We start from the raw sequence: 72089 nt of genomic DNA on the forward strand, positions 1-72089 counted from the left end.
ATTTGAGTACAGCGTTGCACGACCGCACAATTGTCAGTTAAAGTAACGCAGCGCCATATCACAAAAAAATGGCCTGGTCTTGGGGGGGATGGGGGTAAATCTCTGGAGCTGAAGTGGTTAAAACTTTATTTTAGTTTAGCAGAGTTCTCTGAGACCTGAAAGTTATTTGAAGGGTTCCTCTGGGGTTGAAAAAGGTTGGATTAGGGGCCCCTGTGTCCCCCGGGTCCCGGGGATCAGAGGTTGGATTAGGGGCCCCTGTGTGTGTTCCCAGGTCCCGGGGTCCAAGGTTGGAATAGGGGTCCCTGTGTGTGTTCCTGGGGATTAGAGGTTGGATTAGGGGCCCCTGTGTGTGTCCCCAGGGATTAGAGGTTGGATTAGGGGCCCCTGTGTGTGTCCCCGGGTCTCGGGGTCCAAGGTTGGATTAGGGGCCCCTGTGTGTGTGCCCCGGGGATCAGAGGTTGGATTAGGGGCCCCTGTGTGTGTCCCCTGGGGATCAGAGGTTAGATTAGGGGTTCCTGTGTGTGTCCCCAGGTCCCAGGGATCAGAGGTTAGATTAGGGGTCCCTGTGTGTGTGTCCCAGGGATCAAAGGTATGATTAAGGGCCCCTGTTTGTGTCCCCCTGGGATCAGAGGTTAGATTAGGGGCCCCTGTGTGTGTCCCCGGGTCCCAGGGATCAGAGGTTAGATTAGGGGTCCCTGTGTGTGTCCCCAGGATCAGAGGTTAGATTAGGGGTCCCTGTGTGTGTCCCCCAGGGATCAAAGGTATGATTAGGGGCCCCTGTTTGTGTCCCCCTGGGATCAGAGGTTAGATTAGGGGCCCCTGTGTGTGTCCCTGGGTCCCAGGATCAAAGATTGGATTAGGGGCCCCTGTGTGTCCCCTGGGTCCCGGGGATCAGAGGTTGGATTAGGGGCCCCTCTGTGTCCCCTGGGTCCTGGGGATCATAGGTTGGATTAGGGGTCCCTGTGTGTGTCCCCTGGGTCCTGGGGATCAGAGGTTAGATTAGGGGTCCCTGTGTGTGTCCCCTGGGTCCTGGGGATCAGAGGTTGGATTAGGGGCCCCTGTGTGTGTCCCCTGGGTCCCGGGGATCAGAGGTTAGATTAGGGGTCCCTGTGTGTGTCCCCTGGGTCCTGGGGATCAGAGGTTATATTAGGGGTCCCTGTGTGTGTCCCCTGGGTCCTGGGGATCAGAGGTTGGATTAGGGGCCCCTCTGTGTGTCCCCTGGGTCCCGGGGATCAGAGGTTGGATTAGGGGTCCCTGTGTGTGTCCCCTGGGTCCTGGGGATCAAAGGTTAGATTAAGGGTCCCTGTGTGTGTCCCCTGGTCCTGGGGATCAGAGGTTGGATTAGGGGTCCCTGTGTGTGTCCCCTGGGTCTGGGGATCAAAGGTTAGATTACGGGCCCCTGCGTGTGTCCCCAGGGATCAGAGGTTAGATTAGGGGCCCCTGCGTGTGTCCTCGGGTCCCGGGGCCCTAGTCCTTGTCACTTTTCTATGACTTGCTCGGTGAAAGGGTCTCTTTGCGGATAACAGTTGCGTCGGTGACGCGTTTCCCCGCCGGGAACGCTTCTCACTGACGGCTCCTCTTTAGTAGCCGGGAAACAAAAGTGCAATTTTTGCAGCATAAACGAAATCCTTTCAGGTCACTTGGTTCACAAAGTAGAGAAGTCGGAATTAAAACACATGCTAGCACTTAGCAGAGAGAAGGAGGAAAAAAACTTCCCTAATCATTGACAAATGTGGAGCGCATGTGATTACTCATCTCTAAAATGTGTTATTTATTTTTTGTTTCCTTGTAGTTGTCCCCCCTCCCCCCTTCCTCTGCTCATCCAGTTCAGGAACAGTTTGATTTTGCAAGTTTGAAAAATCTTCAAATCCCTTCCCCACCCCCCCTCCCCTTTCCTCGGCCTCCTGGCTGGCAGCACTGGAGGGGTTAACAGTGATTGAAGGCTCTTTGAAGATGGGATGAAAGGAATAGCTGCTGGAGACTCTGCGCGCTGATTGGTCCGGCGCCCTTCAAAGGACTCTTTTTCTTAACCAGAGGGGGGAGTCTGGCTTTAAGAAAGGAATTCAGAAATCCCAGGTCCTGGCAGAGACGCCGACACCAACCAACCATTCAACCGGCTCGGAAAAATCCCCAGCCGCCTTATTTCAGCGGAAAAAGCAAGGCTCTGTCTTTAGAAGTCCCGGAGAAGGACGAGGGGACGGCGGGGAGATTTTTTGAAGCGCTTTTAGACGCTTTGTAAGGAGAGGTGCTTGTATGGAGCTTCCAGGACGCAGCTTTCAGTGATCTCCACTGATGTTTCATTAAAGCCATAACACCCCTTTGTTCTTTTGGCTTTGTCCCCAGGGGGAGTGAAAAAGGGCTTTTTGGTTTTGATTAAAAAAAAAAAAAAAAAAAAAGTTCAGAGAGGAGAGAGGAGGGAGAGGAGAGGAGTCCTTCCAGTTCTGGCGTACCCGAGGAAGGGAGGAAGGTGGGAGCTTCGCTCTGCACACAGCCGCCTGCTGGATTACAAACTTGGAGCTTCCATGGGAGGACCGCGGCCATGAGTCACATACCCCGGCCCTCTGCACCGCTCTGATCCGACCGACACACCGGCATCCGCCTGGGAGGTAAGTGATCGCAACTTGCCATCAGTCCGGGGAGCAGGAGTAACCCCTACCTACCTTACCGGGACACATCTACACCCGGCACCAGGAGTCACCCCCACTTACCTACCTACCTTCCTTTCCGGGGACACTTCTACATCCTGCACCAGTAGTCGCCCACACCTACCTTCCCAGAGACACTTCTACACCAGGAGTCACCCACATCCACCTACGTTCCCAGGGACACTTCTACACCCTACACCAGGAGTCACCCACATCCACCTACCTTCCCAGAGACACTTCTACACCACGAGTCACCCACATCCACCTACGTTCCCAGGGACACTTCTACACCCTACACCAGGAGTCACCCACATCCACCTACCTTCCCAGAGACACTTCTACACCAGGAGTCACCCACATCCACCTACGTTCCCAGGGACACTTCTACACCCTACACCAGGAGTCACCCACATCCACCTACCTTCCCAGAGACACTTCTACACCAGGAGTCACCCACATCCACCTACGTTCCCAGGGACACTTCTACACCCTACACCAGGAGTCACCCACATCCACCTACCTTCCTGGAACACTGACAGCATATGGCTACATTGTATCCCACCACTTCCCATACCTCTGATCGCTTCCCATACATTGTATCTGATTTGCTTCCCATACATTGACCAGCTTTTCCCTGACATTCCCTGTTCCCAATGCTGCCCCTGGATGTCTCCATGTTCTCCTGGCCCTCTGTACACCCAGCGATGATGATTATTTTGTGTCCCGGAAGTGGACCTGATCTGCTCAGATGGACTTTACAATGAAGTTCCCAATACTGCCCCCCAGGTCTGTACAGGTTCTCCTGACCTAATGTACACCTATGCCAAGTGGTCTGTAGATCTTTTCTTGGAAGTGGACCATTCTGATCAATGTGCCCATTCTGTACCCGCCCCCCCCCAGGATCTGATACCTGTGGCAGAGGCAAAGCCGTAGTTTTCCTCTAATTATTAGCCACATACTTTTACTTCCCAATAATGAAGAATAGTTCTGTCATAAAGGCTCATTTACAGGGGAACCTGGAAAACAACCAGATGCCCTGGGCTGGCAGATGGGCTTCTTGGTGCCTACAGGCTTGTGTTATGGAAAGTCGGCCCCGCTGTCCCCCCCCCCCCAATGCTGCCGTCATTATATACAGATTATTTCTATCTAAAGGCAAAACTTTTTCTTAAGTTTTTATTTATTGTTTTGAGTGAGGAGGTTGAAAGAGTTTATTACGGTCAGTGTCCCTACAAGAGTCACCCCCTGTGTGTCCTGATCACCATTGGCAGTGGGACTGGACTTGATAAAAATACAAAATTCTGAATGGTTACTAATGAGAATGGAGAGGAAATCTTCCAGTGGGGGGCGCTGTGTACAGGAGGCTTTCCCCCACCTTGGAGAGATCTCCCCTTACCTCCTGTTGGTTCTCGGAAACAGGAAGTGAGGTTTAAATCCCCCCCCCCCCCCAAGCAAAAAACTTGCCAAGGGTCATTCATCTTTCTCCAATCTTCAAAATTAAGAAAAACTGTTTTTTTTTTTTTTTTTTTTTTTTTTACTTTTGGACATTACTGCCCTCCTGAGTGATTTGATTTTCGGTGCCAGTTTCTGCATATCTGTCCTGATGGTAAATCTGCTCCGCTCTCATTCACTGTAGAATAAAATAAATTCCCAATGTTGCATTCAGCACTTCCCTACATGCTATCTGCTAAATAAACCACAGGGGTTTGCAGTTCTGTTCTGAAGTTTTCCCTTTGGTTGGCACAGTGGCCGTGTGGTTTGTTGCACACATTTCATCTTTTCATGGAAGTTTGAAGGCACTTTATTGCGTGACATTTCCAGTGTTCTCCATGTGGGCTGTAATGGATACAAGCGTGCCCCCCCCCCTCCTTCTTGATGTGTAGTCAAGTCCTTAATAAAGTAATGAGCTGTGTTGTGGCCTAGAGGTTCTGATTAATTCAGAACAATTTATTCTGCGGTAGATCCTGCGAGTACGCCTCGTAACGTGGTGGCTTTAATAATGTTGTGCTTAGCCTAACGCCGCATTGTGCACATTCTTGATTATCAAAGTATGCAGTGTGTTCCAGTGGAAGAGGATACTACACCCCCGCCAAGCTAAATATTTTCTGAAAGGTCGTTCTCACCTACCCCACTATGGGAAATGAGAGGCATCAATTTGCAGGGAGGCTTTCATGTCCTGTGCAATCCAAAGCTTGCTCTGTGTCCCGGGGGGGGGGGGGGGGGGCTCTGGATGCAACCCCCAAGTGTCACTCTTTTGAGATGACGTTAACCGGACACCAATGGTCTGTTTAATTGGGGGTCAGATGTAGGTAAATTATCTCATTGTCTTGGTCTTTACTCAGTAGATTTGTATCAGAGCTAAGAAAAGTGGAGAAGTTGTCCATAGCAACCTGATTCTTTTCGTGGTGTTTATTTTTTATTTTTTTTCTGGTGCGTGAGAGATCAGAAATCTTTTATTGATCTGTTGCATTCTGGTGCATCGCCGCAACAAGTGTGGCGGTGCACTGGGCTTCCGTACACCAGAAAAAAATACTGCAGGTGGATCAATGTGCGTTTTCGGCCCCATAGATTTCAATGGCAGTGCATTAAACATGCAAATGTGTGCACTAATTATAGCAGCCACTTCATTTTGAATAGTGCATGTTGTAAGTCTTACAGTTTTTTATTTTTATTTTTTTTATTGTGGTGTCGTGCGCTAAATATAAATTTTGGGGTGCGATTATTTTTATTTTTTTTTTATTTTTATTTTTTTTAAACAAATCGCATCAAAATGTACCTGCAATGAAGAAGTGTTAAAAACTGAGTTCGTTGAAGCCTATAGTGCTTTTTTTATGGGAATCCCTCTAAGTTTTACTTGTTTGGGACCCCCTTCATAACTCCCACAGAATGTTCTCATACCCTGGGGCCACAGAATTGTCAAAGCATGCAAGCTGGCCTGGCGTTGCTAGGAGCAACGGCAGTATTTTGCGTTTCTCTTCTATAGAGAAGCTGCGGTGTGACCTATCACAGCCCTCATGCTGTTTGCAGGCGAGGGGCAAAGTGGGCCTCAACTGTATAGTATTTCATGAGAATTGGTGAAATAGTTCTTGCTGCCCTTATCCACAAATGTCTGTGAACTTGTACCTATAAAAGTGTTCAAACATCTGGATATATTGGACACATTCACTGGTATGCTGGGGAAGAGAGCCTTTGGCCCACCTGTTGTGAATAATTTCTCTTGAAAAATTCTACAGGGCGACAGGGTATGGCGTAAGTCATGTTGAAAAGGAGGAAAATGGATCCCAGATGGCCATTTACTTGTAATAGAAACTTGCAGTTCCGGAGGAGTTATGGGCTGCAGTCTAAAGTGGATTCTTCCCTTAATGCACACTTAATGATTCACGATAAACTTTATGAAGCCAAGAGCAAAAACACATTTTCACGACTGCATTTTGTGAATGTTTTCACCCTGCGTGGTTCAACCGCAGTGTACAGGCCGCAGCCTTTTCTCAGGAAATATTATTTATAAATGAAATGTCATTTGTTTTTTGGCTGTAGCCACAATGGCGGATGATACGAGTCACAGGGATGTATCCTTTTGCCTGAGGCTCCACAAACGGGGAACAAGTTTGTGTATAATGGCCAAGTACACAAAATGAATGCTGTGGGGTCTATTTACAAAGTTACTTTTATTTCACTTTCTACCAACCTCCATTTAAATCTTCCCTGTAGGAGACAGATGAAACACAATTTTTTGCTCTGCGTTGCAAAGTTATGCTAGTAGTAGATGTCTTGGGGCCCTAAGGCACTTGTGAGTGATGTACACAAAAAAATGAGGCAAAACATTTTACAACTTGTTTCAGCAGCAAAACTAAGGAAATTATCCTTTTTAAGAGGAGTTACAAGACTCTCTAGTCTGCTTTGGCATACAGTCTCCAGTTCTTTTATATACAGCCCCTTTTTGGTGGAAATGCGCAGTCCAATGGTAGCGTAATATTTAGACCTAAAGGGGTTGTATGCTACAAATGATGTCATTGGTTAGTAGTAAACTGGCGTTTCCCTGTACAACAATCCATTGCCTTTTCATTCAGCATACATCAGAGACCACTACTGCAAACCACACAGACGCTTTATTGTGTTAAGCCTTTTATTTAATTAGGTGTGTCTCTTGAGCTTTCATACAACTGTGATAACGTTGGGACACTGTTCCCTCTAAATTAGGAAAATGTTTCATCATGCATCTCATGAGTCATTCTTTACTAACTTGTAATTTCTTTTTATCAGACAGTTGTCACAACTTCTGGCAGCCATGAGTTCTGCTGGGGTGCTGACCTGCATGCCAGACTCAGGACGAATCTTCAGGGAGACTTCTATACGCCCACCAGTGCCAGGCCAGGAGACCAAGAATTATAAGGTAAGCTTTTATTACTCCTAAGGGATAATGCCCTTACCACCCATTGGTTCTTGCCCAATGTAGACATTCACCAACTATGTTGGCCTGTTCTGAACAACCCATTCAGCTTCTATCTAGCACAGCCTTTCGCAACATTTTCAACACAGGTGCCCTTTAAATTACTTTCTGGGCTCAGGGAACCCCTGCTAAAAATGACTGACTGAATATATCTACAGCTCATGGTACGTTAGTGTGATGGTTAGTAGGAGGAATGCTCCTTTACACTTGTGGTCATTGGCAATATTACACCCTTACAGATGGCTTAAAAAGATCAGTGGGAACTTTTCTAAGAGGTAGAACTTGCTCAAGCAACCCAGTAACCTCTGGAGAAGCCCTAGGATTCCATGGAAGTCTGGTTGAGAACCCCTGAGCTAGCATAATGTCAATGCTTGTTACAAAACTGTTAACATCAATTATAATCTAAACCCACGTGGCCAGCTTTCTAAGGCGAGAAGAGTAATTCCATTTCTTTTCTATAAATCTGATATATTTATATAGAGCATATAGGCCTTATGTAAAGATTCACTAGTTGCCCATACAACCTAACCAGCATGAAGCATTGATGATCTAAATACAGCCAAAACTTTCTTCGGATGCTTTTATAATTGAGGTCTGTGTTGGTACTTGATAAACCTTGCCACAGAGTACCATGCTAACCAATTATCTTCTTCTTTTTCAATTCAGACCGAAAAATTCAGTATGGAATCACAATATTTTGAGCAACAAATGAAGCACAAGGAAGAGCCCCTTAGGGAGGCTGAAGGTTGTGTTGCCAATGACACTCGTTTCTCTCGGTGGGGAAGATCTCTCAATCTTTTGTTGGATGATCAAGATGGTGCTACACTCTTTCGGATGTATCTGGAAGGGCAGGGCTTGGTGGATCTTCTAAGCTTTTGGTTTGCATGCAATGGCTTTAGAGCCATGGACCCAGCAGAACCCAAGACTTCAAAGACGGCCAAAGCCATATACCGTTGGTATGTACAAAATAGCCAAGCTGTTTCAGGACGTTTAAAGCCAGCTACAAGGGCCCAAGTGAAGGAATGTGTTAAGAACCAACAGCTGAATAGGACTTTGTTTGACCAAGCTCAGCAGGAGATTCAGAGGGCCATGGAGCAAGAGGCCTTTCCTTCCTTTTTGCAGTCTGACATATGCAAGGAATACGCTCACGCTGTGGATAGTCCCACTCCGGATAGCCCTGGGCCTGGACTCCCTACTCTGACTGAGGATGAGGAATTTGGCGGGTTCCACCACTATAATGTTGGTTCGGGAGGAATGGGGAAACTAAACCGTGCCTTCTCACGTTTGCCACCCAGAAACCAAAGGTGAGTCCTGGGAAACTAACCAGTTTCTTTAATGGTGTAGTTTACTTTTATTTTTTTTATTTTTTTAATAGTTAGTTTTTTGCATTTGATAGGTTTTTTTTTTTTTATTTTTTTTTTTTGAGTTAATGATGGGTTAATTTTTTTTCTTTACTTCAAGCTATTTTGTTTGTTCTCTGGCACTTTTTCTTCATTTTCTTTGTTCCTCCCCTCCTTGTGTTAAAGGTTAACTTAGCTGTTATTCCTTTCCCTGAGCTCACATATCTTTGATGTGAACAAAATCTCTCCCTGCTCCAGAGATCAAAGAACCATATCCATGAAGCGGCCAGGCTTTTTTTTTTTCTCCCTCTATGCTTCCCCCTCCCTCCCTCCCAAGATGCCTTACTGTTTCAAAGCCTTCTTATCTTATAATGACTTTTTTTTTTTTCTTTTTTTAAATAACAGTTATTCTTTTTTATGGCTTATGTTGGATTAGATAGTAAATCTGTTAGACGCATCAGTTTAGAAGATATAATTTTTTTTTTTTTTTTTTTTTTGGGTTTGTCCAAACTTCTTGCTATTAAAAATAAAATGGCAGCAAACAGCCAAGTTCTTTTTTTTTTTTTTTTTTTCTGCCTGATGCTCAACCAAGAAAGAGGATTTGATACACTAATGATGGTAATATGTCAATACAATAACGGCTCACAGTAATGTGAAACAATGCTAGAGAAATTCCAGAAGAAAGAGTTCATTTGGCAGAAGACTTTACAGATAACGTCTTTGGGCAGAAATCTACTTTTTTGTCCGCGTACCAGTTGCCCTACATGCAAGTCAAGTTGGCATTTTCTCTTGGACTACTGGTCTTTCCAGGAAGTGGGGCACAACTTTAAGTAGAATATTGTGAAGGCCATTGAGCCCTCTTTTGACATTGGCTGTGAATGTTCCCTTGTTCGTGGGCCTTACTGGACTTGCTAGATTCTGTTTTTGTAAAAAAATAAATAAATTTAAATGTAACAAAATGATGGCACTTGTTAAGGACCACTTTAAAGTGACTTGTGTCACAGTGGTAAAACCTGTTAAAAAATGTCACCTGGTGCCAATTCCTTTGATCTTTGCTCCCTTACAGAGCAACAGCCTCTTCGCAACTGACACTTCCGTGTGTCGGAAGCCCCCACACCGCATTCTGTGGGTTCTTCTGCTGGCTCTTGCATAACTATGGAACATAGTAGTGATGAAGGGATCTGCAGAAGAAACCACCAGTGCACAGCTTGGGCATCTACACTCTCGAAAGTTTCAAATGTGCAGGTTATGTAAGAAGTAGCCATGGCGGGTGGCGGTACTGAAAGTTTAAATGGTCTTCCTTTTGCTTGTTTTCATTCTTTGAAAATCTTGCAATATAATTGCTTTAATGGTGCAGCAAAACTTTTATCGCATCTTCTTCAAAATGTCTTCTTCAGTTGCCTAACATTTTTCAAGCAAAATTTTCTAGTATTTAATCTGTATCATTTTACAGATCCCATCTGCGGAAGACTGAACCAGCTTACCAGTACTTTGCCCCTGCAGCAAGTATCAATGACAGTGAGATTTCAAGCGATGCCCTAACAGAAGACAGCATGTCTATAACAGATGGTAGTGTGTAAGTATTTGAGCTTTACATAACATGCCAAGGTCAAATGCATATTTCTTTGCCTTGACCTGACTTTAGCAATTGAAGGAATAGTTGGCTCTATCATTTCCAATATTAAATGCTGTGATCTGATACATGTGAGCTCTAAAAAAACAAATAACGTTAGGGGAAATGGTAGCATCCCAAAAGGAAATGCAGGAGTTAGAAGAGAAATAATAATTCCACATGCTTGGACACGTTTAGATTTCTTTGGCAGGTGGTCATGCAGGCCTCTGTTCTTTCATCATGTAGACTGCCAGAGGGTACAGGTCAAGAAACACATGGCCTCTTGCTTTTTATTTTCCTATTGTTGAAGACAATGCATGGAATTTTGTTGCTCACTGCAATGAAACTGCCAAGTGCATTGCTCCCATAAGGTGTGTGTGTGTGTGTGTGTGTGTGTGTGTGTGTGGCACCTTTACAGCTGTAGGAACCCATCATATTTTGTTCCTTGCATCATTTTGGTGTGTACACTGGACACACCGGTGATGTCAGAATATAAGACACTTTAGTAATGTACTCAATTAAAATTGTTAAACCTGAACTCCCAGGAAGACATAGACCCAAATTAATTTAAGCTCATTAATAATTATATGCAGGTTGATATATAAGCAATGCAATTACCTAAATTGTATTTGATACAGCCTCCTGCAATTCGTGTACAGCAGAAGCTAGACTGAAAAGGGAGTAGAAGAATTAAAAGCTATATATTGTACTGCTCATGTGAGACATGTTGATAGGAAAAGAGAGCGGAGGGGTGGGGATAAGCTCATCAATCTACTCCTTCTTCATTTCAGTAATAGACTAGGGGAGGGACAAGACTTGTATGGCCATACACCACGGGTTGCAGGAATGAAATTTGCTTGTTTTTTTTTTTTGTTTTTTTCCCCATAAATACAGTGATGCAGGAGTTCCTCCTGCCTGGGGGTGGAGGAAGGCAGTGCTTATTGCCAGCCATATGCACAGTGATCGCTCAACTTGGTACATTCAGCCTGCCCATGCACTGTTCGAATCTCAGCAGATTCAAACTCTGTATGGCCTGTCTAAGTGTTGCTTATCTGTAGCATAGAAGAATCGGGCTGTATATCTTGCCGGACAGGGCTTATGCTGTCAGAGCTATGTAAATCTCAGAACTGGATGGGAATGTCTCAAAAAATAGGTTATGTATCGTGAGCTGTAACCCAAAAAAAGTTTTCAGTCATTTGCAGCTAGAGGGAGTTTTCTAGGTAGCATATAATGAGACATAAGAGCCTGTTGGTGAGATGATGCTCTTGCACAGTCCAGTTAGCATGTTGCAAAACGGCAGTAGTGAAAATATCTCCTTTCAAACTAGTGCGATAGGACTCACAAGTGGCCAAATAAAATTGCAAATGCTTTAGCAAGTTTTACATATACATATTTTTGTAAGCGTTTTGTAGTTGATGATTAAACTCTAGCTAAATTGTTAGTCGGAATGTGTTGGGTATTTTTTTTATATATAACTTCTAAAAACCCTTTATCTTAACAGAGATGGAATTCCACCCTACCGCTCCAAAAAGCAAAGGGAAATCCATCGAAGTGTCAGTGCCAATGGACAAGTGCCTCTGCCTTTTATTCCTGTAAGTATTTTGTCAAGGGTCTTCATAGGCAATGAAAAAAAAATGAAAACTAATAATGAATGTCCCTTCTATGCTGGCTTAGTCCTTTATTCAAAGCCCTTGATAATGTTGGTGTTCAATGGCCCATGGTTTTGGTATGGTTTTAATTGGCACATATACTGTTTTCGAGTAATGACACGTTTTCTTGCGTATGCCACATGCTTTTGTTCAGGCACACCAGAACAAAATCTGTTGGCCCCAAAAAAATGGATGTATACAGAATTTACCAATATGAGTTTTAAAATTGTCCACCTAAATGCCTAGCTTTGTCTGACTTTGGTATGTTAGGTTCACAGTCCTAGAACATTCATGGTGTAAATGAGTGTCAGAACCATTTCTCTTTATGGTCAGCAATTGTCAAGGAACTAGCATTCTTCTTAAGGGAGAATTCATAATTACAATCTATTTAATGGGAGGTTGTCAAGTCTTTTATTTATTAGTTAAAAATAACAAACCTGATGTTATACATGCTTGCTCTGTGAAATGGTTTTGCATAGAGCAGCCTGGATCCTCTTCTTCTTGGGTCCTTCTTTTGGAGCTTCTGGCCCCTCCCTCCTGTTGAGTGTCTCCACACCAAGCAGCCTGCTTTTGGGGGCACCCGAGCCGAAGTTCCATGTGTTCATTCAGACATGGAGCTGCAGCCTGGCCTCTTCATTGGCTGTCCGTCTGACTTTGACAGCAGCGGGAGCCATTGGCAAGAGGGGAGACACTGCTGCAACATCGCTGGATCTAGATGGGGCTCAGGCAAGTATTAGGGGGGCTGCTGCACACAGAAGGCTTTTTACCTTAATGCATTAAGATAAAAAACCTTCTGCATTTTACAACCACTTTAAGCTTGCACTACAGTGTTTTTTAAACTCCTACATGTTCTGTCCACATTAACGCAGAGTTGAACCAAAATAAAAATAATTTAGTCATGAGTCATTAATGTTATGTAGGCATACCAAAGTCAACTGTCTGACCTCAAGATACCGTTTCCTAGATTTAGAATGTGTGCATTCTGTGAGATCAGGCAGCTGCCAATGTCCGGTAACCCCCCCCCCCCCCCCCCCCAAGCCGAAATTCATCTGGTTTAGCAGGGACTGGTCAAAATTTGACTCTTGCATGGGCAGGCTGGTTGTATAGTAGTCGATTTACTGATTGACTTGTGTGCAACCAGCCTGTCAGACTTTCTCCACTTGATCAGTGCCACAGGCTGTAGTGCAGCAGAGAACCAGATTGAATGTGTGGATGGGTGAATTGAGTAATTTTTGCATAAGCCCACCCAGAATGATTCTGGATGCAAATGCCTGCTTGTGTGCTTTGTACAATTGCCCAAAATTACAGATTGCTTTTGCAGAGCAAATCCAAATGACTGGCATCTAAATACTGTCAAGTCTGGGGGGGGGGTAAAAAAATGCCCAGTTTTAATAAGGCCAAGCGCAGGGTACAGTAATCCATGACAGTGATCAGAATTTGCTTTCCTGCCACCTGGCCTTGGTTTACAAATGATTTCTCTTGGGGTTGATGCGCTTCACTTTTGCACTATGTTCCCGAATAAGCCTATTGTGGGCATATTTAGTAATGAAATGCAAAGAAGTCTTCAGATTTTTAGAATGCAATGTCCTATGGCAACCTGTCAGATCTGAATATGTCACCACTGAAAAACAAATTCTGATTGGTTGCTGTGATTTAGCTACTTTGCACCACCTTGGCATTCTTTTATATAAGCATATTACTTGTCTTATGTGTGTTTTATTATTACAGCAGCCAGATTATTTTTTTTTTTCTGAACATTTTTTCTTTTTTTCTTACAGAGAACCTTGCGCCCACCAGCTGAAATGATGCCAACAAACCCTGCAGAATTTGCTGCAAAACTAATGCTAGCTTTGGAAAAAGTTAAAAAACAAAGAGACGCAGAAGAAAAGCTGGAGGAAAAGCTGCAGAGGTTGAAAGAGGTAAAAATCTTAGAAACCTTTGAGGAGGGAGGCAGTAGTTATCGGCACCAGCAGAAAAATGTCTCTGATCGTAGTGTGCACCTGGCATTATGACAGGTGACAAGTTCAGGCATGCAAATTGTAGAATACCACTGGAGTCGCCTTTGGCAAGGTTCTGCCCTAAAGATACAGGAGTAGCTTTAATTACTTTATACTCTTCTTCAAAAGGCAGGCTAGAGACTGACAGTGTGGCTTGGTTGAACTATGAAAGAAAATTTGGGGATGGAATGTTAAAAGAAAACAAGATTTTTGACAAAAATGTTTTTATCCTAACAGGAAGAAGAGAAAGCGGAATATGATATCCCTCCATCTAACGACAACGTGCCAGCTGCTTCCTTTGAGGATGACCCACAGTCTATACTGGATGACCACGTATCAAGGGTCTTGAAGACGCCAGCAAATCTGTCGCCTAGATCTCAATCCCCCTTCATTCAAAGAAAAGCCAAAGGTCAAGCATCATTTGGCAAAGGTCAAAGCTTAACTTCCTGTCACTTGAGGCCAAAAGCTCCCCCAGGAATGGAGGCACCTGTCACACAGAATGTAGAGCAACGCAGCTCTGTGAGGTATGTATGCCCATGCCAGTGAGGGGGTCCCTGATGTCTTGTGTGTTTTGAATTAGAATATCTTTTTGATGCTTTTATGAGCATCTAATGCAGCCCCATGCTTGACATTGTCTCATGCATTGTCGGTGCCTATAGATGCCACTAAATCATGCAGAATATCACTAATGTGAGAGATAGATTTTTTTTTTTTTTTTTTGTATGCTTACATTATGTGCTTCTTTAGTTCCCAGGGTACAAGAAGTTCCCGAAAGCCAGAAGGCTGTGCAACAGCACAGAAGCCGGAGGAAGGTCAATCCTCGGTTGGGCTGACCACACCACTTTCTGCCGAGCAGGAAATGGAACGCAGCCATAGTGTCTTGCAGTGGGTTCTTGACAGTGCCAAAATGATGAAGAAACATAATCGGGATGCTACCACCAAGTAAGTTATGCAGTTGGAAAATGTTTGCTACATGTGCAGAAGCTGAAAAATACATGGCATATGCTTATTCTATGACTTCCATGTCATAGTGGTTGAAACTGATTGACGGACTGCTGAAAGTCCTATTTGCTAACAGAAATTCGTTTTTCTACAGCGTAAACCACTGTCCAGAGATAAAGAGGACGACACACCGTACAACATCCCAACCAGCGCATCTGTTCCTGCAGGATACCTCTATGCCACCTCTTAATGCTCCTAATACCCTCGATCAGCTAGAAGAAGCCCGCAGACGCCTAGTTGAGGAAAAAAGAGTTCCAAAACTTCATAAAAACAGGTAAAGATCATTGGAATTGTGAAATGGCATTGTTCATGTTAGCCCCTGGTACCTGCATGTCTTTGATACACCACAGCATGATCTTCCTGCTGTGATTGCAGATTGGTGTACAGTACAGATTTTTCCTTGAAAGTGTGTGTGGAGAGAATCCATTGAACCTTTGGGTGGACCTCATTCTGTTGCATTTGCTTCCGGCTCCACACATCCAACTGAGGCTCCGTGGTGAAGTTTCCCACAATAATTTGAGTGTCTGCTCCTTCCCCAAAGCCACAATGAAGGCATGTCACTCTCTGGAAGTTGGATTTCCCTATAATACTTGGCTTTTTAACAGATGTGACAGCAGGGTGGAATCGGACATTCTGTGTGGTGTGTTTTTTTTTTTTTTTTTTTTTTTTTATTTTTTTTATTTTTTTATAAATCTTCTGCTGCTTGCATTTCAAAATGATATAGAAAGTCTGTGTGAGGTTCACCTGCCAAGAACCTTGCAAAACTGAAAGGTTTTTAAATTTGACCAGCCTTTTAAACTGCTGTAAATATTATTGTGCTTGGTGTCACTGAACACCATTGTTCAGTGTTTGAGCTTCTTTAAGGCCATATTGTCTTTAGGTACTTGATAGCCAGTTACAGGATATCTAATTTTTTAAAAAATATATCTGAAAAATCCGCTAAAGATTCTGGTTCATATAGGCTGGATACTTTGCATTTAGGAAGGGATATCTTTATTGCACACTAAGCATCCTGTCATGTATGTAAATCAAATAACAATGTAAATCTTGCCTAGCTGCTGGGGCACACAAGTTTAATACTGTATGTTTGTACTCCAGGTGTGCGCAGTCTGCAACGCCGAAAGAAAAAAGCAAAGCTGGTGAGAGCGTCTCCTCCTCTGCCTTCTCCACACTGAAACTCTCTGAAGAGTAAGTACTTTGTGATCTTGTGTCACTTCTGCACTAGAATGAAGTGTGTGTGTGTGTGTGTGTGTGTGTGTGCTTTTTTTTTTTTTTTGTATGCGTATACAAGAAAACAAATATGTGCGTTTTCAAAGCCAAGGAGCTCAGCAGAAAGAGAACGCAAGCAAACTGATGGATATAGAGAGCTGTCTCTATCTATGTCTCTTGTCATGTGGGCACCTGCAGAGCCAATAAAAGGGCATTGTATGGAGTCAGAGCTCACTACAGACAGTCGAGAGTTGTCATTCTGGCTGCAAGTGCCAGGTGATGGCGGGGAGGCTCCTAGAATGTCTTCACGACAAGTACCCTCCTCTTGGCAGTTCAGCATAGGAAGAAGTGATCATCACTACTTTTCCTGACAGTTAATGAGCCTCATTTAATGAACCCAAATTATAGTGCAGGCAGCATTACAGTGCCCTAGAGGCAATTGAAACACGTGAGCTGCAGGTGTCCCTTAATAAATAATATATCGCTTAATTTTATGGTTTGTAGTTTTGGTGTGTGTGTGTGTGTGTGTGTGTGTGTGTGTGTGTGTGTGTGTGTGTGTGTGTGTGTGTGTGTGTGTGTGTGTGTGTGTGTGTGTGTGTGTGTGTGTGTGTGTGTGTGTGTGTGTGTGTGTGTGTGTGTGTGTTTTTTTTTTTTTCTTCTCCCCTTCTATATTTTACTCACTTAATAATTTTATGTTTTATAGGCTGAAGTCCGCTAAAAAGTTGAGCAGTGATCAAGGGCAAGGAGGTTTAGCGATTGTTTACTACTTCTGTGGCGAAAGAATCCCTTACATGATTCGAACGAAGGAACCAAGCTTGACGTTGCAAGAATTTAAAGAGCTGCTGAGCAAGAAGGGAAGCTACAAGTAAGTATTGAGTGTTTGTTTTTTGAGGGTTAAATGTTAATACAGTAGAGCTAAGGGGAAAGCAAGGCATTAAAGCATGTCTTCACTGCATGTGAGCACTAAAAACACTATTTGTAGTTTTTTTAATATTCAAAGGAAACTCTTGCATTCATGTCTCCATACTTTTTGTTGAGAAATGAATGGAAAAACATCCCCATAGTATTTCTGGTTGTGGCCATCTTGAGTGAGTGGAAAATGATTAATGTAGAACTTCCTGGAATCCATCTGCCCTTAGCTCAGGAGTGCGCACTTAGCTGAGAAAACCCCTCCCCTCCTGAAGACTCCTGGGATGTAGGACATTTGCCGAGGTAACTGAAGAAATGTGGGGGGGGGGGAAAGAATAGAAAAGTGAATGGGGAAAGTAGATCATATCTAGTTACTAATGCTAGCAGCATGGGGATTAAAAATTGGGAGAGTGGCTCCACTTTAATCTATTGCAACCAACTGGAAATTTTTCTTTTGATTGGAATTCTAAAAAGCTGACTGATTTTTGATGTGGACTACTGTACACGGGTTTCAGAGTAACCCCCCTACTTATTGTTTTCAGATATTACTTTAAAAAGGAGAGCCAGGAGTTTGAATGCAACGCTGTATTCCAAGAGATCTCTGAGGAGGAGGCCGTACTTCCACTCTACGAAGAAAAGATTATCTGCAAGGTGGAGAGAGCATGTTGAATGTACACTTGACACAAGTGAATAGCATCTTAGTGCTGCTTGTAAAGTCTTCCTGGATGATGGGACAGTGCAGAAAGATGGAAGTGGAGAAGGACAAAAATGGAGACAGCAAAGATTTTAAGAGATTGAACCAACTTGCATGTGGAAGTATAAATGGAATGCCTGCCTAGAGAAGGGGACAAAGAAAGTTGTCCATCGGGTTGTCGCGCAGGGATGCAGTATGTGAAGCAGAAGTTTCCGATCTCGTACTGTGGATAACCATACAGAATTCTGCTTTAACAAAAACGGAACTTTATGGAAGTGGAAGCAGGTTTTCCGGGTGCAAAAAAAGTGAAAATCCTCACTTTCTGAATGTTTAAGGCCACAGAGTATATTCAGGTACATTTTATGTACATACTTCAGTGTATTTATATAGCACATAGCTCTTTTAATTTTTTTTTATTTTTTTAATTTATGGACCGGAGGGGACTTTGCCATATAACATAGAGCATTGCCTGCTATGTTGTGAATTACCACTACAAAATCCAACATTGCAAGTCTATGGATAGTCCAACACCCTTACTACAGAACATGAAGAGCTGATTGTCATTGGTCAGTTGTCTTTCATGGAATGAAGTCAGAACCTGGACCATTCGAAAAAAATTCAACATGCCATCAGTTTGAAGAGTAAAAGCTTTCCTGTATATTCAGCTAATGCTGAACATTGATGATTTGTGGATGATGGCTACTTTTAGGATACACGTTTTCTATTTCTGGTCATCAAGCTATGCAAAACAGTTGATCCAAATGCTGCTAATTCAGTTTGCTGGTGGCATTCTTGTCTAGTTTGTAAAGCAAGAATTCACAGCCAATACTGATCAGAGGGATGTTGCCATCTGACATTTTTACTTTAAGTCTATTTTGAAATGCCTTTTTTATAGCTGAATTTACATTGTGGTACTAGTTTTTAATATAGAGGTAAACTGACCCTCTGTGTTTGCAATCGGAGGGTCTCATCACTTTCTCCTTAGATTTGTTCTGTTTTAGGAGCAGATTGGACTGTTTATGTGATAGTTTTTTTTTTTTTTTTTTTTTTTTTATTTTTTTTTTTGGATCCAGCATGAAGGTCCCATCAGAATGCATTTTGCAGGGCTCACTATGATCCTGTTGAGCTAAGTATATGGACAAATATAACTGAAGCCATAGTGACTAATTCTTATACTCTGTTTTAAGGGTTTATTTTCTCCCTTAATTAACTTAAAGGGTTTGATTGCCTTCTGTACATACTGTAAAAGCACAAAAACTAAAACATGCCTTTTTTATTTAAGCAATAATAGAAAACTGGGCATTTAGTAGGCGTTTTAAGCCTCTTGCATATTTAGACGCCCTGTTTAAAGTATGTACTTAACTTTATCATCCAGATCTAAAGGATAAACTTGTACCAGGCTGTCCATCTAAAGTCCTGGCTGTATCCAGACAAGAACGCTGGGTATGATTTACTAAAACTGGAGCATGAAAAATCTGGTGCCGCTCGGCTTAGAAACCAAATACTAAACAATTTTGTTTTTATTTTTATCAAAGCTTAATTGAACAAGCTGAAGTTTAGAAACTGGCTACCATGCAGATCTGCACCAGATTTTGCACTCTAAAATTTTAGTAAACCCTGTTGCAGAAATAGGGATTTTACTTACTGAGACTCAGTGGGATTCATTAGGGTAAAGAGGTTCCTATTGCCTGTCCTAAATTGGTATAATACTTGGGAGGGATCGGGCCATCATGGACTGAGTTGGACGGACAGTACTGGCATAGTAGGTAAAACTTTAATGCTAGGTTCACACTTCTGTGCGTGGCTTTGGATGTGGAAATCGCAGTGAGTGTGTTTTATTTTTTATTTTTTTTATTTTTATTTTTTTCTGCCACCCCCCCCCCCCCCCCCCCCCCCACAGTGCAAACACACTACTTTGTAAAACCGCACGGATCTGCCATTCATTCTGAATGGCACCCCCATGCATGTGAAGTCACATGATCAAAAAGACCATGCGTTTTCCTTGCAGCCGTGGTGTTTGCAGAAAAAAAGCAAGGGCAGCCCATCACTTGATTGGGCTGTCATGCCCGCTCAAATGTAGCTCACAAAAATGCATAGGTGTGATCCTAACATCAGGCCTCATTCACACAGGTGTGCAATTATATGCGGTTTTAGGCTTTTTTTTTTTTTTTTTTTTTTCCTCTCCTTGAGAACCTATAAATGCACCTGATGACTGTAAAGTGTTACTAAACCCACAACAGTAAAATCAGTCTGTATATGCAGTAAAACATGCTTGTTATACTCTGTGGAACCTCAGGGGTTAATCCTCTGTATTGTGTTTAAAAAAAAAAGACTGTTTGATCCTGTCTTCTCTGATCCTCCCCTTCTTCCGCTGCCCCTGAACCATCTCCTAAGACAGAGCGTTTGGAATCATTCTCCAGGTGCTCAGTTTGGTGTGTATTGTTAGGGGGGGTTTTGTTGGGGAGAGTGCATTTGATCAGCACACAGGGCCTGTCAGCACTGTCCAGACAGAGGGTCAGGGGTCCTGCAGCCTCATAGGACAGTCGGAGTAGAATGAGAACTCCTACAAGCTTTAACCAGATTCTGATAGTCACAAGACTGCTATATACTGCTGATGAGAAAATGAATTTAGCCGTTTATTTACTAAAATAACTGCATTTCCATGTACTGTGGGAGACCAGATATTGTGAATGCAGGGTCCTGGGTTTAGTAACACTTTAAATGGTATCATTCATACTGGGTTTTTAGTTTTATTTTTTTTTCGCTTTACCTTGGCTGTATTATAGAAATTCTTGTGTCCAGACGCAGTTACTGTGAACGCATCTGTCTAAATGCAAGTCCATTTACCATGAGAGAACTTAGTCTGGAAAGTATAAAACTTTATTCTTCCCAGATCAATTCCTCCTGCATTTAAATAAGACACAGGAGGCAAGTGTGAATGAGGATTAAAAGTGAGGGTTTGCCATTTTCACTGAGTTCAGTGTTATGTAAATTCCCATATTAATGGTGCCTGGTGGACCGTTCACCTAATGTGGAAGGTCTGCAGTTTTGGGGGTGCAGTAACCTTTTAATGTTTTTTTTTTTTTTTTTTTTTTTACAGTTGTGTCATTTAATGGTGCAGCACTTGCCATGTGGTTTGTGCCAGATCCCTGTTGAAGGGAAATGTGTTTTTTTAATATATTATAACTAGTTCTAGATCTGTCTATGGACACTTGAGATGAGATTCTAAACAAAGTTCAAACACTTTTTTTTTTTTTTTTTTTTTTTTTTTATTAGAACAGACTAGAATTCCTTATTACAAACTGGACCAGCAAAGATTATCTGTCCACCCCCCCTTTTTTTATATATATTTTTTTCTCCCATTGAACTGCTCCCCCCCCCCCCCCCAGATCTTACTGTCACATGACAAGCTGTAAAGTTTGCTGGAAGAAATGCATATGATGTAGAACTTCTCACTGCATACTTTGCAAGAACACTAGCTGGTTTGCCTATTAATTCCTTGTGCGTTATGCCTAGACTAGCCATCCAGTATGCCACAAAATCAAAGTAGACCATTAAAATTTGCTTTCTATGTTTGCATTTCCATACTAAGCTATTTCTCCAACGGCTGGAAAGTGCAGTTCAGCGCAATGGGGTATTTAGAAATTTTATTTTTGAAATATGTCATTTTTCATTCTTTCACTATCCAAATTGATAACCAATGGATTCTCCTGTTACCCCAAAATGAACTTCAGCTCAAAATGCTAATTTCTCTAGTTGAACTGCAGCTGTTCACAAAATCCAAATTTTAAGATTTTATTTTTTTTATAAATGCCAGCATTATGTATTTTTTTTTTTTTTTCTGGAATGCAATTGTAAATGTTTTAAATATATAAAGATAACTATTTAATTCATATTAATAAAGTATTGTTCTCATCTTGGTAACATGGTTGCCAGGATACTCTATACTTGGCAACACCTGTTTTAGAGGTGTTGGGAAATAAGTCTGCTGTTACAGGGAAAGAAACTGAAAAAAAACAAAAAAATGAATACCTGTAACAGCAGATAATTATGTGGTAGCCAATCATTTGCCAGCGGTTTTATACAGCAATTCATATTTTTTATATCTAATTATATACACTTGTATAAATATAAATACATTGTTTTATATATTTCAGAGTGATTAATTAAGGTGTATAAAATTGAAAACATTTTCCTATTCTACAAAATGTAAAAATGAGCTGAAATAAATAAAATTTATATTTTTTTGAAACCTTCATGTGTGGTGAATTTTCACAGGAAAGCTCTATTTTAAAACAAACCTGTTGTGATGTAAATTAGCGCTGTAATGAATGGGAACTTTTATTTTAGTGTTCTAGCTTTTTCATAAGCATAAAACATCTGTAGATCCAGTAAGTTTTGATGCGCGCTCTATGGTGTTCTCAGCCCTGCCCAAATCTAAACTACAGAACGCCTCACCCCTGTGTTATAAGTAGGTGGGATGTGTTGTATAATCCTAACATTCCCTCTGTCCAGGGAGAACAACAATGCTGCTCCTATGAATACGGGACAGTGAATGAGTTGTCACCCCAGGACAGAATGTGACATCAGAATCAGTAGATGAAAATGGGATGTAAAAAGAAAACAAATGCAGCCATTGCCTCTAAAGACCCGTAAAGAAGACACTTTGTTTTTGGATTTAGATGCGCTTTAGGCCAAAGAAAATCTCCCATGTAGCTCTAGGTCAGTGATGGCGAACCTTGGCACCCCAGATGTTTTGGAACTACATTTCCCATGATGCTCATGCACTCTTCAGTGTAGTGGAGCATCATGGGAAATGTAGTTTCAAAACATCTGGGGTGCCAAGGTTCGCCATCACTGCTCTAGGTGAACACATGTAAGTCACCTGCTATAATAGTGTCACTAAACCCACATAAAAAAAATATGCTGTATTACATACTGTTCATAATTTCATTATGAGCTTTGTTTTCTGTATTCTGGAAAAAAAAACCTGGTTGATTCTTCTGCTCTCTATCTCCACCTTTTTGTCCAAGTCCCCAATGCAGCTAGGGATTTTGCAGAGTAGTGTTGGCAGGTCTGCACATGCTCAGTTTTCAGTGTGTTTCTATACTAAATATTTCCTCACTATCCAATCTGAAGCAGCCCATGTGACTATATAGTCACACATGTGGGTGTGTACATAGTGGCAAATGACAGCCCACTCCCTCCTCCATACCAACTAAACACAGTGGGGTTAAGATATTAAAAGTAGATTAATGGTGGCTTCACCTTCTCTTATTCGAAGACACAAGCTTTGGAGGGCTGTCACTGGTAGCAACCCACCCACACCATGTGGGTACCAAAAAATACACTTTTTGGATTTCAAATGTTTGACAATTTAAAATGGTTTATTTGTTTACAACAGCTTCAGCTCTTCTGGGAATGCTGTCAACAAGGTTTAGGAGTGTCTATGGGAATGTTTTGACACTTCTTCCAGAAGTGCATTTGTGAGGTCAGGCACTGATGTGGATGAAGGCCTGGCGCAGTCTCCACTCCAATTTTATCCCAAAGGTGTTCTATCGGGTTATGGTCAGGACTCTGTGTAGGCCAGTCAATTTCCTTCATCCCAAACTTGTCTTTATGGACCTTGCCTTGTGCACTGGTCCAAATCATTTGGTGTGGGGTTGTTTTTTAGAAGTTGGGCTTGGGACCCCTTGGTTGGGAACTCTCAGCTATGATTTAGCACCAATAAGGGTGTGAAACGCATCAGATATTTGTACCTCTACCTCTGTTGGTGTATGGATCCCATTTTACGTCATAGGGGTTGCATTGAAGTGAGGCTGTCCAATTTTCTTTCTTCATTGAAGGGAACTCTTGAGGCGTCAGCATACCAAGACATTTTCATGCTTCCAACTTTGTGGGAACAGTTTGGGGATGGCCCCCTCATATTCCAACATGACTACGCACCAGTGCACAAAGCAAGGTCCATAAAGACATGGATGAGCGAGTTTGGGGTGGAGGAACTTGACTGGCTTTCAGAGTCCTGACCTCAACCTGATGGAACACTGGGATGCATTAGAGCGGAGACTGTGAGCAAGACCTTCTCGTCCACATAAGTACCTGCCCTCACAAATGTGCTTCTGGAAGAATGGTCAAACATTCCCATAGACACACTCCTAAACATTGTGGACAGCCTTCCCTAAAGAGTTGAAACTGCAAAGGGTTGGCCAACTCAATATTGAACCCTATGGACCAAGACCCCATACACACTATTAGATTTTCTGCAGACTTTTGTTAGAATTTATATGCAATCAAGCAGGCCCTTGCACTTTATAGGTTTTAGTAAATCTGAAGACAAAAATCTGCAGAAAATATAATGGTGCGAATGGGGCCTAAGACTGGGATGCCATTAAAGTTCATGTGCGCCCCAATACTTTTGGTAGTGTATATCGTGTAAAATTGCATTCTATTTAACCTGAAAAAGGGATTTAAAGCAGAAGTCCACCGCTCATCGGAACCCTCCCCCCTCCGGTGCCACAATTGGCACCTTTCAGGGGGGAGGGGGGTGCAGATACCTGTACAGTACAGGTATCTGCACCCACTTCCGGGATAGCTCTCTGCGGAAAGGGGCGTAGATCACGCCCCTTTCCGCAAGTGCACCGCTGCCTGCTGGGAAACACACAGATCCCAGAGGCAGCGGGGACTGTCCTTATTGCGCAGCGCGACTCGCGCATGCGCAGTAGGGAACTGGGAAATGAAGCCGAAAGGCTCCATTTCCTGATTCCCATACCCAAGATGGCGGCGGCAGCACCCGAGAGACGATCTAGAGATAGGCTTCGGGTGCCGACATCGCGAGCGCGCTGGACAGGTAAGTGTCACTATTTTAAAAGTCAGCAGCTGCAGTATTTGTAGCTGCTGGCTTTAAAAAAAAAAAAAAAAAAAAACGCAGACTCCCGCTTTAAAGTCAAAACACCAGTATAGCCCCAGTTTGCTTTCTGCTCTTATAGGGTTCGGTAAACTCCAAGTAGCAGGGAGGGGGCGCCCCCTGCTAAAGTGATTGTGCTGACCACAGGATGATGCTGGTGGGTCTTGGTCTTCTACATGTGCGCTGAAACTGACTTGTAAGCATATGTAACATTACTGTGTACTTTGTTGTCCACGCTGCTAACGTGGGTTAAGAATACTCAAACTGCATTGTGTGTGTGATGGCCAATGTCCAAAACCCACAGATCTGATGTGTGAGATATATATCTCACTACCACTTCTGTAACAAACCCGAAATGTTAACTTTTTTTTGCTCTCCACTTGGCAAATTTTTACTTCCACCGGATTCTGTATTTTGCCTGGAGTTCTCCTACAGGTAAGTTTAAAGGAAAAATATTGACATCTTTGCTAAACAATGAAAGGCTTGGTTTAATGGCATTAAATGGAGCCTATAATGGTAAGCTTTACTGCACTGCATAGGAGCACAAAGTCTCATTGTTATGAACTTAAGCCACTCCTTTGTATGAGACATTATTACCCATAAGTTTCTAAATGAGCTTTCCTCTAGCACTTTAATATTACCCTCCCCATTATATACCAGTTGATTCTGACAGCTGTCTGCTGCTGAGGAATTCAAGCATTGACCTGACTGGCAGGATAAACTTCTAAGGTGCAAATGATTGTCATTACATTTGTTTACTGGATAAGCAGCTTATGTCATAAATATTCTATATTAGGTTCTCATCGATGATGGGAGTGTAAAAAAGAAAAAAAAATCCATTGCACCAACCCTAAAAATCCTTTGAAATGGTGGATTGGAGATGTGTCTTGCTTGCAGTTATTACCTATAGGTACTTGGCTGTTAAAGGATAAATCCAAGACTGGTTCTGTCTGGGGTTTGTGGTTCCACGTTCTCCAGGTTATACTTGTGCTTTTAGTTTGATATCGTCCAGAAAGTTTTTAATGGTTATCGTCTACACTTCGACTAAAAATTTCTATAATTTTCTCTATAGTTACTTCTAGCCCTGGTTTACACCAGTTCCGCTTTGAAACCATGAAATTTCACGTGCGGCTTGCTGACATCTGTGCGAGTTTATTTACAGAGATGTCAATGCAAGTTGCACAGAAATAGTGAAGGGACCTTTTTCAGATTTGCTGCGACATGAGTCGTGGCAATTTAAACTGTTCCATTGCTGGCAATGGGGTGAGAATTTTCATGGGGTTTTGAACTGTCAAATTGCACTGGTTTCAACCAAGGCTTAGGGCAGAAAGTCCAGGCAAACCACTAAATACACAAGTGTAATGCATGTATAGAAGGGTTTTTTTTTTCTTTTAACTTCAAAAGGATTTGTTACAGTCTGGCTAAAAGACACATGTCCTTCTAGTTGAACACAATCCCATACCCACAGTAGTAAGAATAACAAATATTGCAGTGATGATCATTCAAACAAATGTACATATACACAATTAAAATTAAATGGTGATAAATGCACAAATGAATTGATGTATGGAGAGATGAATATAGATGAACAGCAAAGTCCTCTAGGGTTGTGTATTCCAATGTCCATCACCATTCACTGAGGATAAGGTTTGAATGGAAAGAGGAAGATGGGACTCAATCTGAAGAAACTCTATAAGTGGGAACTCTTACCAGAACAGGTGGACCCCCTTAAGAGCAGAGTCAAACACACAGGCAGATTGAACCCTCTGCGGGGACAGGAATATCTTTGGATGCCTCCGAACCCTCAGTGACCCTAGAGGACTTTGCTGTTCATCTATATTCATCTCTCCGTACATCAATTAATTTGTGCACTTATCACCATTTGATTTTAATTGTGCATATGGACATTTGTTTGATCATCGTTGCAATATTTGTTCTTATTTCGTGTCACTTTAAGTGTGATAGTTTACTTCTAGCGCAACTTATTTTTATACTACTTGCACCATAGGGGTATTTGATGGTTTTTGTTGCAGTTTTTTTGTGTTTTTTCTAGCACGGTATTTTTTTTTTTTTATTTATAGACAGAGAAAGGCAAAAAAAAAAACCCCCAACAAAGCATGATCCAAATTGCTACAGCAAGGGAAATAATTCCTCCTGAGAAGCAATCGGATATTCCCTGGATCAACTTTACCTAATAAATATTAGTATCTAGTTATATTATGTACATTTAGGAAATAATCCAGGCCTCTTTTAAAGCAATCTGCCTCTGTCTATCCCACATTTTCACAGCTCTTACTGCGAAGAAACCTTTCTGTATTTGGTGATGAAATCTCTTTTCCTCCAGATGTAAAGAGTGCCCCCTTGTCCTCTGTCATGACTAGGGTTGAGTGAACCCGAACTGTAAAGTTCGGGTTCGTACCGGACTTTTGGGTCCCGAACAATTTACTGTATGTTCGAGTTCGGTAATGGCGCTTTAACAGCTGCAGGGCAGCCAATTAACATTAATTTAACTCGTGTGCCCTTAGAAGACATCACAGCCATGCCTACTAATGGCATGGCTGTTTTTCGCCAGTTCAGCATGTGACCCAGCCTCTATATAAGCTAGAGGCACATAGCACAGCACATCACTTTAGCTGGTTTGAGGGAGAGAATTAGATAGGAGTCCTGCTTCAGAAATCTAATTACTCAGTGATCTACCTTGATTTTGTGTTGTGGGTGTAGTGCACAATCTTTTTACACTGCCCTGAGCCCAGTGGCAGAGAAAATATAACTTTTATCCGTCTGTTAGTTTGGCGTCGGCGGGCATTTTATGCAAGCTCAGTGCACCAGCACTGTATATGTTACTGTGAGATACACTCTTTAGATACTTTCTTTATTCTGCTATTCTAAAAAAAAAACATTTAGGGCAAAACCTTTTTTACGGTGTTTCCTGCATATCTGTACGTGTGAGACACACACTTTTAGATACTGTTCTTCTATTGTGCTATTCAAAAAAAATAATTTAGGGAATTTTTTTTTTTTGAATAGCATTTTCTGCATATCTATATGTGTGCGATACACCATTTAGATACTGTTCTATTCTGCTATTCTAAAAACACCCATTTAATGCAAAAAACAGATATTTTGCAGTGTTTCCTGCATATCTGTACGTGTGAGATACACACTTTAGATACTGTTCTTCTATTCCCCAAATTTTTTTTAGGGCAAATTGTTTTTTTTTGGTGCATTTTCTGCATGTACGTGGGAGATACACCATTTAGATACTGCTGCTCTATTCTAAAAACACCCATTTAGGGCAAAAACCGATATTTTGCAGTGTTTCCTGCATCCTGTTATTTCCCTGTCCACATTTGTTTGCCGAGCACTTGCCTTAACAACATTTTGCTGCCATTTGCAGCCCTCTAGCCCTTTCCATGACTTTTTTTAGAGCCATTTTAGTCCTCAAAAGTTCGGGTCCCTATTGACTTCAAAGGGGTTCGGGTTTGGGGTCAAGTTCGAGTCCCGAGCCCGAACTTTCTAGCGAAGTTCGATCGAACCCGAACGTCCAGGTGTCCGCTCAACCCTAGTCATGACCTTAATGTGACTAACGCAACACCAAGTTCACTATATGGACCACTTATGCATTTGTACATGTTGATAATATCCCCCCTTAACCTCCCCCTCTTAGAGCATAAATTCAGTTCCTCTAATTTTTCCTCATAGCTGAGCGCCTCCATGCCTCTTATCAGTTTGGCTGTATTTTTGTCCATACAGTTCTGAGATTTTCCCTGCTTTACCACACTGCGCGTCGTCCTCTGGCAGGGAAGTAGACCTACAGTATTATATTTGTACAGAAGCAGGCTTGAAGGTAGGTGGGGATTTCTACCTCTGAAAGATGGATGTACAGCTCTATGTGGAGTGTCCATTAGAGAGAGACTAAGCCCCGTTCACACTAGAGCAACTTGTCGTACCCTATGTCCTGTGGTCTGATGAGACCAAGATAAACTTATTTGGTTCAGATGGTGTCAAGCGTGTGTGGCGAAAACCAGGTGAGTAGTACAAAGACAAGTGTGTCTTGCCTACAGTTAAGCCTTGTGGTGGGAGTGTCATGGTCTGGGGTTGCACGAGTGCTGCCTACACTGGGAAGGTGGAGGAGCGCAAGGTCTATAACATCCACCAGCTCCATGATGTTGTCATGGAGGAGTGGAAGAGGACTCCAGTGGCAACCTGTGAAGCTCTGGTGAACTCCATGCCCAAGAGGGCTAAGGCAGTGCTGGAAAAATAATGGCCACACAAAATATTCACACTTTAGGCCCAATTTGGACATTTTCACTTAGGGGTGTACTGACTTTTGTTGCCAGCGGTTTAGACATTAATGGCTGTGTGTCGAGTTATTTTGAGGAGACAGGAAATTTACACTGTTATACAAGCTGTACACTCACTACTTTACATTGTAGAAAAGTGTAATTTCTTCAGTGTTGTCACATGAAAAGATATAATATATTTACGAAAATGTGAGCGGTGTACTCACTTTTGTGAGATGCTGTAAATAATAGCTAATACACATATGCGGTGGCAGCACAAGAAATGGCTACCAAAAACCTTAAACTTGGACTAAATGTGCAATGAGACCACCAACGTGTTTCAAAAATACAGGTTTACAATCTTCAGGGATGCTCATATGGCACATATGTAGGTATTCAGGCCACAAATGCTGCCTTTTATATAGGTAAGCCAAAAAGATATAAAAATAAGAGGTGCCATCTGTCACCTCAGCTGCATGGCTACCACTGACTGATCCTTGTGTGATTTGGCAGTTTGTAAATTGACCAAATTTTGGCTCATCGTCTTTAATCCAATGATACTACTGGACAACTTTCACACACTAGCCCAGCCCTATCTCTTGTTGCACTTATTGTACACCCAATCTCCACTGGGATCCATAGGCGGCTGTTGTTTGGGCACTTCTTTGATGCCCCCAGTGGCCCCTGGACCGGGAGCAGTGTTTCCGACCATATGCCTGGGCACGTCTTGGTGGCACTACAACCTCTTGCATTTAAATTTTTTTGGCTTATCTTTATAAAAGGCAGCATTTGTGGCCTAAATACCTATACATGTACCATATAAGCTTCCTTGAAGATCATAAACCTGTAATTTTGAAACTTGTTGGATATCTCATTGCATGTAGTCCATATTCAAGGTTTTTGGTAGCCATTTCTTGTGCTGCCACCACATATGCGTATAAGCCATTCTTTTAAACATCTATATGATACTATATACACGTTTTATTTGTATAATAAAATGTATTTTTTTTATATTTGTGTCTTAGGAGATCTTTTGTCTGATGTGCCTACAATAGTCCCTTCCTATTGGAGGGTATTCCTTTGTTCTGTTTATATTGGGGTGATGGCACTTTCATAGCTCTCTACCATATATATTTATCAAGTTGATTGATCGATCAGCTTGGGTACAACCAACCGGCAGATTTTATATGTTATTATTGCTAACAGCTATTATAGCTGCTAGCGGGGAGAAGACAAATTTCTCGGCCGGAGGGATTCATCTGTCAGCACTGTCTCTGTGGTTGCAGGAAGAAATTTGCTCCGTCTATGGCTAGCCTAGCTATAAGAGGGGGTGATACTTTTACCTGTACATTTTTTTTTTTTCTTAATGCAGGGTATGCACTAAGGCAGTGGTCTCAAAATTGTAGCCCTTTGTTGCTTTTATCCAGGCCCTTGGGGCACTTTTTCATCCACTGATACCAACAGTGGGCCATAATTCCCCCCACTAAAACCAATGAAGGGGCACAATTCTTCCCAATGACACCAACAATAGGGCCTAATTTCTCCCAATGAAACTAACAATGGGGCCCAGTGACACCAAAGATGGGGCATTGTTTTTTTCCTACTAACATCAGGACCTTTTCTATGCCCATTGGCCACAGTCTGGCCCCCCTAATGCCTGAATGACTATAAACTGGCCCTTTGTTTCAAAGTTTGGAGACTAAGGTTAAAAAACAAAATTTAGGCTTTAGAACCACTTTAAAAGCTAAGGTCACCTATCACATACCTGGTGCTGAAAGAGGAAGAGGGCTTCCCTTGCAACTAAGTTCCAGACTCCCCTGAAGGTGGAACAGGAGGAATTAGGCTCAAAGAAGCACAGGTCGGCAGTTGGAGTGCTTCAGAAAAACGTCCAGGTATACGACTGATGCACTGGAATGGTGTCTGCAGACAGGTGGTCCCTGCAGCAGATTTCAAGCAGAACAGAGAACAGTAGAGAAGTCAATTTGAAATCAAGGTCAGGTACCAGGTGTGGATAACAGCACATATAGTTAGGAAGATAGCCAGGGTCATACACAGGAGAGCAGAGAGAAGATCCGTTAGACAAGCTGGGGTCAGGTGGCAGGCAGAAGACAGGTCCAGAGGCAAGCCAAGTCAGTAACAGGTATTCACAGATGCAAGGGGTACACAGGAAGAAATGCACAGGAGAGCCAGCAATTGTAGAGTGACTGGCCTCCTTATAAAGGCCGGGAGTACGCATAGCTATAAAAGACTTTAAAGCAGGGTTCCACCCTAAAGTGGAACTTCCGCTCATCGGAACCCTCCCCCCCCTCCGGTGTCACAATTGGCACCTTTCAGGGGGGAGGGGGTGCAGATACCTGTCAAAGACAGGTATTTACACCCACTTCCGGGCATAGACTCCCACGGGAGTCTGTGCCTCTTTCTGTCCCTGCGCGCTGTCTGCTGGGACACACACGGGTCCCAGAGACAGCGCGGACAATTCCTATTGCACTGCGCGACTCGCACATGCGCACTAGGGAACCGGGGAAGTGAAGCCGCAGCGCTTCACTTCCTGATTCCCTCACCTAGAATGGTGGCGGCAGCAGCTGAGAGCCGAGCGATCGATCGGCCTCGGCTGCCAGCATCGCTGGATCCCGGGACAGGTGAGTGTCCATTTATTAAAAATCAGCAGCTGCAGTATTTGTAGCTGCTGGCTTTTAATATTTTTTTTCCACAGTAAAATCCCGCTTTAAACAAGTCGTAAAAAGGTGTCTTTAAAGATCAGTAATATTCAATCACTTCAGCTCCAGAAGGTTTTACCCACTTCCTGACCAGGCCATTTTTTTTTTCTATACACTCTGCAGTGCTTTAACTGTTAATTGTGCAGTCGTGCGACGTTGTACCCAAATAAAACTGATGTAATTTTTTTCCCACAAATAGAAGTTTCTTTTGGTGATATTTGATCACCTCTGTGGGTTTTATTTTTTGAATAAATAAATAAATACAAATTTTGAATAAAAAACTATTTTTTACTTTCTGCTATAAAACATTCCCAATAAAAAATGTAATTTAATTTCTTCATCAGTTTAGGCCAATATGTATTCTGCTACATATTTTTGGTAAAAAAAATCCCAACAAGCATATATATTGGTTTGCACAAAAGTTATAGCGTCTACAAACTATGGGATTGAGATCGAAGGACTTTTTTTTTTTTTTACTAGTAATGACGGCGATCAGCGATTTTTAGTGGGACTGTGGCATTGCGGCAGACAAATCTGACACTAAGTGACACTTTTTGGGGACCAGTGACACCAATACAGTGATCAGTACTAATAAAAATACACTTTCAGGGCCGGTTCACACTTCTGCGCGGAGAAAAATCACATGTGATTCGCACCGCACTGCAGTGCGACTCACATGCGATGTCCGTGCGATGCAATTTCAGCCATACCAATAGTATGGCTGAAATCACATCGCATTCGTAACTAAACTCGCACAGGACCCTTTTTTTGGTCAGCACCAGAATCGGATTGCATGGGTGTTCACACCTATGCGATCCGATTTCATGTCCGAACTGACAGTTCGCTGTGCAAGCTGAAATGGGGGTGTCATTAACAATGTATTGACACTCCCCAGCAGTTCGCAAATGACAGTGTGCCGTGCGAGCCAGGTGTGATGTGGGAATCCGCAGTGTTCCCGAATCACAGCAGTGTGAACCGGCCCTCACAGTATAAAGGACACTGGCAGGGAAGGGGTTACACTAGAGGGTGATCAAAGGGTTAAGTGTGTCCCTAAGGTTTAATGTACACGGGACGTTTTTACAACCTCTCCTGAACTATTTAACTTGACAGATAGTAACCCATGTTTAAAACGTCTGTTTTGCCACGTTTAGCCGTGTTTGCATTTAGAAGTGTTTGAAAAAAATGTTTTTGTTTTTTTAAAAATAGCCAAAAATTAAAAACGCATATACACAAAAAGCGGCTAAACGCAAGTTACCAGATTTAGATGCGATTGGCGCTTGAAATGCCACTAAACTCACCGTCTGAACTCATTTTTTTGATTTCCAAAAATGCTGCTCCATCTCTCCTCTGAACGATCCACGGGCCGGACTCACTGATGGTCTCCCACTGTGTCCAATCAGGTTGATTTTGCACAGCTGCCCTGCTACAGTATATATGCAGTAGGCAGTCCAGAAAGGGTTAAAGTATTACTAAGGATGATAATACACGAGACATCCACATTCGATGTGGATGGGGAAATCCATCCCACTGAGCTATTGGATCCTGACAACGGGGAGATTTCTCTGATGTCAGAGTACACTCCTCAAGAGAAAATTCTGCAACAGGCTTGTTGTACACAAGTCAACCAATAGTTCAATTTGTGTACAACCTCCTTGGCCATACATGCATCAAAATTTGGTTGGTCCCTGCTGAAGCAGCCGAATTTCAATCAATGTATGGCTGACTTAAAGGCAAAATATTTTCTTTCTTTTTGGATAGCGTGGAGAGGGGTTAGGACACCTATCAGATTTTTTTTGCTGTCTGTGCCCCAATTCACTCTCTATATTTCACTTGTTTACCTTTGAAAGTGAAAAAAAAGACATTTTGGGTTGTCCCCAGAACAATAAAAGATAGAAAATCCTCCAATGGGGACACTAGATCTGGCGACCCTGGTGTTTTGGTTATTGGACAGGAAATAAAGGGAAATCTCCCCACTCGGAAACAGATGGCAAAAACAAACCTGGCAGGGGATATAACCTTCCATTACTCTATCCAAAATGAAAAAAGTTTTGCCAAAAGTTCTACTTTAAAACATTTATATAATTTGAACCTAAAATCATTATAATTGCCCTCTGATTAGAATTTGCTGTTTCTGTCTGGAAAGGCATTACATAAACTCCTTTTTAAGGTGTCCAAGATATTTCATCCTGTGCTCCCTCTACAAGCGAAGGATGAGTTTCAAGACTTTCCCCTTGTAACGGTGGTCAAGGAGGGTTGCCAACCATAATGATCCTTCTCCTTGATACCACTGCGGGTTTTGAAGAATAAGGGAGCCCATGCACTGCAAGTTTGCAGGAGTATGGAAAGCAAAGTCCCCGAGGTCACTGAGAGCTACAGCATCTGGATCTGCCTCTTTACAGCCACGTACTACTCCCAAGGTTTCTGGGGTATGAAAACCATCTCTTAAGGTTTGACGTATGTGTTCCTCTGCTTCAGTGCCTCCTCCTCCCTCTCCTCTTGTGTGTTCTGTGGCATAGCAAGAATGATCTCTGCATAAAGCGGGCCTTGAGAGGAAAGGAAGTCCTCCTCGTCCTCCCGCTTCTGTGTCTTGAGTGTCCTGTCCATAATGTCACACAGAGTATGCTCCAGCAGGAACACAAGAGGGATTGTGTCACTGATGCATTCATTGTCATGGCTCACCATCCTTATCGCCTCCTCAAATGGTGACAGTACAGGGCATACATCCTTTATCAGCAGCCATTGGTGTGGGAAATAATAGTCGAGCTACCCTAAGCCTGTCCTTGTGTGATACTTACACAGGAACTCATTGAAGGACCTCTGTTGCATGTGCAGCTGCTGCAGCATTGCCTAAGTTGAGTTCCACCTGGTGGGTGTGTCACAAATCAGATGGTTTTACAGGCAGGTGGAAGTCCTGCTGAATTTCAGTCAAATGAACACTGGCTGTGCATGACCACCTGAAATGGCTACAGACTCTTCTGGCCTACTTTAGACAAACCTGGGTACTTTTTTAAGAAATGCTGCGCCACCAAATTGAGGACATGTGCCAGGCATGGCACATGTGTCAACTTTCCCTGTTGAAGGGCAGACAGTAGGTTAGTGCCACCATTCCTGGCTCAAGTTTCCATGGCATGAACCACCTTAGGAAATGTCCCTGCAGAGCTGAAAGAATCTCTGTTCTGGAGTGGCTCCTGTCCCCTGGACAGGCCGCCTGAAGCACTCATGGCAACTTTTAGCCTGACTAGTTAAATGGCCCCTTGAATGCTTAGGGGGGTACTGGTGGTTCTTGCCACAATCCAGCAGAGGAAGGCATGGAGGAGGAGGAGGAAGGGTTGGAGCTGACAAATGTCACATCATCACCACCAGCTGTAGACGTAGCAACAAAACAAGCTCCAGCACTAAGCCCTGTCCTGTATCTTTCCTAGTTGCAAGCAGAGTTACCAGTGTGCTGTGAACGAAATATATTTTCCCTGACTATGCTTGCTGGACCACTTGTCAGCAGTAATGTGGACCTTGTGGCTGATTGCCTTGCCCAGTGATTCCTCTTATACATGTGAGGTCATACACATGGGTAAGCACGATGTCACTGACATTTATGATGATATCTCATCTCTCTTCACTTGTACATATATTTTGTGGTCTACATAGCTACATTTTGTAATACTTTTTACAATTTACTTGTTATGACCTCCATGATCACCTCATTTAAAGTCCCATAGGCTAAGCTTGTTGTATTTTATGTAATTAGGGATGGAGGTGTGTCATATAAAGAGGCAGTATCACGACCACTCCTTTTCTCTATTGAACCCAGGTGGAAGACACCTATTTGCCCCCTTTGGTCTGTTGCTGTCCTCGTGGTCATATTTATATAAATTTCTCCATAACATCTCAACATTAGGGATGAGCCGAACACCCCCGGTTCGATTCACATCAGAACATTCAAACAGACCGAAAATTTGTACAAACTTTTGAACCCTGTTAAAGTCTATGGGACTTGAACGTGAGAAATCAAAAGTGTGAATTTTAAAGGCTAATATGCAAGTTGTCCTTAATAGGATTTTGGGACCTGGGACCCACCCCAGGGTACATGTATTAATGCAAAAAAAGTTAAAAACGTCAGTTTATTCCATAGCAGTGATTTTATTGATGCTTAAAGTGAAAAAATGAAAGTGAAACATTCCTTTAAATATCGTGCGTGGGGGGTGTCTATAGAATGCATGTAAAGTGGTGCATGTTTCCTGTGTTTAGAACAGTCCCTGCTCAAAATGACATTTCTAAAGGAAAAAAAAAGTTATTTAAAACTGCTTGTGGCTTTAATGTTATGTCTGGTCCCGGCAATATGGATGAAAATCATTGAGAACCCCCCCCCCAGCCCATTACCAGCCCCTTTGGGTCTTGTATGGATATTAAGGGGGACCCCGCACCGAAATAAAAAAAGGAAAGGCGTGGGACCCCCAGGCCTTATATATTCTGAACAGCAGTATACAGGCGGTGCAAACAAGACAGGGACTGTAGGTTTGTTCTTAATTAGAATGTGTTTGCAATTTTCAACTGGTATATTTTTTTACGTGTAGCTCCATTCAAAAAATCTATTTTTAAGCTTTTTGGAAAACATAGGGAAGGATTATCACCCCTGTAACATTTGTTTTGCTGTCTGTGCACCTGTTCAGAAGATTTCACCTCACTTTCTGTTCCAATGACAATAGGATTTAGAAAATTGGGGTTTTTAGTGAAACTAGGAACTCTTACAGGAGAGAATTTTCCTTTGTAAGCCCTCACAGTTACTCTCGGTGGGCGCAGGAATGGGCTCTGCTGTGAAATATCAGATCAAGAATAGTAATTACATGCCCCTGCTGAACAGGGTCAGAAAAATTGGGCCTTTGGTGGTGGACGGTGTGCTGGTGGTGCCACAACACTGTAAGGCCTCACAGTTACTCTTGGTGGGTGCAGGAACGGGCCCTGGTGTGAAATATTAGATCAAGAATTGTAATTACATGCCCCTGTTAAACAGGGGCAGAAAATTGGGCCTAAGGCACTGGTACTGGTGCCACAATACTGCAACCCCTCACAGATACTCTAGTTGGAGTGCAGGAATGAGCCCTGCTGCAAAGTATTGCGTCAAAAATTGTAATTACACGCCCCTGTTAAACAGGGGCTGAAAAATTGGGCCTTAGGCACTGGTGCTGTTGCCACAACACTGCAACCTCTCACAGATACTCTAGTTGGAGTGCAGGAATGAGCCCTGCTGCAAAGTATTGCATAAAAAATTGTAATTACACGCCCCTGTTAAACAGGGGCTGAAAAATTGGGCCTTAGCCACTGGTGGCGGTGCCTGGAAACAAAAATGTTCTTACAAGCTATCAGCATGAACATTGAGGAGGAAGAGGATAGTCACTCAGTATATCAGGATATCCACTCAGCATCAGCATAGGCTGTCTTGAAGGGATCTCACATAAAAAAAAAATATTCGGTTACATCAGCATCAGGTGCTTGGTAGCTGGTGATCCAAGACTGATTAATTTTTATGAAGGTCAGCCGATCGACTGAATCAGTGGACAGGCGCACCCTGTGATCAGTTACAAAGCCTCCAGCAGCACTGAATGTGCGTTCCGAAAAAGAACACTGGAGGCAGGACAGGCCAGTAGCTCAATTACATACTGTGCAAGCTCTGGCCAGAGATCCATCCTCAAGACCCAGTAACCCAGAGTATTTTCAGTGGCAAAGGTGTCCAAGTCTGATCTTGCCCCTAGGTTATCCTGCACCATGTGAATCAGATGCTGGCGATGGTTGCTGGAACTGATCATACCTTGGGGCTGCGGACTAAAAAAGTGTCTGAACGCATCGGTCAGATGGCCACCTTCTCCACCACTCCTTCTGTGACTGACCGAAGTCTCAGTAACACGTTGTCCAGGACCAGGAATTTGTAACCTCTCAGTCTCTGGGAATGCGTTGCACAGACCTTTCTGCAAGGCCTCCCGAAGATGTTTAATCCTCTGCTTCCTCTGTGACGGCAAGACAAGGTCCGCAACCTTACCCTTGTAATGTGGATCAAGGAGGGTTGCCAGTCAGTAATGATCCCTCTCCTAGATACGAGGATCCTTCCGCAGGCTTTGCAGGATCAAGGAGGCCATGCAGTGTATGTTTGCTGAGGCATTCAGTCTGGAGTCCTCTGGGTCACTAAGGACGACATGATCCGCAGCCACCTCCCAGCCACGTACAAGTCCATGGGTTTCTTCAAACTGTAAATGATCCCTTGAAGACTGCTGCTGAGTGCTAGGCTCCACCTCCATGCTGACACAATCCTCCTTCTCCTCGTCATTTTCCTGTGTGATCGGCGGGCACGCAGGAACACTGTCTGGATAAAGTGAGCCTTGAGAGGTAAGGAAGTCCTCCTCTTACTGCCTCTGTTCTGCTTCAAGTACCCTGTCCATTATTCCACGCAGCGTAAGCTGAAGTCAGTACCAGGGCAGTCATCTCACCAAACGGAGATAGTTAAGAAGTGGGAAAACTTCAGTGAGTGCCAAGCCAGGGACCCAGCGGGACAGCAGAGGTGATGCTTGCTGAGCATCAGCGGGTGCCAAGCCAGGGTCCTAGTGGGTCAGCGGGGTTGAAGCTTGAAGAGTATCTGTGAGTGCCAAGCCAGGGACCCAGCGGGGGTGACGCTTGAGGAAGATACTGAGTGCTAAAAGTGGAAGAGCCAGGGGATCCAGTGGCTTCACTCAACGAACTCCCAGTCTAGTGAAAGACTGGGAGTTCGTTGAGTGAAGACCCACAGTGAGTGACTGTGAAGTAAGCGAAGAACTGTTTGTGTTGCCAATAGTTGAATACAACTATCGTTAGTAACTGCTACAAGATTGTTGCCATAGTCCTACCTACACAGAAGCTGTGTCCGGCTACAGGCCTTCATCTGTATAGCTGTCTACCAATAGAAGTCTCAGAGTCTGCCAATTATCATTTCATCTACTTAAGGGTATCCTGGACCTAACTCTCTCTCCCCCAGTTCTGTTCAAAATACAATAAATCTCATTGCATTCAAAACGTGTCTGCACCCACCATTTCATCTTGCAGTACACCCACCATGCCTTGTAACCCACTCTACACAGAAGGATGTCATCTGTCCCTAACTTTGTAGTTCTCCATTAGGCTTCAAGGGACTCGGGAATTTGCTACACCAATAGGTTACCAAAGTTACAAAAATTTTCGTACGACAGAATAAAACTTTGGAAGTGATGTGATGTATTGTAATGTATTTTTTTGCATGAATATGCATGGTCTTGCTCATATGATTTTTTTTTTTCGTACAAATACCATACTAATTACATGAAAATGATAAAAAATTTCCTGCTTGTCCCTTCGGATATTTTCACATTAACTTTCATGACCGCCTCTCGAAAGCTGTGTATACTAATGATCAGGTTATTGGACGATCTCTCCAAATGCGGAATTTTTTGTCTGATTTTCTCATCATGTGTGCTAGGCTTAAGCTTGCTCTACTCTATCCAAAATGAAAAAAAAAAATGAAAAAAAAAGTTTTGGCTATAGTTGCACTTTAGCAATCTTTGGCAAACACAAACTGCTATAGTGGCAACTTTGTTTGCATTGCGTGAATAAGCCTTACTCAATCTCAGTTTACGTTTTATGTGCTTCTATTGTAAATCAGACTTTTTAAAATATATTTATTTTGTTTTTCTGGGCCTCTTTATGTCAGCCTATGGCTCAGCTCTACCCTCCTGAAACCCTAACAAAATAATAGATTTAGGCTGGTCCCATGAAAACAGTGGTGGAAATGCATCAAAATTAAAGCAGCCAGAAAGCCAGGATCTGTAGCAACAGTTCATAGCAACCAACCAGCTTGTATCTCTCACTGTCAAAGCCTAACTGAACAAGTTTGAAGCTGATTGGTTACCCTGCACAGCTGCTTCATATTCTGTTTGCTTCAGTTTTGATAAATCTCCCCAATGTCCTTTTTTAAGATTGCTTGCTAAGTAACCTGCCTAAATTCTGCCTCTCTTAGGCAGAAGAACCCTTGTGGTGGCGTGGCATCTAGTATATCTTGCATGACGTGCTGATCTAGTGCAGTGTATATGGCTCACATTGCTTTTTTACATTCTTTCATATTGCTTCTGCTCATATCATTAACAAATTCCATACAAATTACTTAGCACCACAAAATGATACATCACTCTGTATTCTCTAAATGCTGTATGCTTCTGGAAGGTGGAAAGGGGGTGGAACCAAGGAACGATGCTTGGAGGTGGGTAGAGGGCAGAGACAAGAAGTGACTCAGAACGGGGGGTTCCTGCACCTATTCTCTGAGAAAAAAAGGCCTGTATAAAGCTTTTACTTACGAGTAGAGTCTGAGGTCTTTACCTGTAGTTCTTGGCTGTGGGAGAAAGAAGGTGGGCAGGGGAATCCTGGTTAGTACATAAGTATACTATGTATAGCAGCTGGGGAGTATTTATTACAGTTCATCCATGGGCACACGTGATTGTCTCTGTAAGGTCTCTTCCATATAGGTGACTATTCTCTTTTGGATCCAGGTAATAGCTGCCTGTCTGTACCTCCCTAGAGTTAATTTCCTTTTTACTTAGCATCCACCCAGACCCGAAGGAAAAGTATTGAAGAGAGTAGATATTTATGTATTCCTGTAAAAAAAGGTGCAAATTTTTAGTAGGAGAAGAGCCAAGGACAGAAGAAAGCCCAGTAATTAAAACTGATTGCCCACATTGCCTGCTTATTTGAGTTGTCATGTCTTCCAAGCATAAATCTTGGAAACATACTAAGTCTTCCACATTTCTAGAAAACAGTGGAAGTGTTTCCTGAGAAGTATGCTGGACAATGGCCTGTCACAGATTTAATGAGCTATATTCATCTAGAGTTAAGGGCAATACTAGAACTCTGGAAGGGTTTCACAACCGTAAGGTTCTTGTCATAAAGAAAAACAGCAGTGCTTTATGCGGCAAAACAAGGAAGCATGAAGAGCCTGGCACTCCTTCAAATAGCAGGAGAGATCTTCATTTCGGCAGAACAATACCTGAAAGATTTAGCAGCAGTTGGCCTCCCAAGGTTCAACAGCAAACCAGTCACAGATTCAGCAATCCCATAGTGTGTGCGCTTTATCACCATTACTTGTTGAATTTTTTGTGTTTGTGTTAGGTGTCTAAAAAGTAGGGATGAGCGAATGTGCCTGGTTTGCTTTGTGGAGGGTTTGTCGAAGCCTGTGTGAAAGCAGAAAAACCTTAACCTAAAATTGACTCCCACTGGTATCTATAGAAAGGAGGAAATCTTATCAGTCCAGGTCATTTCCAAGGTCAACAGGCAAGGAACTGTCAAAAAGGGGCATAAGGAGCTGGGCGCTGCAATGTGGACATTTACCCATGCAAAAAAGTAATGAGCCGAGAGAGGGTCCTCCTTTCAATTTGACTTTGACTGTGACTGGTGTTTTTCCTATTCGTTAAATTACAAATAGCTATTAAAAAATGTACTCTTAAAAACTAAATCTATAACCCTTAGCTTCGCACAAACTGGCCAGGGGCAAAACAGTTTCATAGTATAGTATATGTCAAAACAGAGTGAACTAAAACACTATAAAACCAAAATTCAAGTTATGCTTCTTAATCAAGAAGTACTGGGCAGTGTTTGGGATGCTAATGACGCTATTTGGGAGAGTCCTTTTTTCCGCTCCTACTATAGCTCTCCTCAATAAAAATACAGCAGAGCTCACAAGATCACAATTAAAATTATTCTTGTAGATCACCATGGCTGCCAAGCAACCAGTTGCAACAGCTTGGAAGATCCTTAAAGTGGGAGTCCGCCGGGAGTCCGCGTTTTTTTTTTTTTTTTAAAGCCAGCAGCTACAAATACTGCAGCTGCTGACTTTTAAAATAGTGACACTTACCTGTCCAGCGCACCCGCGATGTCGGCACCCGAAGCCGATCTCTCGATCGTCTCTCGGGTGCTGCCGCCGCCATCTTGGGTATGGGAATCAGGAAGTAGAGCCTTTCGGCTTCATTTCCCGGTTCCCTACTGCGCATGCGCGAGTCACGCTGCGCAATAAGGATGGACCCGCTGCCTCTGGGATCTGTGTGTTTCCCAGCAGGCAGTGGGGGACTTTCGGAAAGGGGCGTAATCTACGCCCCTTTCCGCAGAGAGCTATCCCGGAAGTGGGTGCAGATACCTGTACTGTACAGGTACCTGCACCCCCCTCCCCCCTGAAAGGTGCCAATTGTGGCGCCGGAGGGGGGAGGGTTCCGATGAGCGGAAGGTCCACTTTAGGGTGGACCTCCGCTTTAAGCTCTGTATCTTGGAGACCAAAACTAGAATAAAAGCAGGCCATGTTTCATGGGAAAATTGAAGCAACTATACAAGATAAAATACCCAAATATATGTTTAATATACAGTTTGTGTTTGAAAGAATTTGCCTAGCAACAGGACCATACGCAAAACACATTTGAATAGGCAGCAAATTGAAACAAGGCTGGTTTAATCTTGCAATAAAAATGAGAGTGCTATATGTAAAAAACATAGCTACATATATAGGCCAAAATGTAAGAGGGAGAGACAAAGCGGGTTTTATTCTGAAACAAACAATAATAGTGTATTATTTCAGAGATTTTTTTGATGTATAAAAAATGTATTCCTTTAAGTCCTATGGCACTCTTCATACTAGTCAGTTGTGTTTCAGTTGCATTTTTAAAAGTCCTGCTTACTGCATTTTTGGTGCATGTTTGGTGGGGTTAAAAAACTGGCAAAAACATAAAAAAAGCAGCATTGCATTGCAAATGCATTGAAATTGCAATGCGAGTGGGCGTGACTGGATGCTCTAGAGGGCGAAAGTGTGTGGCCTAGCCCCACCGTAGCTCTGGAAGAGATCCTGTCAGCTGGAGCTGATGCAGTGGCGAGGGGACGGCTTACCCTTGGTTTGGCAGCCCTGACACCCAGCCGTTCTGCCAGGGGAACCTGCTCCTCAGAGTGGGAGGGATCGAGAGGCCAGAGAGAGAGGAGAGCCGCTGACGCACCCGCAGTACCCTCAGCCATCGTCCTCGGTACACCCCCGTGCAGCATGGATGGTCGGACACTGAGTAGGGGGGGGGGGCTCACACAGTCTGGTCACTGACTGGCAAGGGCAGAAAGCTAAAAAGCTAAAACGTGAGTCCAGCATCTATAAATTATTTACCAGAGGAGGCTATACTGGTCTGCAGTGACACCCGGTGAACATTTAGTTATCCTCTGGGATATTCCTGTTCTCTTTTGCATCTGGGGGGGGGGGGGGGGGTTAAGGAGCTCCTCCTGGATTATTGGGATGCTAACTCTAGGCCTTATTAGCCTACCTCCCATTTTTCTCGGGTACAAGTACTATCCTCTCCCAAGTGTCTCTGCTAACACCTAGCAATGAAGAGGAAGCAGGGGAAGACCCTGCGCAACAGAACAATGCCAGTTCTAGTATCCAGCCACAACAAAGCCAAAGGGGTATCAAGCGACAGCCAAACTAGAGAGATTTGCCCATAACCCAGGTCAGACCCCCACAAAGGGAGGGCAACCGAACTTGCACATGCAATCTAAGGTAAATGCTGGGGCCGCAACTGTAAGGAAAAGCCAAGGTCAAGGGTAAGTGATAGCAGCGCCAGAGATAAATCATACAGGACTAAAATCCACAGGGGAGGACATTCAGGACATCCAAGATACTCCACAGCCCCTTTCTGGAGTTGGAGCTTTAACAGAAGGAGAACCATCATTAAAAGAAATACTGCAGGCACTTAATTCCTGTAGGACTTCCCTAGGTGAACTGACAGACCAGCTTAAAACAATCTGGGAAGAGCTATCCTTTGTCAGGCATGACCTACAAAAAGTGTGAGAAAGGACTACCGCCCTTGAAGGAATAGTTAGTCTGTTGGAGGATGACCTGAATCCACTCAAGTGGGAGATAAGAACAGTAAGTACAAATGGTCAATTATGAGATAAAAATGGATGAAATGGAAAACAGAATGCAAAAGAAAAATGCCAGGATCATGGGACTCCCTGAGCGCAGTGAGGGCCCAGATCCTGTGATATTTCTTAAAAAATGGTTCAGGGATCTTTTTGGAAAGGACATTTTCTCACCCTTTTTTGCAGTTGAGAGAGCTCATAGGGTGCCTTGTAGACCTTCTCCGCTAGAGGGCTACCCAAGACCCCTACTGGTAAAAAATGCTCTTTTACAAAGACAGAGTAACCATATTGCAGAAGGCCAGGGAAACGGGTACAATTATTTATGAAGGTGTTAGGATATCTATATACCCAGATTTTTCACCAGAACTGCAAATACGGATGGCTATGTTTTTGGAAATCAAACGTAAACTACAGCACCTGAAACTTTCCTATGCCTTGTTATATCCAGCAAGACTGCGGGTGACTGCTATGGGGAAGACTTTGTTTTTTGATTCCCCAGAGGGGGTGGAGGGGTGGGTGCATCCCACAAGAGAAAATTATAGAACTAGAAAATGGCATTTCAAAGATAAAAGTATAATAACTGCATGGGTGACCTAGGGGCACAGCTGATCACTTATTTGCACATTAAGGAGTTGGGGCGGGGGGGTTGCATTTAGATTAGAGGAATAATGTGTATATGGCCTTCTTTCTCAAAGAAATGGGGGGGGGGGGCAGTTATGTACGAAGGAAATATTTGTTATCTTGAGCACACGGAAAGGTCACTTTGGAAGCCCCCAGAGAGGACCCAAAAGGGTGGTGAGTGAATCGGGAATGAGACACGGATGGTGTGTTAGGTATGAAAGGGGATGTATGAAGAATAAATGCATTTCAAATAGGAAATATTTTGTCACTAAATTATCACATATGAAAAATAATGAGAAGAATAGGTATTGGTTAATAAAGAAAGACCACACAAAGTATATGGAAATCACACAATTTGGAGTGGATATTTTGAATTATATGCATTTGTTGAACTAAATGGTTAAATGTTTAATTCTACGCAGGTAGAAAAATGTATTATATGTTCTTGGAACGTCCAGGGGTTGGGAGATCCCCCCCAAAAAAACAGCAGTTCCTCCTGTAGCAAAAATGTGTGGGTGGGATTGCTCTGCCTACAGGAGATGCACCTTACTCATGTCTCTATACCTCAGCTGAGCTGGGATGAATTCCGAACCCAGTACCATTCAGTTCACACCTCCTATTCTGGGTGTGGGGGTATTCTGATCAGGTCTGGGGTAATGTTCACCTGCAGGCAGATTTAGACTAATGAACTGGGGCGCTACTTTTTTTGTATTGTACTATAGAGAATAGAAGTGTTGGCCAATTTATATGTCCCACCTCCCTTTGACACTTTAATTTTGAATAGGTTGGTGGAGTTTGTTCTGGACAAACCGGTGTGCTGGTTATTGTCATGGGTGATTTTAATACAGTTTTGGACTGGAAGGTGGATAGGTTTCCCCAGGACACACTCCACTCTTTCTAGAATTTATTTACCCGTATATACTCGAGTATAGGTCGACTCGAATATAAGCCGAGGCCCCTAATTTACCACAAAAAAACTGGGAAAAGGTATTGACTCGTGTATAAGCCGAGGGTGAGACATGCAGCAGCTACTGTTACAGCTTAAAAGGGTGGAAAAGAGGGTCAACAATGCCCATCTGCAGCTGTATACCTCCCTGTGTCCATCACTGTGTCCATCCCTGTGTCCATCACTGTGTCCATCCCTGTGTCCATCCCTGTGTCCATCCCTGTGTCCATTGCAGCCTACCTGTGTCCTGTGCATGCCTCCGTGTGCCAATCTGCAGCCTCTGTGTCCTTCTGCAGCCTCTGTGTGCCATTTTGCACCGATCTGCATGTATAAAAAACATACGGCGGCCATGCCATTCAAAAGCCGCACCTCTCCTCCTCGTCTGTGACAGACGGCGGCCATTCCACTGTTCAAAAGCCGCACCTCCGTCTGTGATAGGCGGAACACTCAATTTCCCAGCAGTCAGTGGTCCGCCTATCACGGACATCCTCTCATCCTCGTCCGTAGTATGAGGATGAGTGGATGTCCGTGATAGGCGGACCACTGACTGCTGGGAAATTGAGTGTTCTGCCTATCACAGACAGGGAGGCGCGGCTTTTGAATAGTGGAATGGCCGCCGTCTGTCTGCACGACATGCTGATCGGGTAGGCAGACGGCGGTGACTTGAGTATAAGCCGAGGGGGGCACTTTCAGCCTAAAAAAAGGGGCTGAAAATCTCGGCTTATACTCGAGTATATACGGTAGTTCTGGGGAATGAGGAGGCACTGCAGGTGATTAAAAAATGTAAGTTACATGCCAAGAGGTCTTTCGGATCACTCCCCGGTGACAGTGTTAATAGAGGTGAGGAAAATAAGGCAAAATAAGTGCTTTTTGGACTCAGATGAGGTGCCAACAGCCTTAAGAGAGTTTGTAGATTTGAATAGAGGAACTGCTCTGGTGGGGATAATCTGGGACACCTTGAAGGCCTTCCTTTGTGGTATACTGATACAAGTGTCAAAATTTTTAAAACGGACCAAGGATTGGGAAAGGGTGGCTGGAGAGAGGATGGCAACCATGGAAGAACAATATGTGAATAATCCGACCCCTGATACTCTCAGGGCTTGGTCAGAGGAAGAACAGATTTACAGAATACTAATGATTAGGAAAGCAGAGAATAAACAACTTTTTCAGAGGCAGGTAACCTTTGGGGAGGGTAGGGCGAACATTGGCCCATCTGGTTAAGACAAATTCACCCCCATCTGTGGTCCCCATGATTAGTATAGGGCAGGGTAGAGTTTTTTCACATAGTCCGGAAATTGTAGATAAGTTCAAAGAATATTATGAGCACTTGTTTAGCTCCCGGCAGGAGGAAATGGGGGAGGAAGTGGACGTTTCCTTTAGGGCAGGCATGTCCAAAGTCCGGCCCGCGGGCCAATCACGGCCCGCGGCCCGGTTTTGAACGGCCCGCCTCGTAATCTAAACATATATATCTTCTGTGGCCCCCGGCGATCTCCCAGCGCCGGGGCCACAAAAGATATATAGTCTGGTTGCATTGGAGATAGGAGGCTGTACGAGCGCCGTACACACAGGAGTATTTCCTGTTTACACGGCAGCCTCTGTAATAGGAAGTCCCATCTCCGCTATTGGACGACTGTTCTGTCCATCAAAGGAGGCGGGACTTTCTCTTAAAGAGGCCGCTGTGTAAACAGGAGATTCTCCTGTTCTTTGGCGCTCGTTCAGCCCCCTCCATGTCCCCTCCAAGGCTGCACTGATGGCAATGGTAAGTCCATTCCTGGCTAATGGTGGCTGCATTCCTGGCTAATAGTGAGTGAAATCTTGGCAATGGTGGCTGCATTCCTGGCTAATGGTGGCTGCATTCCTGGCAATAGTATGTGAAATCCTGGCTAATGGTGGCTGCATTCCTGGCTAATAGTGAGTGAAATCCTGGCTAATGGTGGCTGCATTCCTGGCTAATGGTGGCTGCATTCCTGACAATAGTATGTGAAATTCTGGATAATGGTGGCTGCATTCCTGGCTAATAGTGAGTGAAATCCTGGCAATGGTGGCTGCATTCCTGGCTAATGGTGGCTGCATTCCTGGCTAATGGTGGCTGCATTGCTGGCAATGGTGGCTGCATTCCTGGCAATGGTGGCTGCATTCCTGGCAATAGTATGTGAAATCCTGGCTAATGGTGGCTGCATTCCTGGCTAATGGTGGCTGCATTCCTGGCTAATGGTGGCTGCATTACTGGCAATGGTGGGTGCATTCCTGGCAATAGTATGTGAAATCCTGGCTAATGGTGGCTGCATTCCTGGCTAATGGTGAGTGAAATCCTGGCTAATGGTGGCTGCATTCCTGGCTAATAGTGAGTGAAATCCTGGCAATGGTGGCTGCATTCCTGGCTAATGGTGGCTGCATTCCTGGCTAATGGTGGCTGCATTCCTGGCAATAGTATGTGAAATCCTGGCTAATGGTGGCTGCATTCCTGGCTAATGGTGAGTGAAATCCTGGCAATGGTGGCTGCATTCCTGGCTAATAGTGAGTGAAATCCTGGCAATGGTGGCTGCATTCCTGGCTAATGGTGGCTGCATTCCTGGCTAATGGTGGCTGCATTCCTGGTAATGGTGGCTGCATTCCTGGTAATGGTGGCTGCATTCCTGGCAATGGTGGGGGCTGCATTCCCAGCAATGGTGGGCGCGCAGATGGGCACTGACCCTTATTTTGCTTTACAGTTTTTTATTTAAAATTTTAAGGTTTTTTCCTGAAACTTCCCTCTTATTCGCCAATAAATATGGTATATCCAAATAACACGCCCAAGCTCATCTCTTCAACACACACAGCCACAAAGGCAAGAGAATTCTTGTTGGGCCATGTATTAGTGTTCGAACGAACACACTTAGACCGAATTTTAATGGTTCAAAGAATGTCAGGAAAAATGGTCGGCCCTCGTGCATGTTTACTTCATCAAATCTGGCCCTCTTTGAAAAAAGTTTGGACACCCCTGCTTTAGGGCCTTGGAAATTCCAGCCCTCTCTGAAACTGACAGGGGGGAACTGGACTTACCAATAACATTAGAGGAACTGCACTGGGCCACAAGGGAGATGGCAGGCCAGAAGTCTCCTGGTCCTGACGGCCTTCTGGCGAAAACCTACAGACATTACGGGAAGGTGTTACTACCCGAGCTACTAGGGGTCTTAAATCTGTCAGCGATGGAGGGGGAGCTTCCTACATCTATCCTGGAATCTACCATACAGTGGTGTGAAAAAGTGTTTGCCCCCTTCCTCATTTCCTGTTCCTTTGCATGTTTGTCACACTTAAGTGTTTCGGAACATCAAACCAATTTAAACAATAGTCAAGGACAACACAAGTAAACACAAAATGCAATTTGTAAATTAAGGTGTTTATTATTAAAGGTGAAAAAAAATCCAAACCATCATGGCCCTGTGTGAAAAAGTGATTGCCCCCCTTGTTAAAACATACTATAACTGTGGTTGTCCACACCTGAGTTCAATTTCTCTAGCCACACCCAGGCCTGATTATTGCCACACCTGTTCACAATCAAGGCATCACTTAAATAAGAGCTGCTTGACACAGTAAGGTCCACCAGAAGATCCTTAAAAGCTACACATCATGCCGAGACCCAAAGTAATTCAGGAACAATTGAGAAAGAAAGTAATTGAGATCTATCAGTCTGGAAAGGGTTATAAAGCCATGACTAGTGTAGTCTGAATGTTCCCCTTATACTATTCCTTACCTATTAGAAACGAGACCACACCATAGGTTGGAGTAAACTGGCCACAACAGCCTTTATTAAACATAACTCAAAATTCACTCCAATAACTTGTAAATATGAAAATATATAAATATATATAAATATATAAATATAAATAACTTTATTAACATTAAACCACATTAAATAACATTAACTGCCCATTCTGGTGATCTCTGACGGTGACCCCACTTAAGCCAATACCAAATCACTGCGGTACACCTGACCAACTTCCCAAAGGCCTCCACCTGTGACCGGTCGGAGACAACTTCCGCCAGTGAACATAACCGTATTCCCTCCAACGTTCAGGAATACCCAGAGGGGCCGATCGTTAGATGAGCCCCCCACACCCTCAGATCCCTTCTGAGTACCTGTCTACCGTCAGAAACCACCAGAAAACACACCGCCAACACGAAAAACTTTCAGCTGCCGTGACAACCGATGAAACCTGCAAAAGAAGAAAAAGACCAGCAACAAAAACACAGCAAAACAACCACATAACATTAGGGCGGGAGCGTGGGAAAAACTGCCTCCTCTGTGTCACACTGGGCTCCGAATGATCCCTTAAAGCCACACCCCTCCCTTTTATATGACCCCTCCCCTACACTGAACTTGTTTCCTGCAAACCTTTTCCTGAACTCCACCCATAAAGCTTAACCCTCTGTGTCCCTCATCCACACTGTCATGTCCAGCACTCCTTATATCATTTCATTCTTAATCCGTGCTTCTCTTGACTAGTGTAGTCTGAATGTTCCCCTTATACTATTCCTTACCTATTAGAAACGAGACCACACCATAGGTTGGAGTAAACTGGCCACAACAGCCTTTATTAAACATAACTCAAAATTCACTCCAATAACTTGTAAATATGAAAATATATAAATATATATAAATATATAAATATAAATAACTTTATTAACATTAAACCACATTAAATAACATTAACTGCCCATTCTGGTGATCTCTGACGGTGACCCCACTTAAGCCAATACCAAATCACTGCGGTACACCTGACCAACTTCCCAAAGGCCTCCACCTGTGACCGGTCGGAGACAACTTCCGCCAGTGAACATAACCGTATTCCCTCCAACGTTCAGGAATACCCAGAGGGGCCGATCGTTAGATGAGCCCCCCACACCCTCAGATCCCTTCTGAGTACCTGTCTACCGTCAGAAACCACCAGAAAACACACCGCCAACACGAAAAACTTTCAGCTGCCGTGACAACCGATGAAACCTGCAAAAGAAGAAAAAGACCAGCAACAAAAACACAGCAAAACAACCACATAACATTAGGGCGGGAGGGTGGGAAAAACTGCCTCCTCTGTGTCACACTGGGCTCCGAATGATCCCTTAAAGCCACACCCCTCCCTTTTATATGACCCCTCCCCTACACTGAACTTGTTTCCTGCAAACCTTTTCCTGAACTCCACCCATAAAGCTTAACCCTCTGTGTCCCTCATCCACACTGTCATGTCCAGCACTCCTTATATCATTTCATTCTTAATCCGTGCTTCTCTTGACTAGTGTAGTCTGAATGTTCCCCTTATACTATTCCTTACCTATTAGAAACGAGACCACACCATAGGTTGGAGTAAACTGGCCACAACAGCCTTTATTAAACATAACTCAAAATTCACTCCAATAACTTGTAAATATGAAAATATATAAATATATATAAATATATAAATATAAATAACTTTATTAACATTAAACCACATTAAATAACATTAACTGCCCATTCTGGTGATCTCTGACGGTGACCCCACTTAAGCCAATACCAAATCACTGCGGTACACCTGACCAACTTCCCAAAGGCCTCCACCTGTGACCGGTCGGAGACAACTTCCGCCAGTGAACATAACCGTATTCCCTCCAACGTTCAGGAATACCCAGAGGGGCCGATCGTTAGATGAGCCCCCCACACCCTCAGATCCCTTCTGAGTACCTGTCTACCGTCAGAAACCACCAGAAAACACACCGCCACAGCCCGAAAGGGTGACCCCCTCAACCTTGAGGGCCACCCCACACCCGAAGAGCTTTCTGTATCCCCTCCTGTAAGCCAAAGGACCAGAGGTCAATCCCCACCTCCGATAGGTGAACGCCATCCCGCCGAAGATAAAGCCCCACATTCACCTACAATTCCCGATGTCTAACCACAATGCCCCCGTTCTGCACTACAAACCGCCCAACTACCTTATTAACCCTAATCCTAGTTTTTTCAAGGCTGGCTAAAGACCTAGCCCCCCGCCACACCGTTCTGGCCACAATGTCCGACCACACCAAAATGGTGCCCGGGAAAAGGACTCGCATGCGCAACACATCCGCCTTAATATCCGCCAAAATGTCCTTAACCTTCCGAACTCCCAGGTCATTGCCCCCCGCGTGAACAACCAGCACATCCGGGGGCCTATCCCTCAAAGCGAAGCGCTCCACCTCCCTCATGACACGCTCCCACCTCATGCCCGGGAAACCCAACCACATCACCCTAGCTACCCGCCTGGGGATACCCAATTGCCTGCCTGCTGGTAGAGAATCACCTCTCCTGGCCCCCCAGCAGACGTACGAATGCCCCAGGATCCAAACGAGGCGTTGAGAACCTCCATCTGGAATGAAAACAGGAGAAATAACACAACAACCAAAGGAATGTAACAAGCACAGTCCTCCCCCCCATAAAACCAACAGCAACAACACCCCCAGCCGCACCCACCTTACCCCAGTAGCAACTGCGGCCGGACATAGGACCGGAACCTTCGGGACTCCCATCTACCAATCCGGCGAACCACCGCCTCCTCCAGCCCACATCGAGCCGCTTCCGTAGCCGCCCCAATCCGAAAAGAGTGGGACGCGTAGTCCCGCTCATCCAAACCCACCGCCCTCAGGCATTGCCGAAAGACCGACACAAACTGAAACCGGGATAAAAAAGAGCCCTCCGCGTGCACCAAGAAGGGGCCCGCCCCCGCGGGCCGTACCGCCCGGAAAGCCCGTACCGCCGCCACCGGGCACACTACCGAGCCCGGAAGGGCAAGCAGCGTAATTGCTACTCCCTTGCCCCGTTGATCAGTCTTGGACCTACGCAACCGTATACTCACCCGATCCGCAACCACCTGCACATCCTGATCCAACAGACCCCCAGCCACCCGTTTTGAGCGACACACCAACTCCCCTATCCTAAACGCCCCATAAAACGCCAACGAAAACGCTGCCGTAAACAGAACGGTCTCGTAAGCAGACGAGCAAACGTCCACCAGCCGAGAACAAATTGCCACCAAATTGTCAAAAGACACCGGCCGGCGCGCATCCCGACCCTTCCAATCCCTCCTGTACCCCTTCAACGTTTGCCGCACCCAAAAATCCTTAGTCCCGTCTGGCTCTCCCCACAGTTTGAACAAAAAGGCCAACCCCGCCAGCTTCCGCTCGATAGACGCGGGAGACAGGCCCGTTTCAATGTTCCGGGCCACCCAGTACAATACCACCCAGCGCCGGTCGGATCCCCGACCAGCCACTCCAACCTCCCGCAGGAACGCCCACCATTCCGCCCACACTCTAGAATAAGCGGACCATGTAGCCTCACTCAACGACCTTTTTAACCAACCTGCGGCGATTCCAAGGGAAGCTCCCACATCCACCCGGGGCAGGGCGCCCCCGACTCTTCCGCTCCCGGCGCCAGCTGCCGGAACTTGTCCCACTGAAAACGAGAGAGCGAGTCAGCCAAAGAATTCTCCACCCCAGGTATGTGCACAGCATAAACGTAAACATTGAGCCGCAAACAGCGAAAGACCAGCTGTCGCAGCAGCCGGATGACCGGGGGAGAGGAAGCAGTCATACGATTGATGACCTGAACCACCCCCATGTTATCGCAATTGATGCGCAACTTCAAATTACGAAACTCCCCCCCCCCACAGCTCCAACGCCAACACTATCGGGAACAACTCTAGCAGAACCAAATTACCCAACAACCCCGCAACCTCCCAGGAGCGTGGCCAAGGTTCCGCACTCCACCGGCCCCGGAAAAATGCCCCATATCCCGTAGAGCCAGCCGCGTCAGTGACCAACTCCACATCGAAGTTGCTCACTGGCCCCGACATCCACATAGCCCGCCCATTATACGACTCCAAAAATTCATGCCAAGCCCGCAGGTCCTCCCGGTGTTCCCTTCGCAACCGCACAAAATGGGTAGGGGCGGTAACTCCGGCGGTGGCCCCCGACAGCCGTCGGCAGAACACACGGCCCATAGGGATGATCCGGCAAGCGAAATTCAGCTTGCCCAACAGGGACTGCAGGGCCCGCAGCTGAACCTTCGGCCGGCCCTGCATACCTGCCAACTCCGCCTGCAGATCCCGTAATTTATTCTCTGGCAAGCGACACTCCATTGCCAGAGAATCAATCACGATCCCCAAAAAACTCAATTCCGTCACCGGGCCCTCCGTCTTATCCCCCGCCAACGGCACCCCGAACCTGCCCGCAATGTGCTGCAACGTGGACAGAAGAATCGCACACACATTGGAGGCAGGCGGGCCCACGCACAGAAAATCATCCAAATAGTGGATGACCGACTCCAGGCCCGAAACATCTCTCACCACCCATTCCAAAAATGAGCTAAAAGCTTCAAAATAGGCGCAGGAAATGGAACAACCCATGGGCAGGCACAAGTCTACATAAAACTTGCCCCGCCAATGGCATCCCAACAGCCGGAAGCTGTCCGGGTGGACCGGCAGAAGACGAAACGCCGATTCCACGTCCGCCTTGGCCATGAGAGCCCCACGACCATACCGCCTGACCCACCGTACGGCCGCGTCAAAAGACGTGTAGGAAACCGTACACGCCTCCGGGTCAATGAAATCATTGACCGACCCCCCTTTCGGAAAAGATAGGTGATGAATCAAGCGAAACTTCCCCGGTTCCTTCTTAGGAACCACACCCAACGGGGAGACCACCAGGTCCCCCCACGGCTGCATCTCGAAAGGCCCGCCCATCCGGCCCAGCGCCACCTCCTTACCCAATTTGTCATCCACAACCCCCGGGTGATCTAACGCCGATCGCAAATTCTTGGCCAACGGCGGCACCCCTCCCAAAGAACAGGGAATCCTAAAACCGTCCCGAAAACCCGAAATCAACCCCCGCGCCGCCTCACCATCCGGATACCTATTTAGGAAAGGAAGCATCCTTCCCAGGTTCACCGGCGTCATCCCTTTTGTGACCGGCGGCACCAGCGCGCTGACCTTTTTTGAAACAGCGGGACAGGGGGTGGGTGCCGCCGCACCCGGAGCACTCATGCTTGAAACGGCACGCGCCCCCGAATTTACAAGCCCCTTCATTAAAGGGCCAGCACACCCCCCACTTCTTTCCGGCCGGCAGCCCCGAGGAAGACGCACTCCCGGCCCCCCCCTGAAGAAACGGAGTGGGCGTCCGCGGGGCAGACATAAGCCTCATCCAGAGGCTTATGTCCTTGTGATCCCAGCGCAGGTCACCCCGCACTGCCTTACGCTGACGGAACTGCTCATCATAGCGCAGCCACGCCAGCCCCCCGTACACCCGATGAGCCTCACCAATCGCGTCCAGGTAACAAAATAACGCCGAGCAATGCTCGGGGTTCTTTTCCCCTATCACGCTAGCCAAGATAGCGAACGCCTGAAGCCAATTCGCAAATGTGCGTGGGATCAGCCGATACCTACGCTTCTCCTCGTCGTCCTTCTTGGAACTGTCCGGCTTGACCCTGTCCAAATTAAATTTCTCGAGGGGGAGCAAAGAGAAAATCTCCCCATACTCACCCTTGACTATCTTGTCCCGCACCTCCTGCTTCAAATGCGCCCCCAACGGGCCTTCAAAACAAACATAGACCTCGCACCGGGCAGCATCCGCGATCCTAACCAGGTCAGACCGCGCCCCCGGGTCTGCGGGCACCGGGGGAACCCCCGAGCCCACAGCCCCTGCATCCAGGCCCCCGGACACCGCAGCAGGCGGTGCATCCCGCGCAGGCATAGCCTCCGCCCCCCCGGCCCCCCCCCAGTACCCAACCAGGGGGCCACCTGCGGCGACCCCGAGCCCCCCGCAAACTTACCCACCAGGGCCTGCAGCCCCTCCAACAGCTCCTGCAACGGACCTGACGGCCCCCCCGGGGCCACTGGCCCCGCCCCCTGCGACGAACCAGCCGAAACCCCCCCCAAGACATCCCGGGATCCCGTGGGCACCGCACCCCCCTGCGCCACCCCCATCAGATCCCGCAAAGCATCCGCCAGCAATGTAGACTCCCGCAACTTACCCGGCCCCCCTGGGGCCTCGGCGACCGGTACCGGTCCGGGTGCAGAAAAGGACACCTCCTCCTCCTGGGACAGCTCGCTCTCCGAACCGACCTCACCAGCACGCACCGGGGACGCAGCCATCCCCCTGTGCTCCGAGCGGTCCGTCCGGTCCCTGCGATCCGGGACTGCAGGCAATGTCCTCCTCCCCCCTCCGCCCCCGGCATGCCGGCGTGTAAAACCAGCCCTACCAGGCACCTTGGCGGCCTTCTGCGACCCTCCCTCCCCCCCCTCCAGCATGCGACCCCCCCGGTGCGCCCCCCTCCCCCCCACCGCGCGGATGCTGGCCCCTGACCCAGCATGACGCGGATCCCCCGCCACGTGCACCCCCCCCTGGTCCTCAAACCCAGATCCATCCGCACCCCCCCCCCTACCTCCACCGGGCCCCGTGCAGTCCCGGCGCCATTGCCATGCGGCCGCGAAGCCCCGCCCCCCTCCGGTCGGCGGCGCAACGACCGCCCGGACCGGGGGGAACCGAGAACCTTCCGTTTCGCCGGGGGGACCGATCGGTCCTCCCCCGGGCTCCGGGAGTCACGAGGCGGCCGAGGAGTAGGCCCAGGAGAAAAACGCGCCGGAGGCCGAGACCTCCGCGCGCGCAGTGGAACCTCACCTGTCCCGCCGCCGTCCACATCGCCGTCCGCCAGGTCACCCACGCGTTCCCGCAGCCAGTCCGCTCCGTGCACCTCCGCCGCCCGTCGCAGCCGCGCGAAGAGTCCCTCGAGATCCGCCATAGCAGAGGAGCAGCGAAAAATTGCCTCCTCTGTGTCACACTGGGCTCCGAATGATCCCTTAAAGCCACACCCCTCCCTTTTATATGACCCCTCCCCTACACTGAACTTGTTTCCTGCAAACCTTTTCCTGAACTCCACCCATAAAGCTTAACCCTCTGTGTCCCTCATCCACACTGTCATGTCCAGCACTCCTTATATCATTTCATTCTTAATCCGTGCTTCTCTTTTCCAAAGCTTTGGGAATCCAGCGAACCACAGTGAGAGCCATTATCCACAAATGGCGAAGACATGGAACAGTGGTGAACCTTCCCAGGAGTAGTGATGGACGAACTTCCGACGGGACGTTTCGCGAACGCGAAACGCGAACGGGCACAAACGTTCGCGAAAACGACCGTTCGCCGCGGGCTCCATTGACTTCAATGGGAGGCGAATTTCGCAAACCTTTAGGTCGAATTTGCGGCCACGGGGTAATTATTAGGGGGTAGCACGTAGTCCCACCACCTGGACAATAGCATAATACATGTATGAGGTGAATTTGGGATCGATAACTACAAGCATTTTTTTTTTTATTTGGGAAATTGTTCTGACAATTCAGGACTATGGAGCTAATGAAGGCAATGGAGGAGAGGGAAGGTCAGGGACCAGGGTAGGCAAACAAGAGGGTGCAGGAGATACAGAGCACTGACAGCAGCACCGTAATACAGAGCACTGACATCAGCACCGTGACATACAGCGCTGACAGCAGCTCCGTGACATACAGCGCTGACAGCAGCTCCGTGACATACAGCGCTGACAGCAGCTCTGTGACATACAGCGCTGACAGCAGCTCCGTGACATACAGCGCTGACAGCAGCTCCGTGACATACAGCGCTGACAGCAGCACCGTGACATACAGCGCTGACAGCAGCTCCGTGACATACAGCGCTGACAGCAGCTCCGTGACATACAGCGCTGACAGCAGCTCCGTGACATACAGCACTGACAGCAGCTCCGTGACATACAGCGCTGACAGCAGCTCCGTGACATACAGCGCTGACAGCAGCACCGTGACATACAGCGCTGACAGCAGCTCCGTGACATACAGCGCTGACAGCAGCTCCGTGACATACAGCGCTGACAGCAGCTCCGTGACATACAGCGCTGACAGCAGCTCCGTGACATACAGCGCTGACAGCAGCTCCGTGACATACAGCGCTGACAGCAGCACCGTGACATACAGCGCTGACAGCAGCTCCGTGACATACAGCGCTGACAGCAGCTCCGTGACATACAGCGCTGACAGCAGCTCCGTGACATACAGCGCTGACAGCAGCTCCGTGACATACAGCGCTGACAGCAGCTCCGTGACATACAGCGCTGACAGCAGCTCCGTGACATACAGCGCTGACAGCAGCTCCGTGACATACAGCGCTGACAGCAGCACCGTAAGCAGCCCCAGGAGGAAGTCAGCACAGCACAGGGATGGTGTGATCCCCTCATAATAAGAACCCCCAGGAGGAAGTCAGCACAGCACAGGGATGGTGGGAGCCCCTCATAATAAGAACACCCAGGAGGAAGTCAGCACAGCACAGGGATGGTGGGAACCCCTCATAATAAGCAGCCCCAGTAGAAATATGACACCGCTCAACCTCTTCAAAGAGGAGGGTAGGGGCATATAGTACGGTGTGCTTTTTTGGGTCAGGGAAGTGAGCCAAATGAATTAAGAAGGTCTGTGTGCTTGATTCCAAAAATTGTTTATAGACATATACATGGTCTACTGATCACATGTGTTGAATTCCTCCGAGATCCATGCCTCATTCATTTTTAGAAATGTGAGGTAGTTAACACTGTGGTGAGCTAGGCGAGTACGCTTATCGGTCACAATCCCCCCTGCTGCGCTGAACGTCCTTTCGGACAGGACACTGGATGAGGGGCAAGCCAACAGTTCGATTGCAAATTGGGCAAGCTCTGGCCAGAGGTCAAGCCTGCCCACCCAGTAGTCTAGGGGTTCATCACTCCTCAGAGCGTCCACATCGGCCGTTAACCCAATGTAGTCGGACACCTGACGGTCTAGGCGTTCCCTGATGCTGGATCCGGATGACACCTGTCGATGGGTCGGCTGAAAGAATGACCTCATATCCGAAGTCACCAACACATCTTCAAACCGGCCTCTTCTTGCAGGCGCTGTTGGATTGGTACCCGCAAATCCTTCTCTGGGAGTGGGAATTGCTCCTCTGCCAGCGCACGCAAAAGCAGAATGCAGCATTTCTCGAAGCAAGGCCTGGAAGTGCTGCATTCTGACAGCCCTCTGCGACGGCGGTAACATTTCCGCCATTTTGTGTTTGTACCGGGGGTCTAAGTACGTTGCCACCCAGTACTGGTCCTTGACCCTCATGCTTTTTATACGGGGGTCCCTATTAAAACACTGGAGCATGAAGGCCCCCATTTGCACTAAAGTGGAAGCGGTGTGGTGGCCTGGCTCCTGCTCATCATCCAGGATAATGTCGTCCTCTTCATTCTCCTCTCCCCATCCTCGCACAACAGGGATCCCAGAAAGGTTTAAAGCATGCTCTTCTTGCTCCTGCTCATCCGCCCCGGCACCATCCTCCTCTGACTCCTCATCAGACTCCTGTTGTTGACTTGTCTCAGATAGAGTAGCCCCCCCTGGGAATTCATCCAGCATTGCGACTTCCTCATCTTCCCGCTCCTGCTCCTCCACAGCCTGATCAATGACACGACGCAATGCACGCTCCAGAAAGAAGGCATAAGGTACCATGTCACTGATGGCGCCATGGCTGCGACTGACCAGTTTGGTGATCTCCTCAAATGGCCGCAGAAGTCTGCATGTGTCGCGCATGAGCAGCCACTGGCGCGGTGAAAAAAAACCCAGCTCCCCAGAACCGTTTCTTTCGCAGAGTTCATACAGGTAGACGTTAACTGCACGTTTCTGCTGGAGCAGCCTATCAAGCATATAGAAGGTTGAGTTCCATCGCGTCGGGCAATCGCAAATAAGACGTCTGACCGGCAGATGGTGTCGCCGCTGAATGTCAGCAAGGCGAGCCATGGCCGTGTAAGATCTTCTGAAATGGGCCGAGATTTTCCTTGCCTGCCGCAAGATGTCCTGGACCCCAGGGTATTTGACAAGGAATCGCTGCACGACCAAGTTTAAGACGTGTGCCATGCACGGCACGTGCGTGATTTTGCCCTGTTTCAATGCGCTAAGCAGATTGGCACCGTTGTCACACACCACTTTACCAACTGTCAAATTGAGCGGTGTTAGCCACTCATCTGCCTGTGAACGCAAAGCTGAAAGGAGTGCCGGGCCAGTGTGGCTCTTTGCTTCCAGGCACAACAGACGCAGCACGGCATGGCAACGTCTCACCTGGCATGTGGAATAGGTTCTGGGGAGCTTGGGCGGTGCAGTGGAAGAGACGCTAGCAGCGGAAAAGGAGGAGGCAGCTGAGGAGGAGAGGGAGGAGGATGGAGTAGGAGGAGGAGAAGAAGAGTCAGGCCTGCATGCAATCCGTGGCGGTAAAACCAAATCTACACGGGTGCCACGGGTTACATGCTTGACGGCCGTCAGAAGGTTCACCCAGTGGGCAGTAAAACTGATATACCTTCCCTGCCCGTGTTTGCTAGACCACGTGTCTGTGGTCAGATGTATCTTGGCACCGACACTGTGTGCCAGAGATACATTCACTTGCCGCTGAACATGGCCATATAGCTCTGGGATGCCCTTCTCTGAGAAATACTTCCTTCCTGGGACCTTCCATTGTGGTGTTCCAATGGCCACAAATTTGCGAAAGGCCTCCGAGTCCACCAGTTTATATGGCAGTAGTTGGCGGGCTATGAGTTCTGACAAGCCAGCCGCCAACCGTTGGGCAAGAGGGTTATCCGGCGTCATCATTTTTTTACGCTCAAACATTAGGCCCACGGAAGCCTGCCTTTTTGCAGAAAAATGTGAGCTTGGCGTGATGGAAGGTGGAGTGGAGGACAATTGTGAGGAGAGAGGAGAAGGAGAAGTAGAAGACGAGGCTGGACGGTGAGAGCCTGCAGTGTGGCTTTGTGTGTTCCGTTGCTCCCACTGGGCTCGGTGATGGCTGCTCATGTGCCTTCTTAAGGCGGTCGTCCCTAGGTGAGTATTGGGCTTACCGCGACTAACGCGTTGACTGCAAAGATTGCAGATGGCAACGCTATTGTCAGCAGCGGACACGTTAAAAAAAGCCCACACTGCGGAGCCATGTGCCGGTGTCCTGGGAGCGCCAGATGTGACCGTACATGGTCGATGACTCGCTCCTGATACATTTGCAGTCTGCTTTGTCCCTGCTGTGCAATGTAAGTCATTGCTGCTTCTCCTCCCTATCTGCTGGTCCATATCTCCCTCTGAACTCCCCTCCTCTTCCTCTCTTGTGGGCACCCACGTGACATCACTAGACACGTCATCATCAACGTCACCTTCCCCACCGCTATAAGTAGAGTAGGCAGCAACACCGGGGACCAACCTCCTCCTTGGGCTGATCTGGGTACTGGCGTCAGACTGCTGAGTAGCGCTTGTTGCTACCTCCTCTTCCTGATCCAATACCAAGAGTGGCTGCGCATCAGAAATGTCCTCTTGATATGGATCGGAAAATAATTCCAGTGACTCAAGCGGAAGGTATGTGGTGGTGGTGGTGGTGGTCGTGTTGTTGGTGGTAGTGTCTTTGGGGGTGCACATAGCAGAGAGTGAAGAAGAGGGTGCAGATCGAGAGGATGAGGAGGGTGCAGAAGAGTAAGGCTGAGCGAGCCACTCAACCAAGTCTGGTGCATCCTTTAAAGTAATTGAACGCACCTTCTGCAACTTCCCACTTTGGCTCAAGCCTGTTGCTCCTGCCCTACCCCTACCACCCCTGCGGAAGGGCCTGCCTCTTCCTCTGCATGTCATTTTTTAAATGACCCTGTGACAAAACTCTTAGTCCCTATACCGCTGAAGGACTGCTGCAGTATAGGTGAGCGGTCAGCAGTGGTGCACGTCAACCCTATCTATTGTGGACCTATAGCGGTCCTTACAGAACAGCAGACTGTACCGCACTCAAGCCTATGTACCGTAGCACCCTATACCAAGTTACCAGTCCTTATAAGAACTTTTGTGGACCAAGCAGGTTGTGTATTAGTGTTTAGCAGACTGTACGTCAGTCCCTATACCGCTGAAGGACTGCTGCAGTATAGGGCAGCGGTCAGCAGTGGTGCACGTCAACCCTATCTATTGTGGACCTATAGCGGTCCTTACAGAACAGCAGACTGTACCGCACTCAAGCCTATGTACCGTAGCACCCTATACCAAGTTACCAGTCCTTATAAGAACTTTTGTGGACCAAGCAGGTTGTGTATTAGTGTTTAGCAGACTGTACGTCAGTCCCTATACCGCTGAAGGACTGCTGCAGTATAGGGCAGCGGTCAGCAGTGGTGCACGTCAACCCTATCTATTGTGGACCGATAGCGGTCCTTACAGAACAGCAGACTGTACCGCACTCAAGCCTATGTACCGTAGCACCCTATACCAAGTTACCAGTCCTTATAAGAACTTTTGTGGAACAAGCAGGTTGTGTGTTAGTGATTAGCAGACTGTACGTCAGTCCCTATACCAATGAAGGACTGCTGCAGTATAGGGCAGCGGTCAGCAGTAGTGCACGGCAACCCTATGTATTGTGGACCGATAGCGGTCCTTACAGAACAGCAGACTGTAACGCACTCAGGCCTATGTACCGTAGCACCCTATACCAAGTTACCAGTCCTTATAAGAACTTTTGTGGACCAAGCAGGTTGTGTGTTAGTGATTAGCAGACTGTACGTCAGTCCCTATACCAATGAAGGACTGCTGCAGTATAGGGCAGCGGTCAGCAGTAGTGCACGGCAACCCTATGTATTGTGGACCGATAGCGGTCCTTACAGAACAGCAGACTGTAACGCACTCAGGCCTATGTACCGTAGCACCCTATACCAAGTTACCAGTCCTTATAAGAACTTTTGTGGACCAAGCAGGTTGTGTGTTAGTGATTAGCAGACTGTACGTCAGTCCCTATACCAATGAAGGACTGCTGCAGTATAGGGCAGCGGTCAGCAGTAGTGCACGGCAACCCTATGTATTGTGGACCGATAGCGGTCCTTACAGAACAGCAGACTGTAACGCACTCAGGCCTATGTACCGTAGCACCCTATACCAAGTTACCAGTCCTTATAAGAACTTTTGTGGACCAAGCAGGTTGTGTGTTAGTGATTAGCAGACTGTACGTCAGTCCCTATACCAATGAAGGACTGCTGCAGTATAGGGCAGCGGTCAGCAGTAGTGCACGGCAACCCTATGCATTGTGGACCGATAGCGGTCCTTACAGAACAGCAGACTGTAACGCACTCAGGCCTATGTACCGTAGCACCCTATACCAAGTTACCAGTCCTTATAAGAACTTTTGTGGACCAAGCAGGTTGTGTGTTAGTGATTAGCAGACTGTACGTCAGTCCCTATACCAATGAAGGACTGCTGCAGTATAGGGCAGCGGTCAGCAGTAGTGCACGGCAACCCTATGTATTGTGGACCGATAGCGGTCCTTACAGAACAGCAGACTGTAACGCACTCAGGCCTATGTACCGTAGCACCCTATACCAAGTTACCAGTCCTTATAAGAACTTTTGTGGACCAAGCAGGTTGTGTGTTAGTGATTAGCAGACTGTACGTCAGTCCCTATACCAATGAAGGACTGCTGCAGTATAGGGCAGCGGTCAGCAGTAGTGCACGGCAACCCTATGTATTGTGGACCGATAGCGGTCCTTACAGAACAGCAGACTGTACTGCACTCAGGCCTATGTACCGTAGCACCCTATACCAAGTTACCAGTCCTTATAAAAACTTTTGTGGACCAAGCAGGTTGTGTGTTAGTGTTTAGCAGACTGTGCGTCAGTCCCTATACCGCTGAAGGACTGCTGCAGTATAGGGCAGCGGTCAGCAGTAGTGCACGGCAACCCTATGTATTGTGGACCGATAGCGGTCCTTACAGAACAGCAGACTGTAACGCACTCAGGCCTATGTACCGTAGCACCCTATACCAAGTTACCAGTCCTTATAAGAACTTTTGTGGACCAAGCAGGTTGTGTGTTAGTGATTAGCAGACTGTGCGTCAGTCCCTATACCGCTGAAGGACTGCTGCAGTATAGGGCAGCGGTCAGCAGTGGTGCACGTCAACCCTATCTATTGTGGACCGATAGCGGTCCTTACAGAACAGCAGACTGTACCGCACTCAAGCCTATGTACCGTAGCACCCTATACCAAGTTACCAGTCCTTATAAGAACTTTTGTGGAACAAGCAGGTTGTGTGTTAGTGATTAGCAGACTGTACGTCAGTCCCTATACCAATGAAGGACTGCTGCAGTATAGGGCAGCGGTCAGCAGTAGTGCACGGCAACCCTATGTATTGTGGACCGATAGCGGTCCTTACAGAACAGCAGACTGTAACGCACTCAGGCCTATGTACCGTAGCACCCTATACCAAGTTACCAGTCCTTATAAGAACTTTTGTGGACCAAGCAGGTTGTGTGTTAGTGATTAGCAGACTGTACGTCAGTCCCTATACCAATGAAGGACTGCTGCAGTATAGGGCAGCGGTCAGCAGTAGTGCACGGCAACCCTATGTATTGTGGACCGATAGCGGTCCTTACAGAACAGCAGACTGTAACGCACTCAGGCCTATGTACCGTAGCACCCTATACCAAGTTACCAGTCCTTATAAGAACTTTTGTGGACCAAGCAGGTTGTGTGTTAGTGATTAGCAGACTGTACGTCAGTCCCTATACCAATGAAGGACTGCTGCAGTATAGGGCAGCGGTCAGCAGTAGTGCACGGCAACCCTATGTATTGTGGACCGATAGCGGTCCTTACAGAACAGCAGACTGTAACGCACTCAGGCCTATGTACCGTAGCACCCTATACCAAGTTACCAGTCCTTATAAGAACTTTTGTGGACCAAGCAGGTTGTGTGTTAGTGATTAGCAGACTGTACGTCAGTCCCTATACCAATGAAGGACTGCTGCAGTATAGGGCAGCGGTCAGCAGTAGTGCACGGCAACCCTATGTATTGTGGACCGATAGCGGTCCTTACAGAACAGCAGACTGTAACGCACTCAGGCCTATGTACCGTAGCACCCTATACCAAGTTACCAGTCCTTATAAGAACTTTTGTGGACCAAGCAGGTTGTGTGTTAGTGATTAGCAGACTGTACGTCAGTCCCTATACCAATGAAGGACTGCTGCAGTATAGGGCAGCGGTCAGCAGTAGTGCACGGCAACCCTATGTATTGTGGACCGATAGCGGTCCTTACAGAACAGCAGACTGTAACGCACTCAGGCCTATGTACCGTAGCACCCTATACCAAGTTACCAGTCCTTATAAGAACTTTTGTGGACCAAGCAGGTTGTGTGTTAGTGATTAGCAGACTGTACGTCAGTCCCTATACCAATGAAGGACTGCTGCAGTATAGGGCAGCGGTCAGCAGTAGTGCACGGCAACCCTATGTATTGTGGACCGATAGCGGTCCTTACAGAACAGCAGACTGTACTGCACTCAGGCCTATGTACCGTAGCACCCTATACCAAGTTACCAGTCCTTATAAAAACTTTTGTGGACCAAGCAGGTTGTGTGTTAGTGTTTAGCAGACTGTGCGTCAGTCCCTATACCGCTGAAGGACTGCTGCAGTATAGGGCAGCGGTCAGCAGTAGTGCACGGCAACCCTATGTATTGTGGACCGATAGCGGTCCTTACAGAACAGCAGACTGTAACGCACTCAGGCCTATGTACCGTAGCACCCTATACCAAGTTACCAGTCCTTATAAGAACTTTTGTGGACCAAGCAGGTTGTGTGTTAGTGATTAGCAGACTGTGCGTCAGTCCCTATACCGCTGAAGGACTGCTGCAGTATAGGGCAGCGGTCAGCAGTAGTGCACGTCAACCCTATGTATTGTGGACCGATAGCGGTCCTTACAGAACAGCAGACTGTACTGCACTCAGGCCTATGTACCGTAGCACCCTATACCAAGTTACCAGTCCTTATAAAAACTTTTGTGGACCAAGCAGGTTGTGTGTTAGTGATTAGCAGACTGTACGTCAGTCCCTATACCAATGAAGGACTGCTGCAGTATAGGGCAGCGGTCAGCAGTAGTGCACGGCAACCCTATGTATTGTGGACCGATAGCGGTCCTTACAGAACAGCAGACTGTACTGCACTCAGGCCTATGTACCGTAGCACCCTATACCAAGTTACCAGTCCTTATAAGAACTTTTGTGGACCAAGCAGGTTGTGTGTTAGTGATTAGCAGACTGTACGTCAGTCCCTATACCAATGAAGGACTGCTGCAGTATAGGGCAGCGGTCAGCAGTAGTGCACGTCAACCCTATGTATTGTGGACCGATAGCGGTCCTTACAGAACAGCAGACTGTACTGCACTCAGGCCTATGTACCGTAGCACCCTATACCAAGTTACCAGTCCTTATAAAAACTTTTGTGGACCAAGCAGGTTGTGTGTTAGTGATTAGCAGACTGTACGTCAGTCCCTATACCAATGAAGGACTGCTGCAGTATAGGGCAGCGGTCAGCAGTAGTGCACGGCAACCCTATGTATTGTGGACCGATAGCGGTCCTTACAGAACAGCAGACTGTAACGCACTCAGGCCTATGTACCGTAGCACCCTATACCAAGTTACCAGTCCTTATAAGAACTTTTGTGGACCAAGCAGGTTGTGTGTTAGTGATTAGCAGACTGTACGTCAGTCCCTATACCAATGAAGGACTGCTGCAGTATAGGGCAGCGGTCAGCAGTAGTGCACGGCAACCCTATGTATTGTGGACCGATAGCGGTCCTTACAGAACAGCAGACTGTACTGCACTCAGGCCTATGTACCGTAGCACCCTATACCAAGTTACCAGTCCTTATAAGAACTTTTGTGGACCAAGCAGGTTGTGTGTTAGTGTTTAGCAGACTGTGCGTCAGTCCCTATACCGCTGAAGGACTGCTGCAGTATAGGGCAGCGGTCAGCAGTAGTGCACGGCAACCCTATGTATTGTGGACCGATAGCGGTCCTTACAGAACAGCAGACTGTAACGCACTCAGGCCTATGTACCGTAGCACCCTATACCAAGTTACCAGTCCTTATAAGAACTTTTGTGGACCAAGCAGGTTGTGTGTTAGTGATTAGCAGACTGTACGTCAGTCCCTATACCAATGAAGGACTGCTGCAGTATAGGGCAGCGGTCAGCAGTAGTGCACGGCAACCCTATGTATTGTGGACCGATAGCGGTCCTTACAGAACAGCAGACTGTAACGCACTCAGGCCTATGTACCGTAGCACCCTATACCAAGTTACCAGTCCTTATAAGAACTTTTGTGGACCAAGCAGGTTGTGTGTTAGTGATTAGCAGACTGTACGTCAGTCCCTATACCAATGAAGGACTGCTGCAGTATAGGGCAGCGGTCAGCAGTAGTGCACGGCAACCCTATGTATTGTGGACCGATAGCGGTCCTTACAGAACAGCAGACTGTAACGCACTCAGGCCTATGTACCGTAGCACCCTATACCAAGTTACCAGTCCTTATAAGAACTTTTGTGGACCAAGCAGGTTGTGTGTTAGTGTTTAGCAGACTGTGCGTCAGTCCCTATACCGCTGAAGGACTGCTGCAGTATAGGGCAGCGGTCAGCAGTAGTGCACGTCAACCCTATGTATTGTGGACCGATAGCGGTCCTTACAGAACAGCAGACTGTAACGCACTCAGGCCTATGTACCGTAGCACCCTATACCAAGTTACCAGTCCTTATAAGAACTTTTGTGGACCAAGCAGGTTGTGTATTAGTGTTTAGCAGACTGTGCGTCAGTCCCTATACCGCTGAAGGACTGCTGCAGTATAGGGCAGCGGTCAGCAGTAGTGCACGGCAACCCTATCTATTGTGGACCGATAGCGGTCCTTACAGAACAGCAGACTGTACCGCACCCAAGCCTATGTACCGTAGCACCCTAGACAGACCAAGTTACCAGTCCTTATAAGAACTTTTGTGGAACAAGTGAGTTGTGAATGATTAGCAGACTGCAGCAGAAGGGCAGCAGTCAAGTATAATATTCTTTCTATATTTGGAAGAAAGAATATTATACGTGTACAAGCCTATTACCGTACCACTGATACCAGTCCTGAAAAGAACCTTTGTGGAACTAATAGTAACAGCAAGTCTTTAAAATTATCCTCACTGCCTGACACACTGCTTCCTGCCTGTCCCTATACAAATTGGCAAAAAAGAGTAGGCTGGAACGATTAGCTGGAACAGCTCTTTTGTGGACCTGATAGTAACAGCTAATGATGATGATGATGATGATGATGAAGAAAGACTAATCTGGCTGAGCTGTCCCTAAAATAGCAGCATACAGCGCTCTGTCCCTTTATCTAAACTGACAAAAGAAACTCAGGCTGCTGACCTAACACCTATACCAGTCCTGAAAAGAACTTTTGTGTACCAAATAGCTAGCGTTTTCTCTGTCCCTACTCCACACAGGATCCTTTCCCTACAGTGACAGAAGAAAGAATGTAAAATGGCCACCGGATCGGGTGTATTTATAGGTTAGGGGGAATGTCCAAGTGTCCATGAGCTGTCATGTCTCAATTGGTTGTCCTGTAACACATGATAAACGTGTCACGAAAGGTTAAAGTTCTTGTATACATTAAACACGTAAGTCCGCCGGGGCGAACGACGGAAAAAGGCGTTCGAACCCGCGGACGGCGAAAGTCGGAAATTCGCCGCGAAACGACCGCCGGGCGAACCGTTCGGCCATCACTACCCAGGAGTGGCCGGCCGCCCAAAATTACCCCAAGAGCGCAGCGACGACTCATCCAAGAGGTCACAAAAGACCCCACAACAACGTCCAAGGAACTGCAGGCCTCACTTGCCTCAGTTAAGGTCAGCGTTCATGCCTCCACCATCAGGAAAAGACTGGGCAAAAATGGCCTGCATGGCAGAGTTCCAAGGAGAAAACCACTGCTGAGCAAAAAGAACATCAAAGCTCGTCTCAATTTCTCCACAACACATCTTGATGATCCCCAAGACTTTTGGGACAACATTCTGTGGACCGATGAGACAAAAGTGGAACTCTTTGGAAAGTGTGTGTCCAAGTATATCTGGCGTAGAAGGAACACTGCATTTCATAAAAAGAACATTATACCAACAGTAAAATATGGTGGTGGTAGTGTGATGGTCTGGGGCTGTTTTGCTGCTTCAGGACCTGGAAGACTTGCCGTGATAAAAGGAACTATGAATTCTGCTGTCTACCAAGAGATCCTGAAGGAGAATGTCCGACCATCTGTTCGTGTACTGCTGAAACGAACTTGGGTTCTGCGGCAGGACAATGATCCTAAACACACCAGCAAGTCCACCACCGAATGGCTGAAGAAAAACAAAATGAAGACTTTGGAGTGGCCTAGCCAAAGTCCTGACCTGAATCCTATTGAGATGTTGTGGTATGACCTTAAAAAGGCCGTTCATGCTCGAAAACCCTCTAATGTAACTGAATTAGGACAATTCTGCAAAGATGAGTGGGCCAAAATTCCTCCAGGACGCTGTAAAAGCCTCATTGCATGTTATCGCAAACGCTTGGTTGCAGTTGTTGCTGCTAAGGGTGGCCCAACCAGTTATTAGGTTTAGGGGGCAATCACTTTTTCACACAGGGCCATGATGGTTCGGATTTTTTTTCACCTTTAATAATAAACACCTTCATTTACAAATTGCATTTTGTGTTTACTTGTGTTGTCCTTGACTATTGTTTAAATTGGTTTGATGTTCCGAAACACTTAAGTGTGACAAACATGCAAAGGAACAGGAAATGAGGATAGGGGGGCAAACACTTTTTCACACCACTGTAGTTGTGATACATAAGGAAGGCAAGAACCCACTTAATACATGCTCATATAGACCCATCTCTTTACTGAGCACGGATATTAAAATCAAAGGTCTTGGTGACTAGGTTAAATAGGGTCATGGCCGAGTTCCAATTTAGCCCGGGCTTCAGTAATTGGAAAAATGCTATATAGGGGGCCAGAGGCAAAAGTGAACGTGAACAATGAATATTCTGACAAATTTTGTTTGCTGAGGGGTATGAGACAGGGGTGCCCTATGTCCCCCCCCTGCTCTTCGCCCTCGCAATCGAACCTCTGGTGGTGGCTCTCAGGTCTTCCCTGAAGGTAATAGGATTTAGAAGGGGAATAGTGGAAGAAAAAGTGGCAGTGTATGCACACAACCTTCTACTATTTCTAGGAGATACGCAGGCTTCCTTGTTGAAGGCAATGGAAATAATTACAAAATTTGGTCAATTTTCCAGACTTACCATAAACTGGGAAAAATCTGCATTGTTACCAATAGACCCCTTGGAGAGTACCTTGCCTGAGGAGGTCGCCCAAATTCAAATAGTGGACAAAATGAGATACTTGGAAATTAATATCACAAGAGACCCTAAACAGTATATCATAAATAATATTGTCCCACTTTTGGAAAAATTCAGGGTAAAAATTTAAATATGGAAACATCTCCCATTATCAGTAGCAGGACGATATAACTTGATCAAAATGCTATGGATGCCACAGCTTTTGTATGAACTGCATAATGCTCCAGTGTGGGTATACAAAAAGTGGTTCCAAAAGATAGAAGTAATTTTCAAAGAACTGATCTGGAAAGGTGGTCCGTTTGCGTACCCTACAATTACAAAGACAGGAAGGAGTGGGCACACTTCCACACCCTCAGAGTTACTTCCTTGTGGCACAACTACAGCATATAGGAGGGTGTAGCGGGTTAGAAGGGACATGTTGCTACAAAACTCTCCACATGGATCAATGGTGGAAGCGATGGAGGCGGACTCTTTTCCCTCTATTCTCCCCACACTAAGTCTAATGGTAAAAGTATGGGGTACAGTGAAGACATTGCTAGGGTATAGGGGACTTACAGAGTATACTCCCCTATGGGAGAATAGAAATCTGGGCAAAATTCAGAAAATGGTGACAATTAAGGAATGGGAAAGGTGTGGAATAAAGTTTATTAGCCATCTATACAAGGATAACACTTTGAAATCTTTTCAGGAACTGAGGAAACAATATCGAATAAATTATTCATTTTTATTTTTTTGGTACCTACAGGTCAGGCTTGCTCTGGAGGCACAGTTTAGAGAGAGGGCACTTAAATGGAGCAAGATTTCTTTGTTCCAGAAGGTAATTAATGCAACCACCCCAAAAGGCATCATCTCAAGCTTATATCTGCATCTATCTAAGGGGAGCCTGGAAGGAATAGGGGTCCCACCAAGTAGGAGGAGGTAGGAACAAGATGTAGGAATTATAATGGAAGAGCAATGGAGTAGAATCCTTGAATTTAGCCCCTCGGTTTCACTTTCCCCCTCCCAAAAGATGTCACATCTGTTTTTGCTATACAGAGCTTACTATACTCCGCAAAGACTTTTTTTGTTTGGTCGTAGATTAGATGCTAGTTGTCCAAGATGTGGGGAAATGGAAGGTGATTTAATCCACATGTTTTGGAGGTGTCCAAAGCTATTCCAGTACTGGAAGGAGGTATCTGGAATTATAAGTCAGATATTCGGAGGACCTCCAAACCGGGATGTAAGGCTCTGTGCATTGGGGTTTTTAGAATGCACCCAGATTGCAATCCTTAGGTGTCTATTTCAGGCAAGGAAACTGATAGCACAAAGGTGGCAATCGGTTTCACCCCCATCTTGTACAGAATGTGAGCGAGGCATGAATGAGACAATTTGGAAGGAAAAATCTGTATATGTCAGACAAGGTTGTTTAAAGAAATATGAAGAGATCTGGAAACCCTGGTGTGAAGCAAAAGAATATCCTTCCTAGAGTGAGGCAGAAGACATTAATAGTCAAGAACCATTTGTATAGCGGAAAAAAGGATAGGTGTAGCATCCACCATGTCACCCTGCTGCCAGACCTCCATCTATCACTTCTGAGACAATGAACAGTCATTTGCAGTGTTTTGTTTTGTTTATTGGGGGATATAACTTGGTTGGGGGAAAGGAACTATGGGATGCCCATAGAACAATTGCTTTGCCATGATATTTAAGAATTAGAATTAGTTGAGCCTTTAAGTACTGATGTACAAATAATATCTACCATCACTTCCCCTGCATAACACCATGCAGACTGTTGCTCTCAGGACTTCCACCCTCCTGCACAAACTTCCACTGTAGATAGTTACTTTTCTTGTCACATCATCCTCTTTTGACAAAAGAGACCACTCTGAACAGTCCCAGTTGCTGGCTAGGTTTGGTTGTACTGTTACTAGGCCAGAGGTCTTCAGTACCTCTCCCCGGCAACCTAGTAATTTAGTAACATGTGCTGATTGGTGGACTACTGTTCCTAGATAGTCTGGCTTGCAAATCCTGTGCCCTCAGGCAGCAGTGATTTGACACCCCACAGTCTCTCCTCTGGCCTCACACCCAGATCCCCTGGCATGCCTCATCCAGAAATCCACTGTGGTCCACTCACTGACCTTCTCCTGCCCTGAGTTCATGATGGAGAACTTTAACTGGACGTACATTCCGACAGCTTCTCCAGCCCCTTTGTTTCAGAACACTTCATCCATGACTGTGTAGAAATGACGCTCCCTCCACACTCTCCCAGGATCCTCCGCTAGGCCTCGCACCTCCCCCAGATGGGGATGGGGCCCCTGTTTATTGAAAAAAATGTTTTCCATTGAACATATTTACATATAAAGATTATAAAGTTAAAAAAAGAAAATGCAATGCACCTGTGGGAAGTGTGCAACTTCTGAATCACAAGACAAGTGTCACTAAACAGTGAATGGGCTGCCCTACACATGACAAAGGCTGTAAGTTTAAGAACCTTTTTGGTCATAGAGTATTGCGCAGTTTCAGTCCGATTGTAGTGTGTTTTGTCACACAGCATAAGTGTTGAAAAAATGCCTCTGCTAATCATGATTAACCAATAGCCGACCAGCTGTCATTATACGTAGCTTTAGGTGGGTTGTGCGCAGGAGCGATAGTGGACACGTGGGTTAGGTGGACTCAATGTCCACTGGCGACCTACGATCGGCTAGTACAGAGGCAGAGTGGGGATCTTCCTTTGTAAACAAGGCGGATCCCCATTCTGACAGGAGACATGACAATCTACCGTTCCCAGTGATCGGGAACAGTGATCTCTGTCATGTCCTTGCCAGCCCACCCCCTCTATAGTTATAGCACACCCAGGGAACACAGTTAACCTTCCATTTTTACATTGATCACTGCATTTTTATAGCACTGATCAATGTAATAATGCCACTGGTCCCCAAAAAGTGTCATTTGGAGTCAGATTTGTCCGCCGTAATATTACAGTCCCGCTAAAAATCGCAGATCCCCGCCATTACTAG

The 72089-nt window shown here is 45.9% G+C and overlaps 1 protein-coding gene across 1 annotated transcript; it reads left to right on the plus strand.

Moving 5' to 3' along the window:
- The first annotated feature begins 2054 nt into the window (after positions 1–2054).
- LOC143934100 (axin-related protein-like) lies at positions 2055–19384 on the plus strand. The gene is made up of 12 exons (XM_077457415.1): positions 2055–2606; positions 6906–7035; positions 7759–8396; positions 9886–10008; positions 11546–11636; positions 13472–13612; positions 13928–14214; positions 14438–14632; positions 14787–14966; positions 15791–15880; positions 16605–16766; positions 17353–19384. The coding sequence occupies exons 2-12, from the start codon at positions 6931–6933 to the stop codon at positions 17477–17479; spliced, it is 2139 nt and encodes a 712-aa protein (XP_077313541.1). The 5' UTR covers positions 2055–2606; positions 6906–6930; the 3' UTR covers positions 17480–19384.
- Positions 19385–72089: the final 52705 nt, after the last annotated feature.

Source organism: Lithobates pipiens, unplaced genomic scaffold (genome assembly GCF_037356315.1).
Source record: "Lithobates pipiens isolate NorthernLeopardFrog02 unplaced genomic scaffold, aLitPip1_a1.2 Scaffold_27, whole genome shotgun sequence".
In the NCBI taxonomy this organism is placed as follows: Eukaryota; Metazoa; Chordata; class Amphibia; order Anura; family Ranidae; genus Lithobates; species Lithobates pipiens.

What these genes read in the sequence shown, in the direction of transcription:
- LOC143934100 (XM_077457415.1), top strand. Translation starts at nt 6,931, where the DNA reads ATGAGTTCTGCTGGGGTGCTGACCTGCATGCCAGACTCAGGACGAATC. An exon ending in TTGCCACCCAGAAACCAAAG is followed by an intron (nt 8,397 to 9,885) that starts GTGAGTCCTGGG and finishes ATCATTTTACAG; the next exon opens with ATCCCATCTGCGGAAGACTG. An exon ending in AGCAAGAAGGGAAGCTACAA is followed by an intron (nt 16,767 to 17,352) that starts GTAAGTATTGAG and finishes TATTGTTTTCAG; the next exon opens with ATATTACTTTAAAAAGGAGA.